Consider the following 71,430-nt stretch of genomic DNA (forward strand, 5'->3'; position numbering starts at 1 on the left):
GGAGGAGTGGACAAGGAACCTCTCTAAAAGTCCTATGAGGAAGAGTCATGGCAATATAGTACCCTCAGGCAAACCTAAGTTCTCCATAAATAGGAGAGAAAGAGAAAGAAGAAAACACACAGAGATGGAGAAATGACAGGAATATAAGCAGAAATAGAGAATGCCAAACACAGGGAGAAAAAGAAAGATAGAGAGACAGAGAAAAGCAGAAACATATAGGTAGAAATACAGAAAAAACAAAAGAAAGACAGGACAGGACCAGAGGTACAAAGAGAGACAAAAAGGAAGGGATACAGGCAGAGATACTGAGAGATGTAGACACAAGGAGGGATTACATATAGAGCCGGTCCCCCCTCCCCATACACACACACACACACACACACACACACACACACACACACACACATACAGTAGTGAGAGAGAAACAGAGACATGGAAAGACTCAAAGAAAGAATGCAGACTCATCAGGGATCTAGGAATTTGAAAATAGGTTTCACTCAAGGACAAAGATATTCAGAAGGAAGGCAGGCAGTGAAAAATGTTCCCAAAGCTGGACCAGGCTGGGTTTTGCCTCTCTTCTCCATAGCTGAGATCACCTCACTATAAACTGTCCATCTTAGTGTGTCATGGAATCCAAAGTAAGGAAGTTTCCTCAGTGCCCTCAAGGAGACATATTGGTCTGAGACCATGCCACTGTCCTGTGGAGTCAAGGAACAAAATCTTCTTGGCACTGTGGGAACCAAGAGGCTTTGTACATGGTGGCCGCTTTCCAAGAGTTCACTGGGTAACTGGGGAGAGGACACTACCACAGTGAAACAACAGGGAACTGTAGAGTCTAGAAACAGACCTAGAGGGGCACCTAGGTGGTGCAGTGGATAGAGCACCAGCCCTGGAGTCAGGAGAATCTGAGTTCAAATCTGGCCTCAGACCCTTAACAATTACTAGCTGTGTGACCCTGGGCAAGTCACTTAACCCCAATTGCCTCAAAAAGAAAGAAAGAAAGAAAGAAAGGAAGGAAGGAAGGAAGGAAGGAAGGAAGGAAGGAAGGAAGGAAGGAAGGAAGGAAGGAAGGGAGAGAGAGAGAGGGAGAGAGAGAGAGAAAGAAAGAAAGAAAGAAAGAAAGAAAGAAAGAAAGAAAGAAAGAAAGAAAGAAAGAAAGAAAGAAAGGAAGGAAGGAAGGAAGGAAGGAAGGAAGGAAGGAAGAAAGAAAGAAAAGAAACAGACCTGGGGGACTCAAAGGATTTAAGCAGTGAGCACAATGGCATTCAGAGGAGAGATGTCTGTGGGAGGAGGGAATCAGAGAAGGCATCAGAAAAAAGGTAGGACCTTGAGCCAGACCTGGAAGGATGGATGGCACTTGAAAGAATAGAGGGGAATTATTTCTAATTTGGGAAACTTTGTGGTCCTCATTCCAACTTGGTTATGATCAAATGAGGAGGCAAGGCCAAACCCTCAGTGGAGAGATGGGAAAGGCCTCAGGACCATGTGGCCTGTGAGCACATGACCTTTGTGTTGTTTCTGTCCTTCATGATTTTAGGTGATGGGAATTGGAGATGGCCGTGATCTTGTGTTTGAAAGGTCAGAAGAGCGAGCCACCATACATCAGGGAGCTAGAGTCTGTGCTACGTTTTTCTGGATGCCACATTTGGAAGTAAACTTGGTGGAACCAGTGCTATGTAGAACTCCTTTAAGTGCTTGGCCCATAGAAGATGCTTATTAAACATTTATTAACTGATTGAATCCACCCTCCCCAGAGGCCAAGGTAGTAGAGGGGAGAATGTACCCCCAAGCATGTGTGTGTATGGGATCTTTGTAGTTCTGTTTTGGCTAAATCTTTGCAGCAAATATTCCTTTGTAAAAGGAAAAGAAAGGAAGGAAGGAAAGAAAGAAAGAAAGAAAGAAAGGAAGGAAGGAAGGAAGGAAGGAAGGAAGGAAGGAAGGAAGGAAGGAAGGAAGGAAGGAAGGAAGGAAGGAGGGAAGAGAAGGAAGGAAGGAAGAGGGAGGGAGGGAGGAAGGAAGGAAGGAAGGAAGGAAGGAAGGAAGGAAGGAAGGAAGGAAGGAAGGAAGGAAGGAAGGAAGGAAGGAAGGAAGGAGGGAAGGAAGGAGGGAAGGAAGGAGGGAAGGAAGGAGGGAAGAGAAGGAAGGAAGGAAGGAAGAGGGAGGGAGGGAGGGAGGAAGGAAGGAAGGAAAAAAAGAAAAAGAAACTGGGTTCTGAATCTGATTTCCATATTTCATATTCCACATATTTCCAGGTAATTTCTATATTGCTGATTTCATCTGGTTAGCACCAGCTAAGTGGGTCTGGATTCAGAGCCTGGCTGGATCCCTGAATGGATCACTCATCTCCACTTGGTTTGTCCCAGTACCTTCTTCATCTTCCTTTCTTAGGGAATGGCCACATCGTTGGCCTCAGGAGTTTCTGTTATTCCTGAGCTCTGTCTCTTCTTGGTGCAACATGGTTCACAGATTGACATGACTGGCTATGGGAAGCTTTGTACATCTCAAGGGACCCACTAATTCAACTTAAAAAAAACCCTATTATTTATTTATTTTACAGATTTTTTTTTTTTAAATTTTGAGTTTCAAATTCCAGTTCCTTCCCCACCCTCAACCCCACTGAGAAGGGAAGCAATATGCTATCAATTTGACATGTGAAATCATGCAAAACAGATTTCCATATTAGTGATGTTGTCAAAAAAAGCAAGAAAAATAAATAAAGTGAAAAAATGATACTTCATTTTACACTCAGTTCATCAGTTTTCTCTCTGGAAGTGGATAGCATTTTTCACAAAAGGCCTTTGGAACTGTCTTCGATCATTGTATTAATCAGAGTAGCTGAGTCTTTCATGGTTGATCCTGACCTAATCATTTTAAAATAATGCAGCCAGAAAGCAGGAATCCTGCTGCTATTGGGGGTAGAGTTCTGTGCTGATGACTGGGGAATCAAGAGGAAGTAAGTGTGATGTATCCTTTATGACTCCCCTATCTAATAATAGCTAGCATTTACATAGCACTTTAAGATTTTGCAAAGTACTTTACAAAGATATCATTTTATCATCACAATGATTCTGGGAATTAGGTACTATTATTAGTCTCATTTTTGGTTGTTATTTAGTTGTTTTTCTGTTGTGTCTGACTCTTCATGACCCCTTTCTGGGGTTTTCTGTTGTTTTTTTTAATAGTATTTTATTTTTTCCAATTACATGTAAAGACAAATGTAAATGTTCATTTAAAAAAATTTATTTCCAAATTTTCTTCTTCCCTTCCTCCTCTCTCCTCTCCCTAAAATGGTAAGCAATTTGATATAGATTATTTATGTGCAATCATGTAAAACATGTTTCCATATTAGTCATGTTATAAAAGAAACAGACCAAAAGAAAAAAATGGGATTTTCTTTTTTTTTGTGGTTTAATTTAGAATTTTATTTTCCAAAATTACATGTAAAATACAAATTTTGACATTAATTTTTTAAAACTTTGTATTCCAAATTCTCTTCCTCCCTCACCCCCCCTCCCCAAGTACTCAAGCAATTCAACGTAAGCTGTACATGAGCAGTCATGAAAAACATTTCCACATTAGCCAGGTTGTAAAAGAAATCAGACAAAAACAAAACTTCAGATAAAGGAACTAACAAAAAAAATTATGCTTCAATCTCTATTCAGATACTACCAATTCTTTCTCTTTAGATGGACTGCATTTTTCACAAGACCTTCAGAGTTGTCTTGGATCATTGCATTGCTGAAAATAACCAAGTCATTCACAGATCATCTTACAATATTGCTTTTATTTTGTATACAGTACATTTCACTTTGCATCAGCTCATGTAGGTATTTCCAGGTTTTTTTGATAGCATCCTGCTCATCAAAAATGGGATTTTCTTGACAAAGATCATGGAGTGGTTTGCCATTTCCTTCTCCAGCTCATTTTACAGATGAGGCAAATGAGGCAGGCAAGGTTGAGTGACTTGTCCAGGGTGACACAGCTAGTAAGTGTCTGAGGCCAGATTTGAACTCAGGTCTTTCCATCCACTGTACCACCTAGCTGCCTTTGATCCCATTTTACAGATGAAGAAATTTCAGCTGAGAGAGGTTTAAGAGAGGGTCACATAGCCAGTATGTGTCAGAGGAAAACTCAAACTCAAGTTCGAGGCGACCTCTCTATTCACTACATCGTGCTATAATAATAATTATTGGGGCAGCTAGGTAGCACAGTGGATAGAGCATTGGCCCTGGAGTCAGGAGGACCTGAGTTCAAATTAGGTCTCAGACACTTGACACTTACTAGCTGTGTGACCCTGGGCAAGTCACTTAACCCCAATTGCCTTGCCAAAATAATAATAATAATTAATGATAAAAAACACACCATGAGGCCAAGGCTTCAGGTTCATTGCTCATATGAGCCAGCCAACTCCACAGACAAAAACATGAAAAATTCTTCTGCAGCAGCCATCCCCCTGCCAGCTTTTGAGGGAAATTGCCCTAGTGGATCAGACACAGAGACTAGATTGATAAGATTGCTGAGAACTGTCCAGCAAAAAACCTGAAGAAATACATCCAACAAATACTTCTGAGACAATATCCCTATTCTAGGCACTGGCCTGACACTGCAAGATGGAGGGGGCCGGCAGAGCGGATGCAGTACTTCATATCAGTATAGCATAACAAGAAGGCAGCAGTGCCTGCCAGTGACCACAGGTGTTCATTATTCCAGAATAGTCTTATGGTGGTTTTGTTTGTTTGTTTTGTTTTGTTTTGGTGAGGCAATTAGGGTTAAGTGACTTGCTCAGGGTCACACAACTAATAAGTGTCAAGTGTCTGAGGTCGGATTTGAACTCAGATCCTCCTGACTCCGGGGCCAGTGCTCTATCCACTGTGCCACCTAGCTGCCCCATCCAGAATAGTCTAAAAGAAAGTGTCTGGTGTTAAGAAGTTGAACATTTAAAGTGACTTGGGAACAGGGAAGAGGGAGATCTTCCTCTTGAGAGGAAAATGAGGACCTCATTTAGGGAGATGTTTGATGACATGCAGGTGGAGCTATCCAGTAGGCAATTGCATGTGGGTGCCTGAAGCTCTGTAGAGACATGAAAGCAAGAGATAGGGATTGGAGAGTCATCTGCAAAGAAGTGATAGCTAAAGCTGAGGGAGGTGATGAAATCAGGAAGGGACAGAGTGTAGAGACAGAAGAGAAGGTTGAGGGCAAAACTCTGGTAACTAAGAATAGTTAAGGGAGCCAGAACGGGAAGAGGGACCAGTAGAGAAGACAGAAACAACACCAGGATTATTACTGGTAGTGGGAAGGTCAAGAAAACCCTGGGAGTCAAGGGAGGAAAAAGTAGCAGGAAAGGAAGGGGTGGGGAGGGGCAGCTGACAGTAGTAGACAGTCCAGAGACATCAAGGAAAAGAAGGCCTGAGAAAAGGCCACTGGGTTTGACGTTTGCGATGTACAACACTACATTTCAACCAAACTGACTAACTTATTTCATCCCAAATTCCCCTTCCATCTCTCACCTCCACACCTTTGAACAGCCTGTGGTTGACGTATGAAATGCACTTCTTCCTCACTTCTGTTTCTTGGAATGCCTGGCTTTCTTCAAGGCTCCTATGAGAAATCTTTCCTGATCTTTCTGGTAATTAGTGCTATTGCTTCCTTCTGGGTGCTTAACACAGTGCCTGGCAAACAGTAGGTACTTGATAATTGTTTGTTGACTCCTCACATTATTGTGAGAAATCATATATATTATATCACATATTGTATATCATATCATACTATACCATACTATATTACATTACATTACCCTATACTATATTATATTATACTATATGATATTGTAAGGGCCAAATTTAATATCGGGGAGAGTTAATTGGGTGAAACCCCAAATCTCAACCAATTCCTTACAATATGATGATATGATATGGTATGATATGATATGATTTTAGCTGGGTCATTTTTTAGTCGTGTCCAACTCTTTGTGACCCCATTTGGGGTTTTTTGTTTGGTTGGGTTTTTTTGCAAAGATACTGAAGTGGTTTGCCATTTCCTTCTGTAGCTCATTTTACAGATGAAGAACTGAGGCAAACAAGGTTAAGTGACTTGCCCAGGGTCACACAGCTAGTAAGCTCCTGAGGCCAGATTTGAACTCAGGAAAAAGTCTTCCTGACTCCAGGCCCAGCACTCTATCCACTGCACTACCTAGCTGTCTATGTCATATTGTATTGTCTCCTATCATGTCATGTCATAGCTATAATGCCACATCACACATATCATATAGTGTATTGTATATCATATAATGTCATATCATATATTATACTATATTATATCTATTTCAGGAGAAAGAGACTTGGGGACAGCAGGGAAGCTCTAAGGAATAAGAAATTCTGGATAAAGAACCTCAACTTTCTACCTATTCATTCAACAATCCTGAGTAGTGTGAAGTAGTAGAGTCTAACCCTGACATCAGCGAGACTTGAGTGCAAATCCTACCTCTGATTATAATAACTAGGTGGCATGTTAATTCCAATCAACTCTCCAAGATATTACAGAGAGTTCCTGATTTCCATCAGCAGAGGGAGGAAGAAAATCCTTTTCTTTCTGGATAGGAACATGACAATCCATCTTCCAGAAAAAAAGTGATGAGAGCCAACTAACTGTCTTAGGTGAATATCTGTTTCTCTGTTTTATATGTCACTTAATGTCCTTATACAATGGAACAAAGGACAGTTATCTTAAAGTCATATAGTCAAGTAATTTGATGGGAAAATAGTATGATGGGGTGCAGTGGACAGAGGGCTAGACCTGGAGTCAGGAAGACTCATCTTCCTGAGTTCAAATCTGGCCTCAGATACTTACAGAGCTGTATGACCCTGGGCAAATCACTTCACCCTGTTTGCCTCAGTTTCCTCATCTGTAAAATGAGCTACAGAAGGAAATGGCAAACCACTCCAGTATCTTTGCCAAGAAAACCCCCAAAGTGGTCACGGAGAGTTGGACACGACTTGAAATGACTGGACAACAACAAATTGAGAGGCACACTGAATTTGAAGTCAAAAGACCTCCGTTCAAAATAAAAGCTCTGCTATTTATCGGCTGTATGATTTAGGGCAAATCACTTCATCTCTCTGGGCCTCAGTTTCCTCATCTGTGAAATGGAGAGGACTCCTAGAGCTAAATCCTATAATCTATTCATGGGATTTACCGTGTCGGAGAAGAACTTTCAAGACCATGTTTTGTTCTACTCGAATCAAATGTTTTCTTAGAATTTTAAAAGAAAAAAAAAAACGACAGCAAGATTTATCTTCTATAGGTCTCAGTCAGTTGTGTGCCTGGAAAAATGTCATCTGCTGTGGAAAACCATCCATGAAAGTTGCCTTTTCCTTCACCTTGCAGGTTCTCATTGGATACCCATAGTATGGACACGAACCATTCTCATAAAAGCTTCATAGAGACAAGAAAGTATTCATTTGGGTCTAGAATTGTTAATATCTCTTATTACCTTTTTTGGGGGGAGGGGGCAATGAGGGTTAAGTGACTTGCCCAGGGTTCACACAGCTAGTAAGTGTTAAGTGTCTGAGGTCCTATTTAAACTCAGGTACTCCTGACTCCAGGGCCGGTGCTCTATCCATTGCGCCACCTAGCTGCCCCTACTTTTACTTTTTAAAAAAGGTAATGGGGGCAGCTAGGTGGCGCAGTGAATAAAGCACCAGCCCCTTGATTCAGGAGGACCTGAGTTCAAATGTGGCCTCAGACACTTAACACTTACTAGCTTTGTGACCCTGGGCAAGTCACTTAACCCCAATTGCCTCACTAAAAAAAAAAAAAAAAGTAAAAGTAAAATGATCTTTCCCTTCCTTTTGGAATAGAGCTCCTTATATTGATGAATCCACAGGTCCCAATTATTTGTTTATGTTTTTTTTTCCTTCTCAGTAGAATGTAAGCTCCCTGAGGGTAGGGGTTGGTTTTTGTTTTGTCTTTATATTCCCAGTTCCTTGCACATAGTAGACATCATAAATGCTAATTGGAATAGATCCTGATTTGAGGTCTCTTGAGAATCAGATCCCAAGAGCCTTTCAAAATTATTTCATCTCCAGTACAGATCTCTTCTGTGTTAGGTTGGCTCCATTGACTTTCCCTAACTTCATCTTGTTAAGGGCTGTCTATATTCTCTTGTATGTTAGCTGTTTGACTCTCTGGATGGTGAGCTTCTTGGCTTTTGGGACCAAGTATGACCCTAGTTTATCTTTGCATGCCCTAGCACTACTAGAACTAGTGATACTTCCTAGTTCTAAGTAGAATGAAATGTTTAATTGAAGTGAATTTGATTTCTTCTAAAATTGTTACGTTTTAAATTTAATTGTATTTTATTTATTCTAATTACATGTAAATACAATTGTCAACATTGATTTTATGAAAGATTTTTAGTTCCAGAGTTTTCTTCCTCCCTTTCTCTCCTCTCCCCACCAAGATGATAAGCAATATGATATGGTTATATATGTGCGATCATGTAAAACATATTTCTACATTAGTCATGTTATGAAAGAACAAAAGAAAAAAACATGAAAAAAAACCCAAAGTGAAAATAGTATGTTTCAATCTTCATTCAGACTCCATCAGTTCTTTCTCATTCTCTGAATGTGGAGAGCATTTTCCATCATGAGTCTTTTGAAATCGTCTTGGACCACTGTATTGCTGAGAAAAGCAAAGTCGATCATAGTTGATCATCACACAATGTTACTGTTACTGTCTACAATGTTCTCCTGGTTCTGCTCTCTTCATCCAGCAACAGTTTGTGTAAGTCTTTCCAGGTTTTTCTGAAATCTGCCTGCTCATCATTTCTTTTAGCACAATAGTATTCCATTACAGCAAATTTAATTTCATTGAATTAAATGTTCAATAGAAGTGAATTGAACTAATGGCTCTAGTCCCCTGAGAGTTAAAATCTAGCTGGGCTCTTTCTTCTCTAATCTCTGACCCAGGCACTAGATAAATTGGCTTGGTTGGTAGAGGTGAAGACAACATACCCCCTCCAGTTGGAAACACTGGAAAAGTCCTCAGTCCTAAGGTAGATGGGCAGGAGAGCATAGGTTCAGGGCCCAGCCTGAGAGGACAACCCAATCCCTAGGTCTAAATAGGGCTAATCCCTCTCAGCTTCTCCTATCTGCTGCACCATATGTTAGGGGCCCCACAACTGGCTGTAGATGAGAGGAATTTGTCACTAAGCCAAGAAATGGTTCTGAGTGTGTGCATATGTTTGTGTGTGTAAACATGTGGATTATATGACCTGTGTGCCATGCATGTGGAAATATATTACAACGTGTAGGTCAGGGTTATGTATGTATGTGATTACATGTGACTGAACATAAGTATGTCCCACCTCCCTGGGCCAAGGATGGGCCTAAAGAATATAAATCCAAGGAATTCATCAAATCTGATGCCCCTTCCATACCCCAAGAGTGAGACAACATAGTAGACCTAAATTCTTGTCAGGTCCCTGCCATTGACTGTGTGATCTTGGGTTTCAGTCTTCTCATCTGTAAAATGGGACAGGGAGTAGGTTAGACTCAGCTTTTATGTCCTGTGGCTCCATGACCCAAAGGCCAGGAAAAGTAACAAGAAGCTTGAATGGGCTCATTGATCTTCCAGATATATCAGGAGAGCAGAAGAACTAAGAGATGGAACTCCTGAGTCTTCAGCTCTTTCTCCACCATCCCAGGCACAGAGCTGATAAGTAACTTGCCCAAGGTTCCATAGCTAGGGTTCTCATCAAGGAGAGTATATTTCAGGAGACAGAGTCTTGGGAATGGTGGGGCAAGGATGCTCCAAGGACTAGGAAATTCTGAGCAAAGAATTTCAAGTTTCTGCCTATTCATTCAATAAACTTTTAAAAAGTTTTGCATTTTTAAATAATATTTTTCCAATTACATGTAAAGACAATTTTTAAACATTCATTTAAAAAAATGTTGAGTTCAAATTTTCTCTCTCCCTCCCTCTCACCTCATCCCTCCCTGAGACAATAAGCAATTTGATATAGATTATAAATCTACAATCATACAAAACATTCAACAAACATTAAAAAGTGCTTACTAGGGGAAGCTAGGTGGTGCAGTGGATAGAGCACCAGCCCTGGATTCAGGAGGACCTGAGTTCAAAGCCAGCCTCAGACACTTGACACATACTAGCTGTGTGACCCTGGGCAAGTCACTTAACCCCAATTGCCTCACACACAAAAAAAAGTGCTTACTAGGTACCAGGCACTGTACTAGATATTGGGGAAGGGAAGAGAGGAAGGAAGGAAGGAAGGAAGGAAGGAAGGAAGGAAGGAAGACTTTAAGGAGCTTACATTCTATAGGAAGGAAACAACCAACAACATGTACATTTGTAAGGAAATGTGTGGGGGCAGCTAGGTGGTGCAGTGGATAAAGCACCGGCCTTGGATTCAGGAGGACCTGAGTTCGAATCCACCTCAGACACTTGACACTAGCTGTGTGACCCTAGGCAAGTCACTTAACCCTCATTGTTCCACAAAAAAACAAAAAACAAAAATCAATGTAAGGAAATGTGTGTATGGGGAGGTGGAGAATGCTGGCCCTTGGAGGGAATCTGGACAGGTCTCACATAAGAGTTGACATAAGAGCTGAGAGCCTTGAAGGAACGAGGAGTTAGTTCTACGAGATGGAGGTGAGGAGACAGTAAGAGAGGCATTTCAGGAATGGGAGACATGCTGTTCAAAGGCTCAGAAATGGGCAATGGAATGTTGTGTATAAGGAAGCAGGCGAGTTGAGCTGGAACTTGGAGGCGGTGAAGAAAAAGAATGTGACTGGAAAGGTAGGCTGGGGTCACATTATGAAGGACGTTACGAAGGACGTTAAATGACAAGCAGGGAGATTTACATTTTATACTTGAAACCACCGTGAGCTTCTTGAACAAAGAAGTCAGACCCATTCTTTAGGGAAATCACTTAGGCAACTGGGTGGAAAATGGATTGGAGAGGGGAGAGAGCTGAGACTGGGAGACCAAGTAGGGATTGATTGTAATAGGAACAGGAGAAGAGGGCCTGAACTAGGGCAGTAGCCCTCTGTGGGAGGTGGGGGGGGGTGCGGGGGTGGGGAGGAAGGTTATTGAAATATGTTGACGAGACTTAGCCGTTGATTCTATATTCTGAGTGAAGGAGAGTCAGGAGTAGAGAATGACACTGAGGTAGCAAACCAGGGTGACTGGTGGGAAATTGCTCAAACCCATTGCAGTCTCCACCTTTCTCCAATATTCCTACTCGCCTCACCCCACCCCACCCCCGCCCCACCTCACTTCTTTTTTTTAAAAGCAGAATTTGATTTGGCCAATCGGAATCTTCCATTTATTTCGCTCGTCAGTTTCTACTGGGATTCAACCAATGGAAGAGGCCCAGGGGGCGGAGCCGGAGATAAGGCAGAGGTAGCTATGGGCTCCCGGGTCCTATCTCTGGATTTCTCCCGGGCAGGTGGGGAGAGGATTAAAGAGTTAACTCCTAGTGTGTCATTGAAAAACTCGTGTATACCAAGCTCTAAGACCCTGGATGTGGAGATGGGAAAAAAGGCCAACCTCCCGTGATTCTGCGCTTTGGCAAATGGAAGAGAATAGCAAGCAGATGGGGAGACAGCAAGGGTTCCCAGCTCGGCCTCTTTCCCCCTTGGGAAGCGAGTGGAGGTCTGTTCCTCCATTACCTCTGTAACCTGTCTAGGTTAAAGGAGGGGGTTTAGAAGGCTCTGCCCGCCCCGAGCTACTGCTTGCCCTTCCCCTACCTCAGGCTGGGAGGAAAGGGGGTTAGACAGCAGCCTGGACTGCCGGTTTGGGGAGGGGAGATACATCAGGGAAGGCGGTCTCCTTTTAGAGGAGCAAGTTGATTTCAGGGTCTGTGCTGGGACAGAAGGGCTAGATTAAAAAAACTAATCATCTCAACGGTGAAATTCCTCTTTGAGGCTCAGTTTATTCATCTGTAAAATATGGGGATTGGACTAGTTGAATTTTAAGGTACCTCTACTCTAGCTCTGATATTCTGTGGTTCTGTGACTCTGGTTCCTCTGAAATGCAGGTGTCTGTCCTCCTCCTATCTTCCCCTTTGCCTTCTACAGAGATTGGTTCTATCAGTTCATTCCCAGTTCCGGGTTCCTTCTGTGGGCATGGCCCTTTGTTGGATACCTGGGTGATATCTGGACCAGGGCTTCTTAAACTTTTTCCACTCGAGACCCCTTTTCCCCCGAGAAATTTTTACGGACCCCGGGTTTATAGGTACATAAAATAAGTATACAAATCAAACATTTACTGCCAAATTTTTCGTGACCCCTACTTTCAAGTATGCGATCCCCATAGTTTAAGAAGCTTTGATCTAGAGAAGGAAGACTGTCTCTACCCTTGGGGAGCTCCAGAAGCAGGCAGCACACAGAGATAAAGGGAGGCTCTCCAATTGGACAGAACTTTGGACATCACGGGTATAGATGTGCATAGGCCAGTAAAACAGTAAGGGAGGAGGTGTGCAGATATCAGGGTAGGCTTCTTGGGGCATCGGGGACATGGAGGAGAGTTGATAAGGAAGGTGAAGGAAAGGATTGAGGGAAGAAAAAGCATATTAAGTATTGGCTGATGGGAAAACTAGAGGAATAAGCATATGAGGCTTATATGTGTGTGACACACACACAGGGATTCTGTGCTATAGAGGTTATGTAAATGAAGGGATGAAATTAGAAATTAAAATGGTTTTATGAAAGTAATGCTTAACGCCCCACCTAGGGTATACCCTAATAATTCCAAAGGATATCATTCAGAAATTACATGACAAAGGGAAGATGGTTTGGTGACATGGGAAAGAGAAAGGGATGACAAGTGGATGGCCAGTGGTACCCCAAGATGCCAGTAGAAAGCCAAGAAGGTCTCCAGTATGTTGGGCAGACCCCCTTTGTCAACCTTGTCAGAGGGCATGGATGAGAGTTACCCAAAATGGGCAGGAATAGATAGGTTACAATTTACAGCACTGAAGGGAATTCTTGAATTGATTAAATCCCAGAGCCGGTTGAGTAATTCAAAAGGTAAAGGAGTCCACAGGGTTGCCCTGCCTTTGGACTGAAGAAGCACTGGATACTCTGATGTTTTGTTTTCTTTTTAAAATTTTAAAATTTAATTTATTTTTATTCTGAATGTAAACAATAACAAAAACCCAGAGCATTTCCTCGTGGGGAGTGTGGTAGGAAAGGAACAAGCATTTTTAGTGCCCAATATGTAGCAGGCATTGTGCTATAAGCTTGTACAAATATTATCTCATTTGACCTCATACACAACAGAACTCAAAAAGAGGATTATATATGATACCATGAATGTCCATTTCCCACTGCTCACTTTATTAAAAGTATATGCGAGGGGCAGCTAGGTGGTACAGTGGATGGAGCACCGGCCCTGGAGTCAGGAGTACCTGAGTTCACATCTGGCCTCAGACACTTAACACTTACTAGCTGTGTGACCCTGGGCAAGTCACTTAACCCCAATTGCCTCACCAAAAAAAAAGAAAAGAAAAGTATATGCGGGGCAACTAGGTAGTGCAGTAGATAGAGCACTGGCCCTGGATTCAGGAGGATCTGAGTTCAAATCTGGCCTCAGACACTTGACACTTACTAGCTGTGTGACCCTGGGCAAGTCACTTAACCCTCATTGCCCTACCTCCCCCCCCCCAAAAGTATATGCTAAATTGCATAAGTTGCTTTTAAAAACTATTTGGATTGTGTTTCCTTCTAAATTTCCCTCTGTTCTCTTCTATGTATTTATGTATTTACTCATTTATTTATTTGTCTATCTATCTATCTATCTATTTTTTTGTGGGGTAATGAGGGTTAAGTGATTTGCCCAGAGTCACACAGCTAGTAAGTGTAAGGATTGGAATGATGCCACCTGCTGGAGACTTACTGTAGCAAAGCTCCGCTATGAGGAGAAGGCGTCTGAGGGCAAGACATCTGGCTCTTTGGCATCAGGAAGTGATGTTTGCTTGTGGGAGGAAGAGGGGGTGAGGCTGGAGCTCTTGCTCTCTTTATTCAGGACTCTGGTGGAGAAGGGAGCTAGAAATGTGCTCTCCCTTTAATAGATAGATGAATCTAGGCCTTTCTCTCTCTTTACCAAATTCTTATTCTCCTTAATAAATGCTTAAAAGTCTAACTCTTGCTAAAGCTTATAATTTATTGGCAACCATTCATTAGATATTTTAGACAGACTGGCTAGAATTTTAGCCCCTTACAGATTTCAATCGTTACATAAGTGTCAAGCGTCTGAGGCCAGATTTGAACTCAGGTTCTCCTGAATCCAGAGCCGGTGCTTTATCCACTGCACCACCTAGCTGTGTCCCCCCACCTATGTATTTAAAAAAATGTTTCAATGGTTTTTATTTTTGTAGCATTCATTCAACAAGTATTTATTCATAACTTCAATAAAATTACAGGATATAAAAGAAACCCACACAAGTCTTTAGCATTTCTGCATATTACTAACAAAACTCAACAAGAAGAGATAAAGGGAGAAATTCCATTTAAAATAACTATAGACAGCATGAATATTTGGGAGTCTACCTGCTAAGATATGCACAGAAACTATATGAACACAGTTACAAAACACTTCATACAAATAAAGATATCTAAATAATTGGAGAAATATTATTTGTTCATGGGTAGGACAAACCAATATAATAAAAATGACAGTACTACCTAATGAATTTATTTATTCAATGCCACACTAGTCAAATTACCAAAGAATTACTTTATAGAGATAGAAAAAAATCATAACAAAATTCATCTGGAAGAACAAAAGGTCAAGAATGTCAAGGGAATGAAAAAAAATTGGAAAGGAAAGTAGCTTAGCAGTACCAGATCTTAAATTGTATTACAAAACAGTAATCATTAAAATATGTGGACATCACTATTTGACAAAAATTGCTGGGAAAATAGTAAAGTTTGGTAGATATTAGGTTAAGACCAACATCTCACACTGTATGGAGAGATGAAGTCAAAATTGGTACATGATTTAAACATAAAGGGTGATATAATAAACAAATTAGGGGAGTATGGAATGTTTTACCTGTCAGATTTATGGATAATGGAATAATTTATGACCAAACAAGAGACAAAGAGCATTATGGGATATAAAATGGATAATTTTGATTACACCAAATTAAAAAGGGGTTGTGCAAACAAAACCAATGCAACCAAGATTAGAAGGAAAGTAGGAACCTGGGAAAATTTTTTTACAGCAAGTATTTGTGATAAAGGCCTAAGTTTTCAAATATATAGAGAACTGAGTCAAATTTATAAGAATATGAGTCATTCCCCAACTGATAAATGGCTAAGAGGTATGAACAGTCAGTTTTCAAAAGAAGAAATCAAAGCTATCTATTGTGATATAAAAAATGCTCTAAATCACTATTTTTAAAAAATTTTTTTAGTGAGGCAATTAGGGTTAAGTGACTTGCCCAGGGTCACACAGCTAGTAAGTGTTAAGTGTCTGAGGCTGGATTTGAACTCAGGTACTCCCGACTCCAAGGCCAGTGCTCTATCCACTGCGCCACCTAGCTGCCCTTAAATCACTATTGATTAGAGAAATGAAAATTAAAATAATTCTGAGGGGGCAGCTAGATGGTGCAGTGGTTAAAGCACTGGCCCCGGATTCAGGAGTACCTGGGTTCAGATCCAGCCTCAGACACTTAACACTTACTAGCTGTGTGACCCTGGGCAAGTCACTTAACCCCCATTGCCCCGCAAAAAATAATAATAATTCTGAGGTACCACCTTGCACCTATCAGATTGGCTAATATGACAAAAAAGGAAAATGACAAATGCTGGAAGGGATGTAGGAAAATTGGTACATTAATGCACTGATAATGAAGCTGTGAAGTAATCTGGTTATTCTGGAAAACAATTTGGAACTATGCCCAAAAGGCTTCTATACTGTGCATACCTTTGGGGGCTGGGCAATGAGGGCTAAGTGATTTGCCCAAGGTCACACAGCTAGTAAGTGTTAAGTGTCTGAGGCTGGATTTGAACTCAGGTCCTCCTGAATCCAGGGCTGGCACTTTATCCACTGCACCACCTAGCTGCCCTCTGTGCATATCTTTTGAACTAGTGTATGGGTTGTTCAGGAAGAACTAGCACCTCTGGAGTAAGGTCTTGCTAAGCCCTTTTCAAGACTGATCAATTGCCTTTGGTGGTCACATCCACCCACATCTCACCTGTGGCTCTAAGAAGCTGTAGCATGCACAGTGGCCGCACACTAGTAAAACCATCTCAGCAGATGGTCTAAACTAGGGTGAGGGATTCCGATAGGCTTCAAACGTTTTGGTGAGTTAGCGTTATATCTACCCCAAACATGTGAAGACTTCCTCTGGTGAAATGGGTGAATGAGAACAATTTGTTACAATGGCCAGGAAGATGGCTAGGCGCTATGGAGTGCTTAGAGTTTGGTTAGAAGATGCCAAAGTCATCTACTGCATCCTGGGCCATCTCCAGCCATCCTGACTTTTGTCTTGCCACTGGTACTTTGATGACTCTGGAAGAGAAAGTGAGGCTGATGACTGTGCAACTCTGCCTCATGTAAATCCAAATCACCCTCCAGCGAAAACATCACCCCATTACGTCATTGATCTTTTTCTAAACAAAGGACACACTACAACAATACTTTGAACTAGCAATATTGCTACAAGGTCTCTGCAAGGGAGATCAAAGAATGAGGATAAGGACTCATATGTACAAAAAGATTTGTAGTAGTTGGGTTTTGTGTGTGTGTGTGTGTGTGTGTGTGTGTGTGTGTGTGGTGGCAATGAATTAGAAACTGAGGAGATGCCCACAAACTGGAGAATGGTTGAAGAAATTATGGTACATAAATGTGGTGGGATATTATTACACTGTAAGGAAATTATGAAGATGATGAAGAGTGATGAAGATAAATCTAGAAAGACTTACATGAACTGATGCAAAGTGAAGTGAGGATTATAGTATTCACAGTAACAACAATATCGTAAAGATGATCAACTATGAAGGAGTTCGTAACTCTGAACAACACAATGACTGGTCACAATTCCAAAAAATTCATGATGAAATATGCTATTCACCTTTAGATAGAAAACTGATGGACTCAAAATGTAGATTGAAGCAAGTTTTTTCTTTTTTTTTTTTTTTTGAGGGGGGATGGAAATGTGGCTAATGCAGAAGTTTATTTTGCAGGACTACATATTTGTAATAGCTCTTACTTATCTTGCCTTCTCATTGTGTGGGGAAGGAGATAGGGAGAGGGAGAGGGAGAGAATATGAAATTGAAAAGAAGAATAAAAAAGTCTCTGTACTTAAAAATAAGCAAGTATTATAAACAAATATAAAATATAAAAATAAACAATAATAATAAACAAAAATAAACAAAGTATAAAAAATAAACAAGCAGGTATTGTTTATACAAGCAAGTATTTATTCAGCAAGTGCTTACTACGCCAAAATTCCTTCTCCCCACAAACCCCTCAATTAAAAAATAAAGAGGAAAAAAACCCTTGTAACAAATAAACATAGCCAGGAAAAAGGATCTAAAGATATATGGACCTTACAATCCATCCCCTCTCTCAGGAAGCAAGTAACATGCTTCATCATAGGTCCTCTGGAGACATAGGGTTGATAACTGTATTCATCAGAGTTGTTAAGTTTTTACAGTGTTATTGTCCTTGTCTAAATTGTTCTCTGAATTCTCCTCATTTCATTCTGTATCAGTTCATACCACCTAGTATTCTCTGAAGTTAACTCTGTCATTTCTTATAACACAATAATATTCCATTATATTCATATTTAGTTAAAATTCACCTCTCTAGGATTATATTCAGCTTTACAGTGTAAATTGTTCTTGATTATAGGTCTATATCATTTTCCCTTTGAAATATTGCATTCCAATATTTCCTTTGGTTTTTCTTTTTTCTTTCTTTCCTTCCTTGCTTCTTTTCTTTCTTCTTTTCTTTTCTTTTTTGGTGAGGCAATTGGGGTTAAGTGACTTGCCCAGAGTCACATAGCTAGTAAGTGTCAAGTGTCTGAGGTCGGATTTGAACTTAGGCCCTCCTGAATCCAGGGTGGGTGCTTTATCCACTGAGCCACCTAGCTACCCCCTCTTTCTTTTTTTATGCAGGGCAATGAGGGTTAAATGACTTGCCCAGGGTCACACAGCTAGTAAGTGTCAAGGTCTGAGGCCGGACTTGAACTCAGGTCCTCCTGACCCCAGGGCTGGTGCTTTATCCACTGCACCACCTAGCTGTCCTCCTCTCCTTTGATTTTTCATAGAAACTTCTCATTTACTGCTTGCAGCATTTTTCCTTTAAGAAAGAAGCTCTGAAGACATAGAGTGGAGAATCAATGGAATAGGCTAGGACAGAAGACACAGTAGTAAACGACATTAGTAATGTAGTGTTTGATAGACTCAAAGACTCCAACTTCTGGAATAGGAACTCAATATTTGACAAAAACTGCAGGGAAAACTGGAAGATAGTATGGCAGAAATTGGGCATAGACCAACATCTTACACCTTATACTAAAATAAGGTCAAAATGGGTACATGATTTAGACATAAGAGGTGATACCATAGGTAAATTAGGAGAGGAAGGAATAGTCTACCTTTCAGATCTTTGGAAAGGAGAACAGTTTATGACCAAACAAGAGATAGAGAATATTATGAAATGCAAAATGGATTATTTTGATTACATGAAATTAAAAAGTTTTTGTACAAACAGAAGCAATGCATCCAAAATTAGAAGGAATGCAGAAAGCTGGGAAACAATTTTTATGTCCAGTACTTCTGATAAAGGCCTCATCTCTAAAATATATAGGGGGGGCAGCTAGGTGGCGCAGTGGATAGAGCACTGGCCCTGGATTCAGGAGTACCTGAGTTCAAATCCGGCCTCAGACACTTAACACTTACTAGCTGTGTGACCCTGGGCAAGTCACTTAACCCCAATTGCCTCACTAAAAAGAAATAATAACATAAATAAATAAAAATTAAAAAATAAAATATATAGGGAACTAAATCAAATTTATAAGAATCCAAGTCATTCCCCAATTGAGAAATGGTCAAAGGATATGAACAGGCAGTTTTCTGATGAAGAAATCAAAGCTATCTATTCCCATATGAAAAAATGCTCCAAATCACTATTGATTAGAGAGATGCAAATTAAAACAACTCTCAGGTACTACCTGACACCTGTCAGATTGGCTAAAATTACAAAGAAGGAAAATAATAAATGTTGGAGAAGCTGTGGAAAAATTGTAACACTAATGCATTGTTGGTGGAGCTATGAACTGATCCAAGCATTCTGGAGAGCAATTTGAAATTATACCCAAAAGGCTATAAAGCTGTGCATACTCTTTGACCCAGTAATACCACTTTTGGGTCTTTTTCCCAAAGAGATCATGGAAAAGGGAAAAGGACCCACATGTACAAAAATATTTATAACTGCTCTTTATGTGGTGGCAAGGAATTGGAAGTTGAGGGGATGCCCATCAATTGGGGAATGGCTGGACAAGTTGTGGTATATGAATACAATGGAATACTATTGTGCTGTAAGAAATGATGAGCAGGAGGAGTTCAGAGAAACCTGGAGGGTCTTGCATGGGCTGATGATGAGTGAGATGAGCAGAACCAGAAGAACATTTTACACAGTATCATCAACATTGTGTGTTGATCTACTACGATGGACTATATTCTTCTCACCAATGCAATGGTACAGAAGAGTTCCAGGGGACTCATGATGAAAGAGGATCTCCAAATCCAGGAAAAAAAAGACCTGTGGAGCATAGATGCTGATTGAACCATACTATTTCTTTTGTTTTTCTATTTTGAGGTTTTTCCTCATTGCTCTGATTTTTCTCTTATAATATGACTAATGCAGAAATATGTTTAATATTACATATATATATGTATAACCTATATCAGATTACCTGCTGTCTAGGGGAGGGGGGAGGGAGGGGAGGGAGGGAGAAAAATCTGAAATTGGAAAGCTTGTATAAACAAAAGTTGAGAACTATCTTTACATGTAACTGGAAAAAATAAAATAATTTATTAAAAAATATTTATAGCTGCTTTTTTGTGGTGGCAAGGAATTGGAAATTGAGGGGTTGCCCATCAAGTGGGGAATGGCTGAACAAGTTGTGGTATATGAATGTAATGGAATTCTATTGTGCTATGAGAAACGATGAGCAGGAGAAGTTCAGAGAAACCTGGAAGGACTTGCATGAACTGATGATGAGTGAGATGAGCAGAAACAAAAGAACATTATACACAGTATCATCAACATTATGTGTTGATCAACTGTGATGAACTGGATTCTTCTCACCAATACAATGGTGCAAGAGAATTCCAGGGAACTCATGATGGAAAAGGCTCTCCAAATCCAGAAAAAAAAAGAACTATGGAATATAGATGCTGATTGGACCATACTATTTCTTTTGTTTTTGGTGCTGTTGTTTTTCTATTTTGAGGTTTTTCCTTATTTCTCTGATTCTTCTCTTATAGCATGACTGATGCAGAAATATGTTTAATGTTGTTATGTATGTGTATATGTGTAGATATATGTAGATATGTATGTGCATATATATGTGCATATATATGTATATATATATATATATATACACACACACACACACACACATAACCTATATCAGATTGCCTGCTGTCTGGGGGGGGGGGAGAGGGAGAAAAATTTGAAATTGGAAATCTTATGTAAACAAATGCTGAAAGCTATCTCTACATGTAACTGGAAAATAATAAAATACTTTTATTTAAAAAAAAGAAAAAAGCTCTGGAGTTTGGTTGTGACATTTCTGGGATTATTCCTTTTAGGATTTTGTTCTAGAGGTGATTAATATATCCTTTCTATCTTTACTTTTCCCATTGGTTCTACTATATCTGAAAAGTTTTCATTTACAATTTATTGAAATGTAGAGGACAGGCTTTTAAAAATCATAGTTTTTTTGGGGGAAGCTAGGTGGCATAGTAGATAAAGCAGCCCTTTGGACATAGTTCCAAACTGCTCTCCAGAATGGTTGGATCAGTTCACAGCTCCACTAACAATGCATTAGTGTTCCAATTTTTCCACAGAGTAAACATTATTTGCAATGGGGATAAGCTAGATGTCTTCCCAATAAGATCAGGAGTTAAACAAGGATGCCTGTTATTACCAATATTATTCAAAATTGTATTAGAAATGCTAGCAATATCAATAAAAGAAGAAAAAGAAATTGAAGGAATCAGAACGGGCAACGAGGTAATAAAAAATAGGTACTATTTTGTAGATCATATGATGATATACTAGGAAAATCCTGGCGATTCAACTAAAAGTCTGGTTGAAATAATTGATAATTTTAGTAAATAGCAAGATATAAAATAAATCCTAAGCATTTCTATATATCAACAACAAAACTCTGCAAGAAGAGATAATAAGGGATATCCCATTTAAAATAATGGTAGACAGCATGAAATACCTGGAAGTATCTGCCAAGATACACCCAGGGTCTACAGTATGAACATAATTATAAAATACTTTTTATAGAAATAATGTCTGATTTAAATAACTGGAGAAATATTAATAGTTCATGAATAGGCACAACCAATGATAAATATCATAAAAATGATAATTCTAACTAAACTAATCTACTTACTCAATGCTATCTCAATTAAATTACCAAAAATTACTTTATTAAGCTAGAAAAAATAATAACAAAGTTCATTTAGAAGAACAAAAGATAAAAAATAGCAAAGGAGGGGGCAGCTAGGTGGCACAGCAGACAAAGCACTGGCCCTGGATTCAGGAGGACCTGAGTTCAAATCTGGCCTCAGACACTTGACACTTAACTAGCTGGGGGACCCTGGGCAAGTCACTTAACCCTCATTGCCCTGCAAAACCAAAACCAAAACCAAAACACCAAAAATATCAAAGGAATTAATGAAAAATGTAAAGGAAGGACGTTTAGCAGTATCAGATCTTAAGCTATATTATGAGGCAGTAATTATCAAAACTATCTGGCACAGGGGCAGCTAGGTGGCACAGTGGATAAGGCACCAGCCTTGGAATCAGGAGGACCTGAGTTCAAATCTGTCCTCAGACACTTGATACACTTACTAGCTGTGTGACCCTGGGCAAGTCACTTAACCCTCATTGCCCTGCAACAAAAAAAACCCAACCAAACAAAAACTATCTGGCACAGAGGCAGCTAGGTGGTGTAGTGGATAAAGCACTGGCCCTGGATTAAGGAAGACCTGAGTTCAAATCTAACCTCAGAAGCTTGACACTTACAAGCTGTGTGACCCTGGGCAAGTCACTTAAGCCTCATTGCCCCACCCCCCAAAAAACCCACAAACAAACCACAAAACTATCAGGCACTGGCTAAAAAATAAAAAGATTGATCAGTGAAACAGAGTAGATATACAATAGTATAATAAACCAGGGCTTCTTAAACTTTGTCCAGTCACTACTCCTTTTTGCCTGAAAAATTTTTATGTGACCCCAGGTATATAGCTACATAAAATAGGTATACAAATCAAAAATTTACTGCCAAATTTTTGGGACCCCCTAGTTCAGTTATGTGACCCCATATGGGGTCATGACCCATAGTTTAAGAAGCTGTGTAATAGAAGACAATAGTATTAAGTGATTATAGTAACTTCGTGTTTGACAAATGTAAAGATTTAAGCTTTGGGGATAAGAATTCTCCATTTGGTAAAAATTATTGAGAAAATTGGAAAGTAGGGGCAGCTAGGTGGCGCAGTGAATAGAGTACCAGCCCTGGAGTCAGAAAGGCCTGAGTTCAGGTCAGGCATCAGACACGTGACACTAACTAGCTGTGTGATCCTGGGCAAGTCACTTAACCCTCATTGACCAGCAAAAAAAGAAAATAAAAAAAGAGAGAAAACTGGAAAGGACTGGCAGAAGTTGGGTATAGACCAATATATTATACCATTTACCAAGATAAGGTCAAAATGGATACCTGACTTAGATATAAAGCATAAGTAAATTAGAAGACCATGAAATATATTACCTATCAGACATATAGATAGGGGAATAGTTTATGAATAAACAAGAGATAGAGAGCATTGTGAGATATAAAATGGATAATTTTAATTGCATTAAATTTAAAAAGTTTCATACAAATAAAACCGATGTAGCCAAGATCAGAAGGAAAGCAGAAAATTGGAGGAAAAATTTATAGATAGTTCCTCAGATAAAGGTCTCATATCTCAAGTTATATAGAGAACTTTGTCAAATTTATAAGAAGATGAGTCATTCCCCGATTAATAAATAATCAAAAAGGATAGGAATAGGCAGTTCTTTGATGAAATCAAAGCTATATATAGGCATATAAAAAGGCTCTAAATCAGGGAGCAGCTAGGTGGCACAGTGGATAAAGATCCAGCCCTGGATTCAGGAGGAACTGAGTTCAAATCCAGCCTCAGACCCTTGACACTTACTAGCTGTGTAACCCTGGGCAAGTCACTTAACTCTCATTGCCCTGCAAAAAAAAAAAAAAAAAAAAAAAGTGAAGTAAGAGTTTTTGACCCTGGATTCAGGAGGACCTGAGTTCAAATGTGGCCTCAGACTATCTGTGTGACCCTGGGCAAGTCACTTAACCCCCATTGCCCCACCAAAAATATATACAAACAAAAATGCTCTAAATCACTATTGGTTAGAGAAATGCAAATTAAACAACTTTGGGATATCATCTCATACCTATCAGATTGGCTAAAATGATAGAAGGAGAAAATGACGAATGTTGGAGGGGATGTAGAAAAGTTGGGACATTAATACACTGTTGGTAGAACTATGAACTGATCCAAACATTTTGGAGAGCAATCTGGAATTTTGCCCAAAGAATTTTAAAATTATATACCCTTTGGGGCAGCTAGGTGGTGCAGAGGATAGAGCAAAGGCCCTGGATTCAGGAGGACCTGAGTTCAAATCCAACCTCAGACACTTAACACTTACTAGCTGTGTGACCCTGGGTAAGTCACTTAATCCTCCTTGCCCCGCAAAAAACAAACAAAAACTATATACCCTTTAACCCAGCAGTACCACTATTAGATCTGTTTCTCAAGATGATCAGAGAAAGAAGAAAAGAACCTATGTGTTCTAAAATATTTATAGCAGTTATCTTTGTGGTGGCAAAGAACTGGAAATTGAGGGGATGCCCATCAATTTGGGAATGGCTAAATAAATTATGGTATATGATTATGATGGAATATTACTGTGCTATAAGAAATGATGAGCTGGTTGATTTTAGAAAAAAAAGGTAGCCATGTGATCCTGTGCAAGTCACTTAACCCTCATTGCCCCACAAAAAGAAAGAAAGAAAGCAAAAACATGGAAAGACTTGCATGAAATAATGAAGATTGAAATGAGCAGAACCAAGAGAACTTTGTATACAGGTAACAGCAATATTGTTTGAAGGATAACTGTGAATGACTAAGTTATTCTGAGTATTATACTCAAATCAACTACAATGAACCTATGAAGGAAGATGAAATCTACCTTCAGAGAAAGAACTAATAAATAGAAGTATGCATAGTATGGTTTTACATACACACATATGCATGTACACATATGTATATGTATATATATCCATTATATATATATATATATATGTCAAATGGTGGTCTTCTCTATTGCAGGGTGGCGAGGGAGGGAGACAGTTCAGAACTCAAAATGTAACATATAAATTAAAAAAATTTTAAATTGGGGCAGCTAGATGGTGCAGTGGATAGAGCACCGGCCCTGGAGTCAGGAGATCCTGAGTTCAAATCCTGCCTCAGACACTTAACACTTACTAGCTGTGTGACCCTAGGTAAGTCACTTAACCCCAATTGCCTCATCCCTCTAAAAAATTTAAATTATCTTTCCTTGCTGTATTTTCTGTCAGTTATTTTTTAATAACATATCTATTTTTATCTTTTAAACTTTTCTAATATTTCTGCTTGTCTCATGGAATCATTGATTTCTGTTTGCTCTGTTTCTAGTTTTCAGGGAGTCTGTTACTTAGGTGAGGTATACTACTTTCCCTTCTAAGCTATTTATTCATTTTCCAATTCTTTCTGCCAGAATTTTTATTTAATTTTTTAATCTCTTGTTTAATTTTTTCTAGGTATTCATGGAAATACCTTGTGGAAAATCCCTTCCCGGCCCCTCCCCCCGCCCTTCTCATTTTCTGCTCGCAGTTATTATGGAGTTATTCTCTCCTAGACTGGATTTCATTATTGTAGAGGGCAATATCATCCCCGTGGTCCCTTCCGCTTTCAACTGATGAGTCTTCTTTGCTTGACTCCTCACTTGCTCTTGCCCTCATACCCAATCTCGCCTAGTTCTATTGATTTCACCTTGGCGACATCTCTCAAATATTCCCCCTTCTCTCCTCTGACACTGACACCACTGTGGTGTAGGCCCTCATCACCTCACTCCTGGACTATTACAATTGAGTCTGCCTACCTCAAGTCTCTCCCCACTCCAATCCAAGCTCCATTCAGCCACCAAAGTGATTTTCCTAAAGTGCACGTCAGACCAGGTCACTCCCCCTCCTCAGTCGCCTCCAATAGATCCCAGCCCCCTCAAATACAAATACAAGCTCAAGTATAAATTCTTCTGTGTGACATTCAAAGCCCTTTATGACCTGGCTTCCTCCTACCTTTCCAGTCTTCTTATACCTTCCTCCTTGCCACATTCTCTTTGATCCAGGGACATTGGCCTCCTGGCTGTTACATTAACAAGATACTCCCAACTACTCTAACAATGGCAGTTATCCTATCTTGGCCCATAGGGTAGCAGTTGACCTTGACTGAGAGGGTCAACAGGCAGAGATGCAGACCCCAGTGGTAATAGCAAGGGACATGGGGATGGGGGTAGGGATGTGGGCCTTAGTGGCAGGAGACTGAGGAAACAGCTTCCAGGGGCAGAAGAGTGAGCATTGGCACATGTGGTAACAAAATTGTAGCCCACTGCTTCCTGTAATATACAACTGATGGGCCCGTCCACAGGGATTCCAGTACAATCCCCCAGGAATCATTGTACAACTCCTCCCCAGGGAGGGCTGGGAGGACCAAAAGGTGGCATTGTGGGGAAGAGGCTTGCTTTCTGGCCGCGAGAGGTGATGAAAACACCTAACTGTTCCCTACAGATGAAGGGAGGGCACTCTCTCAGAAGCCTTTCATTGAACAAAGATTTTATATTCTCTTCCTCCCCCCATACTTTCCCCCTGCCTGATCCCATGGGGTTCCCAGGAAGGGGAAGGCCCTGGCCGGTGAGCCAGAAAAACTAAGAGGGTGACAGTACAGGGCAATTCTCCTGGCTCCTTGATAAGGATCAGTGACCAGCCAGGAAGTGTCATCATCTTCGATGTACTCTGATGTCCCTGGTGCTGCTCTTTCTGGTGATCACCTCTTTACACTGAGACCCATTGTAAATTGCAAAGGTTTGACATCACCTACCACATGGACCTGAGTATTTAGACTTCAGATTTGACCCTTTCTGAGACTTTCCCAGTTTTAGTCACTCCTTTAGGGGGCAGATAGATAGGTGGTGTAGTAGATAGAGCACCTGCCCTGGAGTCAGGAGGGCCTGAGTTCAAATCTGACCTCAGACACTTGACACTAGCTGTGTGACCCTGGGCAAGTCACTTAACTCTCATTGCCCTGCAAACCCCGCCCCCAAAACAAAAAACATAAAACATTACCATACAGTCAGTCACTCCTATAGATTTCTGTTTCATTGACTGATAGGGAGAGGTCAGATTGTTTTGGGTTTTGCCATATATGTGCCTTACTTTTTCTTTTCTTCTGTTTCATTCCCTGCTTGTATTTTAGACTTTTGAATATCAGGGGTTAGAGTTGATCAGTAACAGTACTACAGTCATCTGATTGGTGGAAATTCCACCAGAAGATGCTAAAGACTCTACTGTCAAGCCTAGTTTTTTCCTTAAGAAGTATTGAGGTGGGGCAGCTAGGTGGCTCAGTGGATAAAGCACTGGCCCTGGATTCAGGAGGACCTGAGTTCAAATCCAGACTCAGACACTTGACACTTACTAGCTGTGTGACTCTGGGCAAGTCACTTAGCCCTCATTGCCCTTCAAAAAAAAAAAAAAGAAGAAGTATTGAGGCCATCCTTGAGACCCGTGGTTGGTTTGGGGAGCTAAAAGCTCAGCCTGTTGATACCACAGCCTCCTTGCTTGGAGAAGCCCAGACATGGCACATAACTGCCAGAGAAAGCTCCCAGAATCCTCTTTAATGGTTGGCTGGTGGATCATGAAATGCAACTCAGGCAAGGGAACTTCCTTGCACTGAATAAACATGAGGTGGCCTCAGTACCTATCCTTATTGAATAGCCTTCTCCTGCTATGACTAAGCAAATCTTCTTTTGTTAATTTATTTAAAAAATAAGTATTTTAAATTAAAGTTTTAGTTCCAAAATTGTTCATTGTTGAATGAACTACATGTGCCTCATTTTATTTCAATACTAAATCTAACCTATCAGGGGATTGAGCCTTTTCTCTCAGAGCTTTTACGACCTGGGGTTCCAAGATTTTGGATATGTATAGGAAAGTGTGGAAGCAGGCTGAAAAAATACTCATTCTTTCTAGCTTCTCCTATTGCCAACGGGGATAAAGTGAGAGGAAATTGACTTACATTGCAGCAAGAAAGAATTAGGTCAGATACATCTGGTACTACTGGAACTAGAATGGGAGACCAGAAGAGATGGGTATATTTGCTCTTTAAGAATATGATGGGGGGGGGGGGCAGCTGGGTGGCGCAGTGGATAGATCGCTGGCCCTGGAGTCGGGAGTGCCTGAGTTCAGATCCGGCCTCAGACACTTGACACTTGCTAGCTGTGTGACCCTGGGCAAGTCACTTGGCCCCCATTGCCCCGCAAAAAAAAAAAAAAAAAATGATGGGGGCAGCTAGGTGGCGCAGTGGATAGAGCACCGGCCCTGGATTCAGGAGAACCTGAGTTCAAATCCGTCCTCAGACACTTAACACTTACTAGCTGTGTGACCCTAGGCAAGTCAATTAGCCCCAATTTCCTCAAAAAAGGAAAAAAAAATATAATGGCAGACCCCAGCTGTGAGTCTAAAAGCAGAGCTAGTCCCGAGGGTGAGTTAGAATTTAAGAAGGGTAAGAAAAAGTGAATGCAGGGGCAGCCAGGTGGCGCAGTGGATAAAGCACCGGCCTTCGATTCGGGAGGACCTGAGTTCAAATCCGACCTCAGACACTTAACACTTACTAGCTGTGTGACCCTAGGCAAGTCACTTAACCCCAATTGCCGAAGAAGAAGAGAATGCTACAGATTGGGAGGCCAGGCAGGGCCTGGACTTTGAAGCCTGGAGTTGGTAGAAAATAAAATCTTAGAACAAAAAATCTTTCTAGTCATATAATAGATTTAGAGCTAAAAGACACAGGGTTGGGGGCAATGCACGAATTGGAGTGGAACATTGAGGTGGAACAGAGAAACCCTTCTTTTCTTCCTCAGTCAATCTACGAAAAGCTTCTTGGAGGACAGAAATAGCAGGCAATCAGTGAGCTAGGGGAAAAAATGGAGGGGGTGGGGTGGGTGGGGAGGATGCAGTGTCTGGGCCTGCTGAGAAGGCAGAAAGGTAATAAGTAGATGAGCAAGGGTTGGGTGAAAGTAGTTTAGAGAGAAGGTTGTGGTGGCATGGAAGGAAGTCAGGTTTGTGCTTTAATTTCCTCACTTCACCAGGTGTGAGGGAGACTATGATCGGCTGGCTGGGGCCCATGTGACAGGAAGGGCCTGAGTGGCTCTGTGCCCAGTCAATGGCTTCATTCAGAGCTGGCAGATGGCACGGGGAGGCACACTCTGGAAGTGGAAGGGTTAATGCCAGTGCCCATCTGGACAGTTGGCCCTGCCCTCCACAGGGGATGGTGGGGGGGGGTGTCAGTTAGAGAAGCTGGTATCTAGGCTGGTACCCTCTGCAGCTGTCTCAACACATAAGTAGCTCAAAAATGACCATGACCTCCCCCACCCTCACATTTCTCTGGCTTCCTCCTGCAAACTGCAGGGACTTGGATCCAGTGCCATCCTTCACCCAGAGACGGACAGACAGATCCCGGTTCTGCGTTCCCTTGGGACACACAGGTAGGGAGAGGTCAGAGAGACAGATGGGATATATGAGAGGGTGTCAGGTCTCCTGGTCACGGTTCAGAGACTGAGAGTTGCCCAGGGCCAGCTGGTAGAGATTAGAGACGCTAGAGATAACAACTCAGAGACTGGAGATCAGAGACTGTCCCTGGGTTAGGGGTGGGCTGTGGCTATTAGGCTCCTCCCCTCTTCTGCCCACCCCACCCCCCTGCCCCCGCCCCGTGAATTGGCAACGTAGCTTTCCAATCTTTTCAAGGGCTCGCTCCAAACTCGGCCCTGGTCCTCCCCTCTTCTCTAACACCCAACCCCTGCACCCCTCCTCGGATTGGACCGTAGCCTGTCGGAGGGCGGGACCTGGGGGCCTTACGTCATCGACGGAGGAGGGAGGTGGAGCGGGGAGGGGGGAAGGGGAGGGTGGGGGTGGGGAGGGGGGAGAACAGGGCGCAGGCAGGCTCAGCACCTCGGAGAGCTCCCTCCTCGGCCCTTGTTTTGCTGCGGAGCTTCAGCCACTTGGGGAGGGAGAGGTTGGGGGACCCGGGGCTCTGAGCGTGGAATCAGGGGGATGGCCAGGGAAGGGAGGGGGGGTTGGGGCCGGCTGAAAGCCCAGCCCTGATTTTGTCGGGCTGCCGGGGAGCGGGGTAAGGGTAGGGGTGGAGGGCCCAGGGAGTAGAGGGGCGGCCGGCAGCAGAGGCAACACCACATCTGGATGGAATCCAGTTGCGTCCAGTCCACCATGGCTCTGGGACTGTCCTCTAAGAAAGCGTCTTCCCGCAACGTGGCCGTGGAGCGGAGAAATCTGATCACTGTCTGCAGGTGAGGAAAGGCAGAGGGTGGGTGGGTGGCTGGCTGGCTGCTAGGGCCTGTGGGGAGAAAATTAGACCACTTTGAAGGGACAAGACAAATGAAAAGGGCTGGGGTGGAGAGAAGTGGCAGGGAGGGGGAGCAGGGCTGTTCTATTCCGGGATTTATTCTGAATACAGGCTGGGCTTCCAGGACCAGGGCCATTGTGGGCATAAAGCATTCGATAGAAAGCAAAATACTTAAAATGAATACCAAGCTTGCTTAACTGGTCACCCAAAGTGAGGAAAGAATTCGAAGAGGCCTGTCCCCCACCCTTTTAGATCTTTCCAGGGCTGGTGACCAGCTTGGGGACAAAGGGAGATTCCTCATTTGGCATTGAAGCTTCCTGTAAAGACGAGAAAGTGCCATTATAGCTGGAGTGGGGAGAGAAGTGGAGGGGGAGGGATGGGAAGGGTTGGCACCCTGGGGAGGGTGGGTATAAGGAGCAGGTACATACTGAGAGTGTCAGTCTGATGGATGGTGCCTATTACACCCTCAGCACAGTCCTTCCCCTCCTACATGACTTCGTTTCACTTCAAGAACAGAGAAAAGAAGGAGACACTTCTCCCTGCTGGTCTAGACATCTCTAGCAGACTCATCTGTGGTGGGAGCATGAACTTGAAAACTCCCCTCAGGGAAAACACCCCAGAATATGGATAGTGCCCCCATCATCCCTGGGCACACATTCTGGGCCATCGACTTTGAATGATAAAGGAAACTGAGTACCCAAATCTTTCCAAGTCCTGAAGGATGCCAAAGGGTACGAGTAAGAGTTGCCCACCTGTGAGACCTGGGCCTAGGATGGGAGGAGAGTGTGACCACTCTCAGATCATGAGGGGTCCCTCTCAATCCATTTCATGGTGGAAGGAGGAACAAGTTGTCAATTTTGAAAAAAATTGTATCTTCCCGAGGTGCTGTGGTTCTAAATGTCAGAGGCCTAAGTGTGTGTGTGTGTGTGTGTGTGTGTGTGTGTGTGGTGGGAGGAGGGGGGGAGCATAAAGAGAGGAATGGGGCTGATTACATGGGAAGAGACCCAGAGACCTAAAGGTAATAGGGGAAGTGCAGCTAGGGGTCTAAAGGGATCTTCCTTCTTCCCAGAACTTCCTCTCTTGCCCTAGTGTCCAGTGAATGTCCCCTGCCCAGTCTTGGTATTTCAGTGATTCAATTACTTCTGACTCCGTGCCCAAAATAAACCCTGCCAACAGCACCAACTTCACACTTTGGGAGCCAGAAGTGACTTAGAGATGAGCCACTTTCCCCATCCTCACATCCTACCCCAGTTTCCCTCCTTAGATCTCTTGTTAGCTATTTACCCATGCCTCTTATGCCTGCAAGAAGCCTCAAGGTACCATCCTGGGGAAAGAAGCCTATCTGAGGAGAGATGTGGCTCCCTTCAGCCAAATCTACCTCCATGTCCAGGAGTCAAGCCTGTCCCCTGCCACACACACTATTGCCATCTTCTTTCTAAACACAGGTCTTGCTTCTGGCACCTCCCTGATTGGAACCCAGGCTGATCAGCTAAGTGGGCTCTAGTCTCTGATGACACTGTCCAGGGGCCTTGGCATTTATGCAAATTCACTCATGAGCCCCAAAGTGCACCCCCCTGTCCCCCAGCCCAAATACTTTCTGCCTCTCTCATCTGCTTGTCCCTATACCTCACGGTCTCCTCATTCACCTCCTATGTCCCCATCTCCTTCCCTTTCCTCTACCATATCTTGTGGCTATCTACCTTTAGCTTTAGCTTTTCCCCTCCTCTACATCTTAAAACCTGTCTTCATGATCCTCCATCCCCTCCTACTTTGCTTTAGTCTCTAACGAAGAGGTGAACTTTCTCCTTGCTGAGACCAAAACCTGTATTTCTGCTTTTCATCCCATTATCTCCCAGAGGATGTTTACCACCTCCCTCATCTCCTCTCCCTCATCTCCAATTTCTCCATCCACTAGCTGCATCTTTGCCACCCGCAGACATAGCCACATCTCCCCCTCTTTAAAAACCCTTTACTTGACCATGCCATTCCTTCAAATTACTGTCTTCTCTGTTTCAGAGCCAAACTCCTAGAAAGGTTTGTCTATATTTGTGCTTCCATATCCTCACCTCTTCCTTGCTCCCTTCCAGTTTGTCTTCTGATCCCACTACTCTTGCAAAGGTTGCCATGGATCTAACACTCCTGTGTGACTTTGGACAAGTTACTTAACTTCTCTGGGCCTCTGTAAAATGGGAGAGGGGTCACACTAGATGATCTCTAAGCTCCCTTTTGTCTCTACATCTATGGCCCTATAAACTCAGCTACTAAATCCCGTACTTGGCCTCTCTGGAGTTTTGGACAAGGTCCACCACCCCCTTCTCCTGGTTACTCTCTTCTCCCTGGGTTTCCATGATGTTGTTGTTGTTGTTATTATGATTATGATGATTATTATTATTGGCGGGGCAATGAGAGTTAAGTGACTTGCCCAGGGTCACACAGCTAGTAAGTGTCAAGTGTCTAATGCCAGATTTGAACTCAGGTCCTCCTGAATCCAGGGTTGGCGCTTCATCTACTTTGCCACCTAGTTGCCTCGCTATTCTCTCTTGGTTCTCTTCTTACCTGTCTGCTCAGTTTTTTCCCCTCAATTTCCTTTTATGGATCATCTTCCAGCTTCTAATCACTAAATGTGGGAATCCTCCAAAGCTATGTTTGGGCTCGCTTCTCTCCCTAAACCCTCTCTATGATCTCATTGGCTCCCATGGGTTCAATTACCATCTCTACTGATGACTCAGAAATCTGGGTATTCAGATCTAATCTCCCTCTTGAACACCAGTCCCTCATTGCCTCCTGGACTCCTTCACTTGGATGTCTCATAGGCATCTCAAACTCAACACATAGGAAACAACTCAATTTCTATTCCCCTTCCCCGAACCCATCCTTCCTTTAGACTTCCCTGTTTCTGTTGAGGGCACCACCAATCCTTTCCAGTCACCCATTTTTTGAGTCATCCTTTATTCTTCTCTTTCCCTTATGGCCCCCACCCACCTATATTCAATCAGTTGCCAAGGCTTCTCAGTTTTACTTCAACAACATTTTTCACACGAATCCCCTCCTTTCTCTGAACACAACCACACCCCCTGCCCAGCTCAAGCAGGCCTCCATAACCTCTCACTTGGACTATTACAATAGACTCTGAATTGGCCTGTCTTCTAAACCCATCCATTATCCATCTGCCAAACTGTTATACCTAAAACACCGATCTGACCACATCACTCCTCCACTCAAAAATCTTCACTGGCTCCTGGCTGCCTCTAAAATAAGATGCAAAATTCTCAGCTTAACATTTGAAAGCATCCACAATCTGGCTCCCACCTCTCTTTCCTGTCTTGTTTCATATTATACACTCTCTGTTCTAGTAAAACTAGCCTGCCAACTGTTCCCCTTACGTGAAATGCTATTTCTCACCTCCCTACCTTTGCATGGGCTGTCCTCTATTTCAGGAAGGCACCCCCTCCTCACTTTTTCTTCTTAGATTCCCTAATTTCCTTCAAATCACAATTCAGGTGCTACTTTCTGATCCATTTGATTGCTAGTATTACTCTTTGCCCAAACCCTCTTCCTCCAAAATTATTTCTTTTTTGTCTTTTTGTGTGTGTGTGTGTGTGTGGACAATGAGGGTTAAGTGACTTGCCCAGGGTCACACAGCTAGTGTCAAGTTCTGAGGCTGGATTTGAACTCAGGTCCTCCTGAATCCAGGGCCAGTGCTTTATCCACTGCACCACCTAGCTGCCCCCGCCAAAATGATTTCATCTGTATGTTGTTGTTCAGTTGTTTCAGTTGTATCCAACTCTTCATGACCCCATTTGGGGTTTTATTGGCAAAGATACTCAAGTAGTTTGCCATTTCCTTCTCCAGCTCATTTTACAGATGAGGAAATTGAGGCGAACAAGGTTAGGCGACTTGCCCAGGGTCACACAGCTAGGAAGTGTCTGAGGCTGGATTTGACTTCCTGACTCTAGGCCCAACACTCTACCCACTGCACCAATATGTCCCTGCCAACCTCTAGAAGATCATAATCTCATTGAGAGTAAGGGCTTTTCCATTTTTGTTTTTGTACTCCTAGCACCTAGCATAGTGCCTTGTACATTTCATAAAATTGTGAAATAACTATGAAATAAGAAATGACTTGAGTTGAATATGGATGAAAATTACAAGAAGTAGGGATTGGGTAGGGAATCCCTACCTCACTTGAAATCTCCCTACAGTCAGATAATAGAGATGAAGAGTTGGGGAAATGAGGTTGGAACACTAGTAGACATTGACTATATGGATTTGGAAACCAATATGGTTCTTGAAAGTCCATTATTATCATGGAGCTCATTTATAGGCTTAACAGCCTTTAGCAGGATTCCATTCTCCCTAAGGCCCCAGGTGCTCCACTGTCTCATAAGCTGCCATTTTATCTAAGCTTATTAAGGAGAATCTATTATAGTGTCTTTTGTGGATGGAAGCCATTCTGTTTGAACATTGGGTCTGGTGGTTCCCATGGGAATTTATGTGTTTGGGAGAAATTTCTCACCATGGTTGCCCCAATTGACCCTAATCCTAATTGTATACTCAATCCCATTTATTCAGCTTCAACTAAGACCCTTCCACCTCAACTAGAAATCTTTTCTTTTTCATTCAAGAAACCCAATTGCATAAAAAGCAAGAGAAAAGCCAGAAAGGAAGGGGGCATGAAAGCTCAGCTAAAGATCTAAACTTATAACCCTAGCCCCAAAGCCCCAAAGCCAACTTCAACCATGATTATTTCCTCAGTAGAATAAATTCCCAGGTGAGGGAACATCCTTCAACTAGACTTCTAAAAACAATCAACTCAGGGGTAGCTAAGTGGTGCAGTGGATAAAGCACCGGCCCTGGAGTCAGGAGTACCTGAGTTCAAATCTGGCCTCAGACACTTAACACTTACTAGTTGTGTGACCCTGGGCAAGTCACTTAACCCCAATTGCCTCACTAAAAAGAAAAAAAAAAGAAAAGAAAAAAAATAAATAAAAACAATCAACTCTACTCAATCATCAGAGAAGAAACGTGGCATAGTGGATAGAGAGTCAGGAAGACCTAGGTTCAGGTCCTGCCACTGACACATCCTGACTGTGTGACCCTGTGATTGTGTGATCCTCACCTGGAAGTTCTGATGAATCCACAACCCTAGTCCTTCTGTATCCCTAATAAAGCCTCAATAGATAGAAAATCCTAATCCTAACCTTGATTGTTTTTTCCCCAATAGGAAAGCAATTTGTCACAACTTGGAACACTGCAGTGTAGCAGAAAGCAAACTGTGTCTGCAGTCAGAGAAGCTGGGTTCAAATCCCACCTTTGACATTTATTACCTATGTGATCCTAAAAATGTTTCTAATCCATAAAATGAAAGGGTTGGACTAGCTGACCTCGGAGGTACCTTCTAGCTCTAAATCTAAGGCAGACCTGGCTTTGAATCCTAGCTCTGCCCTTAATAGCTGGGCAAACTGAGAGAAGTCATACAATTATTCAGGTCCTTGGTTTACTTATCCTAAAATCAGGATTTAGACTAGAGCATCTCTAAATTCTGACATTCTATGATTCTCTGAAAGTCCCAATCCAACCTCAATGGTAATGTTCATTCACCTCTGCTCTCAATCTAAATCTTGACCACAAAACAACCCAGACTCTAAGCCAGCCTCACCCTCAATGCCACCCTTACCTGCATTTGTACTAATCATCATTGCAACTTCAATCCTAAGCAATCACCTGAAATCCAACCTTTACCCAGTTTGATGTTTTATCTCAACTCCCATTTTTTTTTTTTGGTGGGGCACTGAGGGTTAAGTGACTTGCCCAGGGTCACACAGCTAGTGTCAAGTGTCTGAGGCCGGATTTGAACTCAGGTCCTCCTGAATCCAGGACCAGTACTTTATCCACTGTGCCACCTAGCTGCCCCTTCAACCCCAAATTTTAACCCAGACCTTGGGTACAATTTTCCTTCAACTAACCCAACTCTATCTAGATAATCAGTGATATTCTCATGAAACAATGTCAGCTATCATCAGTTAACCATGTGGACTCCATAGAGTCCAGCACAATATAATAATTATGATACCAGATCAGGCATTGGGGAACTACAGGTTCACTCAATTAAATTCATTACAATGCAATTCAATTCAACAAACAGATTAAGTCTCTACTAAATGGGAACCTAAGTTCTGTGGACACAAAATCTTATCACCCACATAAATTTACATGTTATCCACCATGTCTGGAGAGCATTTTCTTCTTATCTCTACCACTTAGAGGCCCCTATCGTCTTTCAAAGCACAACTCAGAAGTCACCTCTAACAGGCTTTTCATGACCCACCCAATTGCTAGTACTTTCTTTTCTGAAATTTATTTTTGTTATCAATCAACAAAGCAATTATTAAGTGCCTACTGTTTGTCAGATACTGTACTAGGCACTCATGATACAAAGAGAAAAATGAAAGTCCCTTGCCTTAAGGAACCGACATAGTATTAGGAGAGGCATGGGGGCAGCTAGGTGGCGCAGTGGATAGAGCACTGGCCCTGGAGTCAGGAGGACCTGAGTTCAAATCCAGCCTCAGACACTTGACACTAGCTGTGTGACCCTGGGCAAGTCACTTAACCCCAATTGCCTCAAAAAAAAAAAAAAGGAGAGGCATGTAAGGAGGTATGCCACAGAATAGAGAACTGGCCTCAAATCCAGGAAGACTCTGGTTCAAGACCCACCTCTGGGTGACTGCCAATGGAGTCAAGTCATTTAACCTCTCAGTGCTTTAGGCTGGTATCAAGGATCCTTGCAGGATGCATATTGACTTAGAAAACCACAAATTAGCATGATCTACGTTGCATTATATATTTATTTTGTTAAACAATTCCCATTTACACTTTAATCTGGTTCTAGCCTCACTCAAAACAGAGTTTTGCTGAAGCTACTCTCTATTACAATAAATTTCAGAAAAGGTACTCCTCTGCATAAGTAAAGGGTGTTTCCTCACCTGAGAGTTAACTCTAGCAAGGAAAGCATGGATCTAGTTCCTCTCCTTCTATACAAGTAAAAGCATATAGAAAATAAACAAAGGTAATGAATGGGAGGGGTGGGGTATAGGCACTAGGGGATAGCACTAGGGGGGAATAACATCTGGGGGAGGGGGTTTCAAAAAGAACTCATAGAGAGGGTAATGTTTGAGTTGGGCACTGAAGGAATCTAGGGGTTCTAAGGGGCAAAGGGTATCTGCTTTATATTTACTTTTCTGCCCCTATTATATATTACATATATTATATCCCAAATGTTGTCCATATACTGGATTGCCAATCTTGTTCATATATTGCATTGCCACAGGAGAATTAAGCTCCTTGAGAGCCCCTTGCTAGGCGGTGTGTAATGCCTACATACATTGTGTTGAACGGAAAGTCATTGCAATGAGAAATGGGGGGTGGGGGTGGGAGTGTCTAGGAATGAAGAAAGGCTTCTTGGAGGAGGGGGACCATGAGTTGGACCTTCAAGGATGGAATCTGCATAGGTAGAGATGAGGCATTCCAGGCATGGGATGGCCTAGGCAAGGCACTGAGACAGGAGAGGACTGACTAGAATTGATGGACATGTTCAGTAAGCTGGAAAGTGTCGAGTGTGTGAAGCAGAAGTCAGTAAGATAAAGAGCAGGGAGTCATTAAATTCAACCTTTACAATGAGGAAACTGAGGGACAGAGAGCTTAAGCTACTTGCCCAGGGTCCCAAAGCTAGCAAGTGTCCTAGGCAAGACTTGAACACAGGTCTCACTCCAAGTTCAGTGCTCATTCCATTAAACCACACTTCACCTAGAGGCAGGAAAGCTAGATTGGGGACAGCTTTAAATGCTAGGATGAGGAAACATGTTTGGTTCATTGGAAAAGCCACCTACTGCTCAAAGGCTCCCAACTGAATATCAGTGTGCCACCCTGACCCCAGTAGCTTCACACTCTTGATCCAGTCCACTTGGCTCATCCCTGAAAGTACTGGCCCCATTGTCCACTCCAGGATCTAGAGCTATACCCTCACTCACTTTTCTTTTTCTTTTTTTTTCTTTTTTTTTCTTTTTGCAGGGCAATGAGGGTTAAGTGACTTGCCCAGGGTCACACCCTCACTCACTTTTGACCCTTGGTGAGGTGGTTGGTCTGAAGACTTTGTTCTGTCTTCCTCCCTTACCAGAGGTCTCCCATCTCTCAGGTCTCACTCCAATAAGTCCTCGGCGCTGCTCCCCGCCCCCTTTCATGCCTGTGTCATACCCCACATCCCCCTCTCCCACTCAAATTGGCACCACTGGGGTGCAGGGCAGCTGGTGTGTGGGTGGCTGGAGCAGCGCCCAGAAAGAAAAGAGGAGAGGGGATGGGGGAGGGGAGGGGAAAGAGGAGCCTCTGAGAAAAGGGGGGGGCTGGGTAACTGAGCTCCCTGCCCTCTGCCCTTAGAATGAATAACAGGAAATATTAAGATGGAGAGAGTGAATGTGGGGAGTGGCTCTACCCATGCCTGGTATCAATGCCCCCTCCCACCTGCTATCCTATTCTTCTCCTCTTAGCTTGCCACCCCCTTGTCACTCCCCTCTCACCCGCTGCCCCTTCCTACCCACCCAGTTACTAGTCTCCATCTCATTAATTGTTTTGTTTTGTTTTATTTTTTTAGTGAGGCAATTGGGGTTAAGTGACTTGCCCAGGGTCACACAGCCAGTAAGTGTCAAGTGTCTGAGGCTGGATTTTAACTCAGGTCCTCCTGAATCCAGGGCCAGTGCTCTATCCACTGCGCCACCTAGCTGCGCCATCTCATTAATTGTTGCTCCAAGCTTGGGCTGGCACCCCATTCCCTCTGGTCACCATCTTGCCTCGCCACATGACCCACTGTCACCCTATGTGCCTAGGTTCTCCGTGAAAACTCTGCTGGAAAAATACACGGCTGAGCCCATCGACGATTCCTCGGAGGAGTTTGTTAACTTTGCAGCCATTTTAGAACAAATCCTCAGTCACCGTTTCAAAGGTGTGCACCTCTCCTACCCACCCCCCAAATTTCCCCTACTCCCCACCTCCAGGTTCCAGGCTATAACAACTTAATCCATGGGCACAACAGCCTGGGATGGGGGGAGTCCTGTTTTCTACCTCCCTACCATCCTGAGTCTGTACTCCCCCTCACCCCCACCCCCATTCCCATCAGATCCTGGGCAAGTGAAGGGGGATACTGGGGTACATGTTTGATGCTGGAGGCGGGGGCGATGGCTTTTACTCATACACTCCTTAGCTTTACCCATAGAAGACTCACTCCAAGTAGCACACAGTCTAGAACACAAAGTTGCATAGTAAAAATACCCATGTATGTATGAAAAATCACTCAATTCATGTATCTAAATACATGTATGCACAATTTATAGTGGTATATTTCATACATGCATGCATTACACGTGCAAACATATTTCTACACCTGTGTGTCTATACCTTTCATCCTCCTTGCTTTGGTGGGTCCTTCCCATGGTGTCCCTGGCCCAGCCGCATCTCCCCCCACCCCCAGGCCCTGTTAGCTGGTTCAGCTCCGATGGGCAGCGGGGCTTCTGGGACTACATCCGGCTGGCCTGCAGCAAGGTACCCAACAACTGTGTGAGCAGCATTGAGAACATGGAAAACATCAGCACAGCCCGTGCCAAGGTGAGGGAAACCTCTGTGTAGGGGAGGACCCAATGACTCAACTGGTTCAGGGAACCAGTGCAAACTTGGTGGAGAGAAGGGAGAGTGAAGGATGGAAGCCTGCAATGGAAGGGGGGATGTAGTTGCCTTGGTGCCCAGGTATGGAGAAAGGCTACAGCTGAGGGATTGTGTGCATGCCAGTTTAGGCTAGGGACTATGTGGTGGGAAGGGTCGGAAAACTGATCACGTTCTTGGCTCTCCTTCCATGGATCCAAGAGGCATCCAAGGTCCTGGGCTTTCCCTAGCCCTCCCACTTCCCTTCCATAGGCCTCAGACTCTCCAGCCCCTTAAGGAGAACAACCCATGGAATAGAGATGAGAGGAGGGGAGCAACATGCATGTTCCTTTGAGGGGAGGGGTGCTCCTCCATTGCTCCCTATATCCAAGGGCAGCATATGATGAGCTATGGGTTGTAGGGTCGAGCTTGGATCCGGGTGGCATTGATGGAGAAACGGATGTCGGAGTATATCTCCACAGCCCTTCGAGATACCCGGACCACCAGGTCAGAGCCCAGATGTACCCTCCTCCCTCTGGAGACTACAAGCCCCAGCATGCACAGCTTTGCCCCCTTAGCTCTTCCGCTTCTGGAGAAAGTGCACTGGCTCCCCAGCTACTTTGACACACCCTGGGAGTATAGGTCCTGGGTTGCATGGATTTCCTGAAGGCTTCTCTGTCTTGGGCTACAGGGGTGGCCCAGGGCACAAAGGGGGAGTGGCTGAAGATGTGGAGGAAGCCTGTATGTGTGCATGGAGAGCTGACCTGTGCACCCTTGCAGCACAAAATTGATGATCTCACCCAACCTGTTCTTTCACTCCCATTCATACATCCACACCCTGCCTCTGGAGCCTGTGAGCTAAGCTTTGGGCTGGCAGCTTAGGGCAGTGTAGAGGACACACAGTCCCGGCCTTCAGACTGATGGGGTAGGGGTGGGAAGGGGCGATGCATTCTTTATTGGCCAGCAGCGAGCCCAACATTTGTGTAGGGGCAGCCGGACAGAAAAAGCATCCTTCAACAGGGAAAGGGGTTCTGGGGTCAAGTTGGGGGGTGGGGGTGGGAAGGAGATCCCCAGGACCTCCGTTTCATCAGCTAGAAAATGGGAATAATATACCACCTACCTCAGAGTGGTGAAGAAAGCCCTTTGCAAACCTTAAAGCCCTAAGTGAAGAACTATATATCAGAAGGTGGAGGGGATGAATAGGGTGGGAAGAGCCCCTGGGGAGGAAGGGCTGGAGCCTGTGGGGCAGGAGTCGTCACTGTGCCTCCCCAACCCCAGAAGGTTCTATGATGCTGGGGCCATCATGCTTCGGGAGGAGTCTGCAGTACTCACAGGGATGCTGATTGGGCTTAGCGCCATCGATTTCAGGTGGGTCTGGATCCCTCACCCCAAAACTCCCCAGCTAACCTCCCTCTCCTCTTTCCTAGCAACTCCTCCCCACCTCCTTGCCCATCCCGCTCCTCCAGCCACTAGCCCCATCGTAGTCACACCCACCCCAGGGTTTTTTTGTCTTTAGCTTCTGTCTGAAGGGAGAGGTGATGGATGGGAAGACTCCAGTTGTGATTGATTACACTCCCTACTTGAAGTTCACCCAAAGGTGAGACTCCTCACCTGCCAGGGATCCTGCCCATTCAAGCCAGGGGTGAGGGTGGGGGACAAGAGAAAGAGGGTGAACCAAGACAATCAAGTTATCCCAACAGGATACAGCCTTGGGCTGGGTGCCCATCCCCTCATGCTGCCCAATCTCTCACCCAAAAGGAGAGGGGTCTCAGTATCCAGCTCTCCTTCTTCTGCCCAACCTGCAGGTGCCAGGGTGGGGGTGGGGGTGGGGAGAGGGAGTTCGATGAGGCCAAGGAAAACTCAAGCCCTGCCTCATAGCCCCAGTGCTTTGGCCTTAGCCCTGCCAGAGCCATTGAGGGGAGGGGGTTACATGCTTCTCAGTCCCTGTCCTTCCAGCTACGATTACTTGACTGATGAAGAGGAGAGACACAGCGTGGAGAGCAGCACCAGTGAGGATAACTCCCCCGAGCACCCCTATATGCCCCTGGTGACAGATGAGGACAGCTGGTACAGCAAGTGGCACAAAATGGAGCAGAAGTTCCGGATTGTTTATGCCCAAAAGGTGCCTGAGCATTGGGATGGGGATGGGCAAGCCTGCGGGGACACAAGACAGCCTCGACTTTTCCCCCCAAGGCTGGCCTGAAGCACACCAGGTAGCCGGCCAGTGTTGTCCTCAGGGCCCCAACTGAGCAGGTCCTTTTTCCCCCAGGGCTACCTGGAGGAGCTCGTACGACTTAGAGAATCGCAGCTGAAGGACCTGGAAGCAGAAAACAAGCGGCTGCAGCTGCAACTGGAGGAGGCAACAGTGCAGAATCAGCTGGAGAAGCGGGAGCTGGAAGGGGTCATCCTGGAGCTGCAAGAGCAACTGTGAGTGTTCTCTGGTCTCCATCGTTCCCGTAAAAGACTTCCAGAGGTTCCACTACCTCTGCCTCCAACCCCGCTACTGCCCATCATTCTGTACCCCAATGAATGACTTCTACCAATCAGCCCTCAGCATCCTTGACTCTCCTATCATCTCCAGGCCTTTCACTGACATATCACCTTATACTCATATGGGATAGGATCCTGAGAGCATCATCCCTTTTACCCCATGCCCTCCCAAATCCCTTTTCATGGATACACTAATTCCCAGGGCCCCCAAGTATCATACCTGGCCCTTAACTGAACTCACCCTTTCCCCTTATGCCTATTTCTTTCAAGCCTCAAGACCTTCCTGACCTACCTAGTAATCCTACACCCCACAATTTGGTTTTTTACTTTTATCTTTTTGTGTGTGTGTGAGACAATTGGGGTTAAGTGACTTGCCAAGGGTCACAGAGCTAGTAAGTGTCAAGTATCTGAGTCTGAATTTGAACTCAGGTCCTCCTGACTCCAGGGCCGGTGCTCTATTGAATTTTTACTTTGAACCTGATTGCCCTCCGAGTCTGACTCCCTTTCTCCCCCAGGACAGGCCTGATCCCTTGTGAAAACGCCCCACTAGCCCAGGTCTCCAAGGAGCTCACTTCATCACCACAGTGGCCATCACTGGGGACACTCAATGGGAATGAGGCAGGGAATGACCCCAAGATCTACCGGAGGTAACAGTTATCAGGGCCCGGCTTTCTCCCTAGCTCTGGGGTTCTGGGAAAGGGGCCCTTCTTAGAGCACAGGAACGAACATTTAGACAGCTGAGAAGGGGGGGGGTGACAGGATGCTGGCTGCTCCTGGGTTCCAGGTGACCCCTCCATAGGGCAGTGGTGGAGATTCCCGGGTGTGAATCCTATCCACCTATCTGCCCACCCGACAGACACAGCTTTATGAGCACTGAGCAGCTGTCTGCTGAGGCCAGCCTGAGCTCTGATTCCCAACGGCTAGGAGAGGGCAAACGGGACCGGGAACCCTGGGGTCCCATTGGTGAGTCCCCTCTAAATACCCCGCCCCCAATGAGTGCCGGCCCCTCCCTTTCTTCCTCAAAGGACACTGAGTGTGCCGCTTCTTCTGCCTCTCCCCCCAGGGAAGGACCCAACGCCCTCCATGCTGGGCCTCTGTGGCTCCCTGGCATCCATTCCCAGCTGCAAGTCCCTGGCAAGCTTCAAATCCAACGAGTGCCTCGTGAGTGATAGTCCGGAGGGCAGCCCTGCCCTGAGCCCAAGCTGAGCCAGGCACTGCCCCACCAGGCTGGACATGCGGCCCTCCCCTCGGTTCTTGTGGATAACTAGGCCACCTTTCCCAACCTCCACCCATCATTACTTCCCCCTTCCCACTGGAAGAGCCACAGCTGACTTGGCAGCTTGGGAGGAAGGGGAGACGTGGGATCAGATCAAAGAGCTACTTGGTCTGGGGAAGGCCCTGCAATACCACTGGGAATATGGGAAGGGAGGAGGGGAAAGGCCCTGCTTTGAGTTCACTCTTCTCCCCCATCCTTACATAGGCTCTTGGAAAGGGAGAGAAAGGCTTGGGCACAGTTCCCTGGCAGTCTTCTCCCCCCTCTAAAACCTGGGGAGTTGGATTAACGGCACCCCCTCTGTACCACTTGTCTCTTGTCTGTCTCTATGGAAACCCCTTGGGCCATCCACCCCCTTCCCCAGCACCCCTGGGTGGCTCAGTGGAGGGGAAGAGGTGAAAATAAAAATTGAAGAAATGATATGACTGGTGTGTGGGCCTGAGATGTGCACCCAGGGCTGTGTATGCAGGCCGAGTCTGTGTGTGTGGATCTGGCCATAGCCATCTCTCAACCCCCACCAAGGAGTGCCCTCCCCAACAGAGGCCTTAGGACCTCCTGGACCCCAGGAACCTCCTTGCTCACTTCCCTTCATGACCCCCAAGCACCAAGAATCAAAGCCAAGAATACAGCAAAGCATCATCTTTGGATCTAATGGATTCAACGAGAGGGAGATTAAGACAAAGCAGGACCAGGGATAGATGTACCGAGGAAAAAACAAAGGGACAAGAGCAAATTCTGTTTCTAAATAAGGAGAGGAGGTGAACCAAGAGCTGGGGGCATTTGGTCTGTAGGAGAGTGGGGAGAAAACAGAAGCATGGAGGAAGAGGGGAGTTTTGTTCCCTGCATGGTGCCCTAGTATTGTCAGGTAGGAAGGAGGGTGGAGTGGGCATCTCATCCCTCCTCTGCCCCCTAGCCCCCATGATAAAGAAAGTCTGTGTAGGTCCCCCCTTCCTGCTGAGGCCACAGCTGGTCTCCTAAGGAGACCTGCAGCTTGGTATCTTCCATCTCTCTCTCTTTCTCTCTCTCTCTCTCTCTTCCCTCAGGGTCCCCGAGGGCATTTTTCCAGGTTCAGTCTCTGGAAAAAGTTTTTGCTCAATTCGTAAGTGCTGATCATGATGGCACAGGAAGGGGCTGCTTTGATGATCCGTGGGAGGAAGCCTGGGGAAAAAGCAAAAGAGGAAGGCTAGGGTTAAGGCCTGACAGAGCGCTCCAAGAACCCTGCCCCTAGCTCAGGCTTGCATCCCCCTCCTCCCTGAGGACTCCCCCACCCCTGAGGCCCCTTGCCTTAGCCCTTGGTGCTCACCTGCAAAGAGTCCTCTGGCCCCAGACTCAGCTTGGATTTGTCGGAGCAGCAGCCAGGTGGATGGGGACCGTGGGGATGTTACTGCAAAGGAAACAGAGGGAAGGGCCCAGCAAGCTAAGCAGGAAACCCGAGGCATGGATGAGCCAACCAGCAAAGGGGCTCCAAGGGGCTGGTCAGCAGTACTGCCTGACCCCCCCTTCCTTACTGAAAATGGAGATAACAAGGGCCCCTGTGCCTGATGCCACCATCTGCTGCAGGGCCCCTTTCCCAGAACCCCAGAGCTAGGGAGAAAGCCAGGCCCTGATAACTGTTACCTCCGGTAGATCTTGGGGTCATTCCCTGCCTCATTCCCATTGAGTGTCCCCAGGCCCTTCCCAGCATTCCCAGGGTACCTAGCACATGAAAGGGGCTTCACAAATGTGTGCTGACTGACCTCTCAAGGCTCCCAGGCTTCCCAACTCCATCTGACGCTGAGTTTTGACCACATCAAAAGGCAGTGTGAGCACGGCAGCCACCTGGGAAGGGGAAGAGAAAGGCATGACCCCTGCCCCCAGCTCTAGCCCTCAGCTGTAGGCACAAGGCCAGGTCCCCAGGGCTCCTCTCTCTTCCCCCAGTATCGCCTCTGCTCCCACTCCCACCCCAAAGGCACTCAAGACTGCTCTGAGAACCAGGAGACGGGAACTTCTGGCTGCCCAAGTTCTGAGAGCCCGGGCAAGTCTCCCGATCTCTCTGGGACTAAGGTTTTCCACCATCTACGTGTGTAAGACCCCTATGACAGGTATTCTCAGATGTCCCTCCCCCCTGAAAGTCCACCCACCAGGCTCTAGAGCTTCCCTCCCCCGGCACTGCCCACTCACTGTTCCTGAGAAGGCTCCAGACACAAAGCTGATACTGACAGAGGTCCGGTCCTTGGCTGCCATCTGACAGAGCCACGACTTCACCAACTCATAGTTAAACCAGTACAGGGCTACGGGAGAGGGTGGAGACTGGACTCAGCAAGGGTTCAGGGGAGACAACCAAGCGGTATCTGGGGATGGGCAAGATGGGCTCATGGGCTTCATCAATCAGCGGAGTCCTGTCAACCCTCCTCTCCATTCCCAGGGCCATTTGACCCACAAAGGCCCTCATGCTCCAGCTCCCCAGTCCTACCAGAGTCTGTGCGCCTGACCCTTCTATCTTACCTCCCCACCCCACCGGCCCCCAAGCACCTGAAAAAGGCACGTCCCTCAACACGGTGGCACCCCAGCCAAGCCAGAGAGAGCGCCAGCCGCCCTGGGACACGGCTGCCCTGACACAGGCCCCAAGTTCACGGTAGGACAGATGCTGAGTCTGAAGCTTAGTTCTCACCAGCTCCAGGGGACTGATCACAGTCACGGTGCCCACTGCCAGAAAGATGGGAAAAGGGTGTCAGGGCACTCTCTGATGGCCAGAGGAAAAGCAGCAGGTAGCCCCAGGGACTGGACAGTGGGGAGGGAAGCTGAGTCTCTGAGGGACTAGGGGCCTTGAGAACCACTGGTTAGGGGCCTGGGAGGGGTGGGAAGAGTCACTATCACAGATGAGGAGAAATGGGGAGGTGGTGGGGCTGCTTAGCTGCCTCCTCCCTTCCCCTCGGGCTGGGGGCAGAGCACACTCACGTCGAGCCAGAGCTCCTGCCACCATGGGTGCATAGAGGTCAGAAGTCACAGCTCGGCTGCATAAGAAGGCCTTGAGCTGGTCATAGGTGGTAAAGTAAATGGCGGTGGCAGGCACTGTCATCACTCTGTTGGAAGGTTACAGGAGAGCTGCTGTGGCAAGAGGGCAGTCTAACATGGCCCCCTCTAGTCCAGTGCTTCCCCTCTGCTCCCACTGTGGAAGCCAGAGGGTGCAAGGCTACAAGCATCCTCCATGCTGTGCCATACCCAGTCCACCCCTGCCTCCCCCCAGTCAGGAAAATCCTCACAGAGTTGCAGGGAGGCCACTCCACAGGGTCCTGGCACCCTCGTGCCGAGTAATCTTCACAAAGGCGTCCTGGCAGGTGGGAGGCAGAGGGAGAAGATGAGGTTATCCCAGGGTGGGAGGAAGGTGGGAGCTCTGGCCCCCTCAAACAGATACCCCAAAGGAGAGCCAAGAGGCCCTCTGTGGGTCCAAGCAGAGGCACCCCTCTGGGATTAGTCCTGGGCACCCGAACTCTAACCATCCTTAGCCAGCCATCCTGGAGCTAGCCCTCTGTGGCCCAAGAGACTGCCCCAAAGATGTGCTGTGTGCAGAGGCTCACCAGGGTGCCTGTGAAGTAGGTGGGATGCTGGTACCAGACGGAACAGCGAGAACCATTCTGACACAGATAGAGGGGCTCGAGAATGCCGTTGCAGTATAGCATACACTTCCCTGGAGGCAGAAGAGAGAAGAGCTGCAGGGATGGGGGATCGGTCGCAAGTAGGACATAGGGGTAGGGAGGTAATATCAGATGGCTGAATGAGGGGGGCTGAGGTTGGGGGTGGCAACAGGAGACAGTTTTCTTTTCATCTGGAACTATGATTTCATTGGGGGGGGGGGACTCCTGGCATGGAAACTCCTTCCACCAATGCAGACTGGCAACCATCTATCACCTGCAATCCCAAGAGAGGTTCCAGGGGACCAAAATCACAAAAACAGCATTTGTCTGAGGCAGGACTAGAACCCAAGGCCCACTGATGACCACTCTCCATTCACTATGCTCCAGTGCCCCTCAAGCCCTCCTCCCAGTGACTGAACCGCCTCCAACATCCACTAGCCCCAACCCTAGACCTAGTTTGCTGGTTGAACGACCAAGATGGACTTACATTTAGTATAGGGGATGCTCCAGGATCTCTTGGACTTTGCCAACCCTGGAATAGAAAACCCACCACCACTGGGCAACTTCTTCCAAAGCTCCCCAGTCCCTAGGACTCTGATTGTCCCCCTCCAGATCCAGAGCTGGGAGAAGGGTACAGATTCTCATGGGCCCTGGTCCCCCCACCCTCCCCGACCCCAGTCCAGGGAGACACTCACCACTGGTGGGAAAAGGGCGCTGGGACTGTAGTCGGACCTTTACCACATCCAGCGGGGTCACTGAGGGAAAAGGGACAACTCTGAAGACACTCAGCTCAACCCCAATCCCATCACCCCAATTTCAGGCCTTCCCCAACCTTCCTTACTGAAAATGGAGGTAACAAGGGCCCCTGTGCCTGATGCCACCATCTGCTGCAGGGGGCTAATGCCCCCAGGTGCCTTCTCTGCCATTACACTACCTCTTGCCTGTAAAACATCAGAGAGAACATTAGGACATCACCAGGAGTGCACAGGCTTGGCGGTGACTTGCACCCCAGTTAGCACCCGCTGCTTCTTCCTGCCAGGCCTGACAAGTCTTACCTATAACCTTCCTGGATCTGTCAGACATTCCCCCTTCCCCCCACACACATACATATAGGGCAGCCAGGGGATGAGAAGTACAAATGAGATACAGGGTTAGAGAACAAAAGAGTGAAAAAATGCCAAGTATTTCCATTTTGACAGGATTGGCAGTAATCTCTGCCCTGGACCCATTTAATCCTGGGGTTGGGATAAAGAGTGGGGAGATGTCCAGAAAAAGGAAAGATCATAGATTGAGAACTGGGACTTCAGAGATCATGTAGTCCAACACCTTCATTCTACAGAATGAGGAAATTGAGGCCCAGAGACATTAAATAACTCGCCCAAAGCCATACAGGTGACTGGAAGAAAGGGAATATTAAGCACCTACTATGTAGCTGACACAGTGCTAAGCACTTTACAAATATTGTCTCATGTCATCCTCACAAAAATCCTATGTATGAGGTGGGTGCTATAATCATCCCCATTTCACACTTCATGAAACTGAGGCAGACAGGTTAAATGACTTGCCCAGGATCACACCCATATGAAGTGTCTGAGGCCCAACTACGCCACCTAGCTGCCTTGGGTAGTAAATGCAAAGGAGAGCTGGGAAGTAAACATCCCTTCTTCTCAAGACAGCTAAGTCAACAGACATCTAAGCCCTCGGTGTTGACTATGGTCTTTTGGGGTAGTAGCTCCCTGGTGATTCCCATAGCTGAATCCTGCCGCGTTACCCCCATGCCCTGCCCGGGAGAGATCCTGCACCCTTAAGAGAGGTCCTGGCAGGACAGATTCCTCTGGCTTAAGGACAGTAGAAATGGGGGTGTGGATGGGGGGGGTGTCACCCTGATCTGTGCCTTCAAAGGGGAAGGAGGTGGTCCATACATCCCCAGAAATGGGGCAACCCTTACTACACTTTCTAACCCCCAGTATGGTAAAGAGCTGATATGGCGGTGGGGTTAAGGGGAAGAAAGAAGCTGTCCCCTTTTCCCTCCTCAAATTCAGCAGGTCCGGGTACAGAGAGCGCCCCCCCTTCCTGGAATTCTCCCTCCCCCACTGACAACTACTCACCACTTACATAGTGATCTATAGTTTACAACGGTTAACCCCGCAGTATAGAGGAGGAAACTGAGGCGCCCCAGGGAGGGGCAGGGGGGAGGGGATTCGTCCGGGGTCCCTCGGCCAGCCAGGCGAGGACAAAGATAATGAAGCCTCTACCCCCTCCCCTACCCCCACCCCCACGGGTCTGGGCTCTCCAGCACCTGCCCCGACCGGTCCTGGCCTACCCTCGTGGCTCCCACGCCCGGCCCCCTCTTCGGCCCCGTTCCCAGCTCCCTCCCCTCTCCCGGCTCTCTCTGCTCTTCCTCCGGCCCCCCTCCCGTACCTCTCCGCCCTGCTTTCCACCACCCCTCCCCCGGCTCTCTCCCCACCTCCGCCCCCACCTGCCCCAGGCCCCGCCGGGGCTCCGCGTCCTCGCGCCTCCGCGGCCGCCGGGCGAGCCCATAGCCGCTCTGGGAGGGGGGCCCGCGGCTAGGCGTCCCCCATCTACACGCTCTCGCTCCCGGCTCCCGGCTCCCGGAACCCGTCAGCCGCGCCCCCGCCCCCTCCTCGGCCCCGCCCCTCGCCCTTCCCTTCCCCCCCCCCCCCCCCCGCGTGGCGCCGGCCGAACGGCCGCAAACCCGGAGTGACTGCGGCCCCGTCCCCAGCCCACGAGCGGCCTTCGGGGTGCGCGCGCTCCTCACTTCACACGTGAGTGGACGGTAGGGAAGCGCCGGGTCCCGGGGGCGGCGAGGGTCCTCCAGAGACCATCCTGGCCCTTCCCCGGCCTCGGGCCCATCGCCCGCCGCCCGCCGCTTTCCAAAGAGGAGCCTGGGTCCTGGCTCCTCCCAGCTTCTGGCATGGGCGGAGCCGCAACGCTGGCCTCTAGAACTCCCCCTTCCTCAAGGTCACAGGAAGTCCTGGCCAGGGGAGGGGAGAGGGGAGGGTCCTCCTCCTCCCCCCTTCCTCCTCCTCCCCCTTCCCCTCCCCCCTTCCTCTTCCTTCCTCTCCTTTCTCCCTCTTCTCCTTGCCCATTCTCCTGCCTCCTTTTCTTCCTCCTACACCTCCTTTACTCCCTCTATTCCCCTCTCCCCTTTTCTTTCTCTCCTGTCCTCTCCCCCTCCTCCCCTCCATTTCTTTCCTCCTTTCCCCTCTTCCTTTCCTCGTCCTTTTCCTCTCCCTCCCCTCCTTCCTCTTCCTTCCCGCCTCTGCCCTCCATTTCTTTCCTCCTCTCCCCCTCCTCCTCTCCCCTCTTCCTTTTCCTCTCCTCCTCTTCTCCTTTTCCTCTCCCTTCTTCCCCTCTACTCCATCCTTCTCTTCCTCCCCTCTTCCTTTTCCTCTCTCCCTCTCCCCCTCCTCCCCTCTATTTCTTTCCTCCTCTCTCCTCTTCCTTTTCCTCTCTCCCTCTGCCTCTTTCCTTTCCCCCTTCCTTTTTTGCCCCTCCCCCACATGTAGATTCTGTGCCTAAGCCTGCCCGAGGTCTCCATCCCTCCCCTTGACCTCCTGGAGGTGGAGATCTTCGCCCCAGGGAGGGTTTTTGATCCTCAGAATTGGGAGGCAATTTAGTGAACGAACTTTTTTGAATCCTTTTTTGAGGTCAGGAAGACCGGGGTTCAAGTTCTGTTTCTGACTGAGACTCAGACATTATAGTTTTGTTCCTTAGGCTACTCTCTAAGACTGAATTGCCCAGTAGATAGCAAATCTCTATCAGTGGAGACAGTGCCCTCCCTGGGAGTCCTAGTTCCCTATTCCAATGAAATCACAAATCTGGTCTAAAAACAAAAATTCCTATTAGGCGGGGAAAGGGCAGTTAGATGGTGCAATGGCTAGAACTCTGGGCTTGGAATCTGAGTTCAAATCTCACCTCAGACACTTGCTAGCTGTGTGACATTAGGAAAGTTACTTAACCTTGTTTCCCTGAATTCCTCATCTGTAAAATGGGATGGAGAAGGAAATGGCAAACCACTCCAGGGTCTGGACCCAACAACAGGATGGGGAAACTGATGTCCAAAGAAGAGATGCAGTTTGCCCAAAGTTCACACAGCTGATAAGGGAACCTCGTATATGTTTTGTATTTCCTTATAATAAAACCTTTAAGATTTGCAAAACACTTTACATATCTCTCTTGCTCCCCACAACAATCATATATGATCTAGGTGCTATTATTGTCATCTTCCAGAGGAGGAAACTGAGGCACACAGTTTAAATTCTTTTCTCAGGTTCCCAATGCTGAGGTAGGATTCGAACTAAGGTGTTTCTGAGGCCAAGTTCTGAGTTGTCCATTACACCTGACTTGCAAAGAGGCTAGAAATATAATAGACAGAAAATAATTCTCAGGGAAAATCAAACCCTGCACATACCAAGTCAGGTTATGCACTTGTTTAATAACTTTTTGCTGACTAATAATAGCTAACATTTATAGCACTGTGTATACATTAGCTTATTTGATCCTTACAACTATCCTTGGATGTAGGGGATATTTTACCTCCATTTAACAGATGAAGAAACTTAAGCTTTGTTAGGATCAGGTTAAGTGTTTTGGAGTACACTGGAGCTGAGTGAACTGGGGTCCTCCTCCCTTTTAAGCTTTCCCCTACCCAATCGATCAATTCCTCTGCCTCCAGATTCCTGAGCTTTTTTTTCTCATACATAGCCCATTACTAGAAAAAGCCCTGCACTGCAAGCCTAGACATTTGGTTCAAATCCCTTGTCTTACTACTTCCCTGCCCTATTATGCTCCAGAGCCAAGACCCATTTCTCTTTCAGAGAGAAACAAATCAGGCTGGCTTCTGTTACTTTAAGAGAGGAAGGCTGATGGTTTGGCATTGTGTTGTCACATTTCTGATATACAGGGATTGCCCTTTGAGCCTGCTTGAAAGCTGGACCCTGCCTCCTATGGGCACTTGGGACTAGGGAATCGGTGTGGACTTGGAGGGGCCAACAGGCAGCTTACCAAGGGATGGTGTGGGGGTGGGAATGAACTTTTAATGAAATAGAAGAGTAGATATTTTGAAATGGAAATGTAGGAGCCAAAATAAATATAAAATCTTCCTTAATCTTAGTGCCTTTCCTTGGTGATGACTACCCCCAATTTATTCTCTATATATCTTGTTTGTTCCTAGTTGTTTGTATATTGTCTCCCCCATTAGATCGGGAATTCTTTTAAGAGCAGGAATTACTTTTTTGGGCTTTCCTTGTACCCCAGTGATTAGCACAGTGCCAATAAATGCTAACTAGGTGCTTAATAAATGTTACCTAGGTACTACCTAGGTGCTTAATAAGTGTTATTTCACTTATTGACTGACTGGAATAGCAGAGTCATAGCAATCAACATTCTTGCTATAAGTAAAACCAGAAGAAAGAAGTTATAAAGAAAGGAGTTTGTTGGGGTGGCTAGGTGGCCCAGTGGATAAAGCACCGGTCCTGGATTCAGGAGTACCTGAGTTCAAATCCAGCCTCAGACATTTGACACTTACTAGCTGTGTGACCCTGGGCAAGTCACTTAACTCCCGTTGCTCCACAAAGAAAAAAAAAAGGAGTTTGCTAGAATAGGTTTTCTCCTACTCCCAGAGGCAACAAGGAACTTTATTTCAAGGGCTATTTAGTTATCACATATTATAGTACTAGTGATAAGTATTTTCAAAAAGACCATCATGGGGGCGGCTAGATGGCGCAGTGGTAAAGCACTGGCCCTGGATTCAGGAGGACCTGAGTTCAAATCCGGCCTCAGACACTTAACACTTACTAGCTGTGTGACCCTGGGCAAGTCACTTAACCCCCATTGCCATTCAAAAAAAAAAAAAAAAAGACCATCATGAAAATAATTATAGTTTTTGTTGAAGAGGAAGTTGTAGAGAAATTTTAATTAAAACTTGACAAGACCTTCAAAATCAGGGTTTCTTAACCTTTTATGGTGTCATAGAACCTTCTGGCAGTCTGATGAGTCCTATGGACCCCTCCTTAGAATAATGTTTTTAAATGTATAAAATAAAATACATAGGACTACAAAGGAAATTATTGAAATAGAGTTATGAAAACTGAAAAACAAATGCAAAGACCCCAGGTTAGCAGCCTCTACTCTAAATTAAATCTGATATATATATTTTGATACCTGGTGACCTCAATGCAAATGTGGGAAAAGGTGAGAATGGGGAGAATACATGGAGATTTCCAGTTAAGAATAGAAATATGAGAAGTGATAGAGAGGCACAACTTTTCCACACAATCCTCAGCAAATATTGAAAAAACACCAATGACAAAGACTAATTTAAAGCTGAAATGAAACAGAAAATAAGTCCAAGATGACACAAAATTGCCTACAATGACTGGTTAGGGGACAGGGAGATTGTGAGTAACATTGGGGAAACTATTGGGAACTCCGGCAGAAAGAAGTCAATGGAATGAGGGACCTTAGTTGTATGGGGAAAACCAGTATGACCTCCTGCAAAGGGCCTGAAGCTAGCAGGCTCTCTGAATAAGGGCAAGACTACAAGCTGGCAAAAAGTTAAATAAGAAGGACATTGAGGATATGAATAGATTTTGAGGAAAGTTAGATGTGATAATTAGTGAATGGGAATAGAATGGAATATACATGTTTCTCAGCTGTGCTTGGCAATTTTGTAAAAACTGACTTGTACTAGTATAAAAAAACCTTATTAAAAAAGGAGAAATTAAACATAGCCTTTGCAGACCACAGAAAGCAAAAATTATAGATAACATAGGGCCTTTGAAGAAGGAATTCAAACTTAATAGGAGAATAAATAATTTAATTCTAAATAATTTATGTGTCAAAGAACAAACCATAGAAACAAAAATTGGGTAGGAAAATAGTGGCACACTAGGACCTAGAGGAGCCCAAGTCTTCCACAAAACGCCTTGGTAAAACTTTAAAAATGCACCAGTTAAAAAATAAATAAGGAAAATCAATTTTACCCAGCTTAGGAATGCATAGCAAGACTAATGGAATTCTGCAGAAATGTAGACAAGCTTGGTTATCTGGAAAGCATGGCACAAAGAAATTTCAGGGCAATTTGAAAGGAGCTCTTCATGAAGTCAAGCATGGCCAGGAGCCCAGTGGTATCCAGAATTAGGGGGGTGGTGCATCATGTAGACCCAAACTCAATAGCAGAAGGGCAAAGACCAGTCCTGGGCTAGTTGCCCTGTGACAGGTGCCCAGCATGGGTGAGGTGGGAAGATCAAAGGTATTGGGGAGAGCCTAATGAAGGAGGTCCTTACACCCTATGGCAAGACGGAGACTGTAGGCAGAACCCTGCGTGGGATTAATCCTTGAATTCTTTGAAGAAGGGGTTTAGCCTTGGCTACTACACTCAGAATCAGGAAGGCCTGTCCCAACTATTCAGGAATACAGGAGTGGAACTTTATCCAAACACAGGACCCCCATTGGGGTTGTTGAAATGAGCAAAGCAAAGAAGTCTAAGAGGTGTGTATGTGGTAAACTCTGAAGATGAAAACCCTACCAAAAGTGCAAATAAAGCTACAGACCAAAAAAAAAAAAAGTTCCAGCCATAAGGATTACAAGAGTACCTGGAAGAAAGGAAGAGTCAGGCAAGAAATAATGGCAGGAACTGATATTTTAGAACTGAAACTTTAACCAAGAACTGAATACCAGCCTTGAAAATTATAATTGACCAAACATAAAATAAAAAACTTAGGGGCAGCTAGGTGGCGCAGTGGATATAGCACCAGCCCTGGAGTCAGGAGGACCTGATTACAAATCTGGCCTCAGACACTTGACACTTACTAGCTGTGTGACCCTGGGCAAGTCACTTAACCCCAATTGCCTCACCCAAAAATAAAAATAAAAAATAAAATAATCATAATAATAAGGATCATAGTGAGTCATTTTTCCAGCCCATGTGGGCATAGGGAAACAGAGGTCTGAGGGCCCTGGAGGGAATGAAGTCTTGCAAGTAATAGACAAACAGATCATTCCAATGCAAGGAGAGGCTGTGCACCAGGGCAAAAAAAAACCCACTTCTAAATCTGACACCATGGAGTCTAAACTTGTATAGGGTGCAAGAACAGGTGCCAACTAGCAGCTCAACTAGCACTACCCAGGTCCAGGTCACAGATCTAGGACTGATTGAAAAGGAGACTTGTGCTCATGAGAGGCATTCCAGGATGAGAAGTCACAGGACTGAGGCTGTTTACTGAACAAGGAGCAAGTTCAGAGTCCAGGAGTACAGCAAGGTCCCAGCTCCAGCTGTCAGCCCAATCTGAAACCTTCAGTGGAATAATCAGGACAGGAATCCCAAACCAAAGGGGAACCTGCGGTTCTGTCACTCTGGACCAACAGAACTATCCGGCCAGGTGAAAGTGGCTGATGGAACCTCAACCATGGGCAAGCCCACAGGTGTGTTGCTCAGACCCAAACCCAGTTCAGGAAGTTTCAGGGTTCAGACCAGAAGCACAGTAATCAAATTTTGTCCTGGATTGATCCACTTTAGAAGCACTGAAAGCTTTCAGATTCCCGGTTTAAATTTCCTTGGAAGGCCTAGAATAACATAATATACATTACCTTAAGAAAGCAGCAACAGGAACTTAATAACACAAGCTTAGCCCAGACATTCCCTCCAGAAGCGTATAGAGTCTGCCCCTAATTTAAAGTCCAAAGTCAGTAAGCAGGCTAGAAAGATGAGCAAAAATTTTTAAATCCCACTATAAAAGCTATTATGGTGATGAGAATACTCAAGGCACAAACCAAGCAGGAAGGAATGACTCTGAAACATTTACAAGTAAAACCCTAAAGAAAAACATAGTTCAGGCACAAATTCGACTAAAATTCCTGGTTGAGATGAAGCAAAATTTGTTTTTTTAAAATAAATTTAAAAAGAGACACTGGAAAGGAAATTAGAGTTATAGAAGAAAAAACTAGAACAGGAATTAACAGTTTGGCACAAGTGGCATAAAACTTACCCAAACAACAAACTCCCTGAAAATTAGAATGGATCAAACAGAAGGTAGTGACTACATAAGACAACAACAATAAAAAATAAATAAAATAAAGTCAAAGGACTAAAAAAATAAAAAAAATACAAAGACTCTCATAACAAAAACAACTGACCTAGAAAACAGAGGAGAATTTAAGAATCATAGGATTGGGGCAGCTAGGTGGCACAGTGGATAAAGCACCGGCCCTGGATTTAGGAAGACCTGAGTTCAAATCTGGCCTCAGACACTTGACACTTACTAGCTGTGTGACCTTGGGCAAGTCACTTAACCCTCATTGCCCTGGGGAAAAAAAAAAAGAATCATAGGATTACCTCAAAAGCATGACACACACCCCCAAAGCCTAGAGATCCTGTTTCAAGAAATCATAAAAGAAAACTGCCCAGACTTCTTTACTAGAGGTCAAAGTAGAAAGAGAAAGACCACCTTCTGAAAGAAACCCCAAAATGAAAACTCCCAGGAGCATTATAGCCAAAATCTAGAGTTTCCAGGTCAAAGAAAAAATACTGCAAGTAATCAGAAAGAAAGAATTGAAGTACTTAAGAGCCACTGTCATGATCACATATACTCTTTAGCAGCCACCACTAAAAAGGATCAGGGAGCTTGGGATATGATATTCCAGAAGGCAAAGGTTATAGGCCTACAACCAAGAATGACTTACCCAGCAGTGTAAACCTATGGGAGAAAATGTACTTTTAGTGAAATAGAGGAAATCTAAGCATTCTAGATGAAACAGAAACTTTAAAAAACAGACACAAGAGTCAAGAGAAACATAAAAAGCTAAACATAAGCAATTATTAATTGCTCAGTCACTTCAGTTGTGCTCTACTTTTCATGACTCTATTTAGTGTTTTCTTGGCCTTAAAGATACTGGAGTGGTTTGCTATTTCCTTCTCTAGTTCATTTTGTCCATGAGGTACTGAGGCAAAAAGGGTTAAGTGACTTGCTCAGGGTCACACAGGTAGTAAGTGTCAAAGGCCAGATTGGAAACAAAAGCAATAATAAGAAACCAAACAAGGATAAACTACTTCCATTCTAATAGGGGAAATGCTACATTTGTCCTCCGGAATTCTATTATCATCAGGGATCATAGTGGGAATCTAATTGGGCAGAGGGCCTTGGAGTAGTTCTGTAATGTTCTGATGATTTTAAAAGAAGAGTAGAAAGGGATATGAAGAGGAATACAGTGGGGAAGGGGGTCAGAAAAGGAGAGCAAGAATGGGGAAATTGTCTCATAAAAGAGAATGTATGTGTGCAAGTAGAAGTGTATACAAACAGGGAGAAAAGGGAAGAGGGAACAGCTGGCACTTGAACCTCACTCTCAAAATCAAAGGTAGAAAGAACACACACATACAGTTGAATACAGAAATATATTTTACTCAACAGGGAAACAAGGGAAAGGGGAGAATAAAGTGGGGAGGAGGGGATAGATTAAGTCCTAAGCAAAACAAACTCTAGCATGTACAAAAATATTTATAGCAGCTCTTTTTGTGGTGGCACAGAATTGGAAACTGGAGAGGCACTTATAAATTGGGAAATGGTGAAACAAGTTATGGTACATAAGTGTGATGGAATACTACTGTATTATAAGTAACAATGAAGGGGATGGTTTCAGAGAAACCTAATAAGACTTGTTTGAATTGCTGTAGAATGAACAGAAAACATTATACAAGAACAACAATATTGTAAAGACAACCAATTTTGAAAGACTTAGAAAATATGATCAATTCAAGGATCAACCATGATCCTGGAGGACTCATGTTGAAATATGATGCTCACCTCCTGAAGGAAAGGTGATGGATTCAAAAGTGCAGATTGAGATGAATTTGCTTGGATGTAGCCATTGTGAGAATTTGTTTTGCTTACCTATATGTGTTTGTGATAGAAGTTTTGTTTTTCTTTTTTTCTCAATTGGGGGAAAGGAGGTTAGAGGGAAAGAAGATGGTTTTTTGTTGACTAAAATTTTTAATTATAAAAATTATATTGGGGCAGCTAGGTGGCGAAGTGGATAAAGCACCGGCCCTGGAGTCAGGAGTACCTGAGTTCAAATCCGCCCTCAGACACTTAACACTTACTAGCTGTGTGACCCTGGGCAAGTCACTTAAGCCCAATTGCCTTACTAAAAAAAAAAAATTATATTATTTTTAAAGGTACCATAAATAATAAATCAATCTCAATACTTAGTATATATGTACCAGATAGCATAGCTATCTCAGTATTTAGAGGAAAAGTTAATCAAATTGGAGAAATAGAAAGTGAAGCTATAATAGTGGGGAATTGCAATGTACTCCTTTCAGTCCTAGATAAATCTAATTAAAAACAAAAAAAACAAGAAAAAAGCTAAGTACCTGAACAGAACTTTAAATTAGGGACAATAAATAGCTGGTGATTATTGAATGGAAACAGAAAAGACCTTACATATCTATAAGTTTTACATATCACCTTTACAATAATTTTATATATTCAGGCATAAAGTTCTCACCAAAAATGTTGAAAATGAGAAATACTAAATATAATATTTACGGATTATGATGCAACAAAAATTGTATTCAATAAAGTTCTTGAAGAAAGAATTAAAACACAATTGCAAAGTAAATAGCATAATTCTAAAGAACTCGTCGGTCAAAGAATACATTATAGACATAATAGAAAATTTTATTAAAGAAAATGAGAATAATGAGTCAACATACCTAATGTAGCTATATCACTTCAAAGAGTAAAATGCTTATCTCTGAATACTTTCATCAGTGTGTGTGTGTGTGTGTGTGTGAGAGAGAGAGAGAGAGAGAGAGAGAGAGAGAGAGAGAGAGAGAGAGGACAAATTAGTAAATTGGCACACAATCAAAAAATTTAAATGAAAACAAATCAAAATCCTCAACTAAGTAACAAAATTAAAATTCTGAAAATTAAAGAAGAACCTAACAGAATCAAAATTTAAAAATTAATTGATAAATAAAACTAGGAGCTCTTAAAAAAACTAATAAAATAAATAGTTAGCTAATCTAATTAAAAAGATAGAGGAAAACCAAAATGTTCATATAAAAAATGTTAAAGAATTCACAACAATCAAAAAGGAATGAAAAGAAATCACAAATTATTTTGCACAATTATGTGCTAATAAAACTGATAACAGAGGAAGTGGATGATACTTTAAAAACATGAAATAGATTAACAAAAGAAGAAATAGATGATTTAAATAACATAATATCAGATAAAGACATTGAACAAGCTATAAAATAACTCTCAAAGCAAAAAGCCTCTGGGAACAGATGGATTTACAAGTGAATTTTATTAAACATTCAAAGAATAATAAATTCTAACATTACATAAATTGATTACAATTATAGAAAAAGGCGTCACCCTTCTAATCTCTTTTTATGACACAAAAATTCCATATGATCTATATGAAAGTCTCTGGGATTGTTTTTGGATAATTCTGGGAGAAAGATGCTAGAAGATAAGGAGGAATGAGGAGGCAGATTTGGGGGATGTGGGGTACATCTTCTATCTTGAAACTATGTGCTTAAATGGCTGAACCCAGGCTTGCCCTTCCCCCAGCTCTTTCTTTCAGAGAGAATAGGATGAGCTGCTAGATTGCAGCTGCAGTAGGTGTTGTTATGTAGACACCGAGTCAAGAGAAAAACTGAGACCTTTGGCCATTGGCCAAGGACCATGAGGTGCTACTGTGCTGAACAGATTGGGTCTGGCGAGAATGCCCCTCAGAGACATCAATCCTCCTTTTTCAGGGCTGTGTTAATTGGCCCCTCTCTCCATTAAAGCAGGAATCCCCTTGTAGTCAGAGAGACTGGCTGTTATTAGACACATATATTGGTTTCCTTCCCCTTTATTTCCTTTCCTTTTTGCTACTATTTACTGTAATCACCATATGAGAAAACTATATCAGTAGCCACTAACCCTTGTTCTATGGTTTAATGTTCCTAGCAGCGTTAGAGGTGAGAGAAAGTGTTGGTCTGGAAAAAGTTCTGGGTGCCTGCCATTACTCCCGTATTGGAAGAGTGAAGAGAGGCCAAGGAATAGGCTCCCCACCCCTCATCGCTCTGGATGGTGCTTCCTGCCATAGTTTTCCTTAGCAAGCCTGAAGGGATAAGCATGAGAAATAAAAAGCGGGGAAAGAATAAGAATTCTTTGAAAATTTAAAAAAAACCCACCTTTCTCCCCATCTCACCAATAGATGAGATATTTTGACAGAGAGATGAGTGCCCTTTAGGGAACCCCCAGTAATGCACTGCTGTGTTCCTTCTCTCAGTATTTCCCCCTATTTCTTATTATATAAGGTACCATGTCTATATCTATATACATCCCCAAACACATATACACATATGTACACATACACAATATATTATATATACGTACATGTATGTGTGTGTATAAAACACCAATACGAACAGAATAAATACTAGGTGGTTAAATTCAGAATGGTATAGAAGGGAGGGCTCTAGCAGTTGGGTGAATCAGAATGTTCGTCATAAAGAAGGTGGTATTTGAGCTGAGTATAGAAGAAAAAAGGGTGATTCCTTAAGGTGGAGGTGAACAGGAATATAATCCAGAAGCAGGGCAATGCAAAGGCAGGAAGAAATGAGAAACAGAGTGTCATATGTGAGGAACAGAGAGAAGGCCAGTCTGGCTAGACAACAGAATTTGGAAAGGGGAGTAATGAGGCTGAAAGGTAAGTTGGGGCCTGGGTTTGAAAGGTTTTTAAAGCCAGAGGAGTCCATATTTTATTTTTCAAGGCAATAATTGGGAGCCACTGGAATTTCTTGAGTAGGGGAGGCACAAATCAGATCTGTGATTAAGAAAAAAATCATTTTGGCCGCTGTGTAGAAAATGGACTAGAATGGGGAGACACTTGAAGCCAGGAGACCAAATTAGGAAAACTATTGCAATAATCTATGTGAGTGGTGATGAGGGCCTGAATCACTGAAAGCAGTGATTTTGTGAACAGAGAAGGGGAATGAATTAAAGACAAGTCATGGAGGTAGAAACAGCAAGATTTGGTAATTGAGTATGTGTGGTTAGGGAGAGTGAGGAATCAAGGATGATGCTAATGTATTCTACCCCTATACCTTTTTTTTTTTGGCGAGGCAATGAGGGTTAAGTGACTTGCCCAGGGTCACACAGCTAGTAAGTGTCAAGGGTCTGAGGTCAGATTTGAACTCAGGTCCTCCCAAATCCAGGGCCAGTGCTTTATCCACTGTGCTACCTAGCTGTCCCCGCTAATGTATTCTAAAGCCCTTAAAAAAATTAAATTAAATTAAAAATTAAAACCCCAAAAAAACAAAAAAAACAAACCGAAGCTCTTGGTATGGGACTATTTCCTTACGGGTGGAGATGAAGGCCCAGCCCTGTGTGAGGGGCAGAGTCTATAAGAGTCAAGAGCTTTAGTTCTTAGCTCAGTACACCTTTGGGGGCTTCCCCAATCAAGAGTCTTCTTTGAGAATCCATCTGGTTTCCAGTTTCAAGAGAGAAGATGGAAGAGGCCAATCCCACTTCAGGGTGCTAAAGAAAAAGACTCTGAGTTGGCATGTCTCCATCATGCCTATCTCCAGTGTGCTACTCTAGAGACTTTGATGAGTTTCCCTTGGGTGAGATTCAGGACCCCCTCTTTTGGTTGAGTTGAGTTGCCTCGTACCCAATGAGAGTGCTCCTTCATCTGTGTCGCCTGCTGTGTGTTTGACCATTTATACCTTCTCTGATTTCTGGTTTGCTATGTTTTGGCTCAGTGGGTTTCATTGCTGCTTTCTGTGTATATTTATTGTGGAACCAGTGTTAAGTGGGAAAGGTGTTAAGCCTTTGTTATAGAGCTTGGGGCCTCCCTATCTCCCCTCAAATGACAACACATTGCAAAGTTAGCTCAAACCTGATCATATCCTAGACAAGCAATATTTGAGGGAACAGACAGATAGACTTCTAGCCTGGTACCCCTTCTTTCTGAGGAGAGCAAAGTAGTGGCCTCCAGCCCCTCTTGCTTCCCCTCTTGGCAGGAATAAAAATCTCCCTTGGAGAAAGGCAGGGGTAAAAGAACTAGGGATGTCTATTTTGCCCTCCTTTGAGCCACACAAAGACATTGTCCTTGACAAAGGTGGGCCTCCCTACACATGTGGGGCCCACTGCCCTCTTTCCTTACAGTTATAAACCTTGGAAGGATGTCTTTGACAAAAATATAGAAGTCTGGAATAGGTGTGAGTTTGATGGGAAAGATGAATTGTTTGGGTTGTGTTAAGTTTGAGATGTTTGAGAGAGACCTGGTTGGAAACATCAAATAGACAGTGGGTGATGTGGTACTAGAGCTCAAGGGAGAGATGGGGGCTGAATGTGTAGAGTGTGGAATTTAAGATTCTAAATGTGGATTCTAATCTGTTCCCCCAGTTTTGGGGGAAACTGACTAAAATCACTGATAAAACGAGTTTAGGTTTTTAAGGGTTTATTGGAAAATAGAAAGAAAAAGATTGAGAACAGAATTCCAACAGCCTGGCATTCCTATCTTTCCTCAAATTTCCTGTGAAGTCCTCTGCTGCCACCACCACCAAGTCAGGAACCCAAAAGCCCAAGAGCTCTCCGCCCAGGCTCCCTTTCCTCCTTCCTGTCTCCTCCCAGAAAATAGGAGGCTCCTCAAGTTGATTGGCTGGTAGCCTTGATAGACAGCACCCATGAGCAAACGTCATTTCCTGACGCCAAGGAAAAGCCACAATGTCTCTGAAGCATTTTCCTCAGGGTGGAGCTTTCCCACAGCAAGTCTCCAGTAGGTGGCATCATTCCAATCATTACAAGAGCCGTGAGACATCTACACAGAAATGATATTTAAACTGTGGGAGCTAATGAGGTAAGAGGTGAGAGAGTATAGAAAGAGAAGAGAAAGTTGAGGGCAGAGCCATGGGGTAACATCCATGGTTATGGGGCAGGATGTGGATGATGCTACAGCAAACAAGACTGAGAAGGGACAGTCCAGAAGGTAGGAGGAGAATCAGAAGAGAGAAAGTGTCACAAGAGGAGAGAGGCGATAATACGTAGGAGGAGAGAGGGCTGTCTCCTGGATTCTTATCTCAGCTCAGCTAACTCAGTGTATGGCTTTGGGCAAGTCACTTCCCCTCTAGAGCCTTCAGTTTCTGCTTCTATAAAATGAGCATTTGGAAGATATCAGGTTAGGAGCAGCTAACCCAGCTCAGAAATCTCAACATTCCCCTCCAAAGGGCTTTGAAGTGACACCTCAGGTTGAGTCTTGGAGAGGCAGAGCCAGCAAAGGGTTGGGGTGGGACATTTTTCCAGCCTAAGAAAATCTCAGAGGTTGGCAGGAGAGGTCCATGGCATCAGGGTGGAAGCCTATCCAGACCCTTCACATGTGGCTGTGGCACATGGCAGTGGTGCCACCGGCAGCTTCCAGAGCTCATGGCTCGGAGATAGGTAGGGGGTAGAGGCGGGGTGTTGAGGAGGACTTGGACAGCTGGTCAGGGAGAGATTACAGGGAACCTTTGCTGATGCTGGGTACAGCTGGGTAGAGCACAGTGTAACGATTGGAATGACGCCACCTGCTGGAGATTTACTGTAGAAAAGTTCCACCATGAGGTGAAGGCCTCTGAGGCAAGCCATGTGGTTAAGGTCCTTAGCATCAGGAAGTAACATTTGCTCGTATGTACTGTCTATCAAGGCTACCAGTCAATCAACTTGAGGAGCCTCCCGTTTCTGGGAGGGGGACATGAAGGAGGAAGCAGATGCTGGCAGAGGGGTTCGGTGGGTCGGATGATAGGGTCTCTTAGAAATAGTTAGATTTTTACCTTTCTCTCTGATCCTAATGCTCTGTAATAAATACTTAAACACTTAAATACTCTTGCTAAGGCTTATAATTTATTGGCGACCACTCATTAGATTTTAGATAGTTTAGCTAGAATTTCAGCCCCTTACAACCGATTAGCAATTTAATGTAGTTCTGGGTTGTGGTTCCAGGGTAGAGGGGAGTGCTAGTGGTCAGTCACAAGGAAGAGGGGCCCTGGTTCTCAGTTCCAAGGCAAAGAGGAGCACTAGCACATGCAGCTACAGGGAACCAGGGGTCCTTCCTGGATAAAGACAAGGGCACAGACTAGGAGAGCAGTGACCACACCTCTCCTAGAAATGGAAAGATTCTACCAATCACCTCCTGAAAGAGATCCCAAAAGGAAAACTCCCAGGAATATTAGAACCAAATTCTAGAACTCCCAGATCAAAAGGGAAATATGTCAAGCAGCCAGAAAGACACAATTCAAATATCATGGAGCCAGAGTCAGGATCACGCAAGATTTAGCAGCTTCCATATTAAAGGGGTGGAGGGCTTGCAATATGATACTTCAGAAGGCAAAGAAGCTAGGATTATAACCAAGAATAATGTACCCAGCTGTGAGAATTGGAATTGCATCCCCTACTGGAGAGATACTGTAGGGAAACTCCGCTATGAGTAGAAAGCATGTGATTTAGAGACCATGTGACTTTAGCATCCAGAAGTTACATCTATAGATTTCCCCTTTCTCTCTTTCCTATATTGTTGTTGACATATTGTTTGTTAGCATGGGGTATTATATTCTGTTATTTTTTACTTGGCCCCTACACAGTAAAAGTGAATGTAATCCTTCAGAGGGAAAATGGATATTTGATGAAATAGAGGACTTCCAAGCATTCTGGATAAAAAGACCAGAGCTCAATAGAAAATTTGGCATTCAAACAGAAAACTCAAGAGAAGCATGGTAACCAGGAAAGCATAATCATAAGGGACTCAATGGAATTAAAATATTTACATTCCTATATGGAAAGATGATACATGTAACTCCTAAGAACTTTATCATTATTTGGGGCAGGATGAGAACAGAACAGAATTCCAACATTGGAATTCACGAAGGATGTGTATAAGGAAGAGGGATGTCCTATAGATGTGGAGATGGTTGGAATTGGTTCAAAGAGGGAAATACATACACACACAATTGTGCATGGAAATTTAATTTACCCAATAGGAAAATAGGAGGGGAAGGGGATAAGAGACTTGATGGGGGAAGGGGCGGAATGATAAGAGGGAGAGCAGGGTAAGGGAGGTAGTGATCAGAAACAAAACAGACTTTTGAGAAGGGACATGATAAAAAGAGAGAAAGAAAAGGATAAACAGAAGAATATGAGGGAAATGCAGTTAGTAATTATAACTGTGAATATGAAGGGGATGAACTGACCCATAAAAATGGAAGCAGATAGCAAAATGGATTAGAAACCAGAATCCAACAGTATGTTGTATACAAAGGACACACCGGAAACAGAAAGATATGTGTAGAGTTAAGATAAAGGGCAGGAGCAGAATTTATTATGCATCAGCTGAAGTAAAAAAGACAGGGATAACAATCATGATCTCAGACAAAGCAAAAGCAAAAACAGACCTAATTGAAAGAGATAGTCAGGGAAACTCCATTTTGCTAAAAGGTATCATAGACAATGAATATAAAAAAAATTTATGGCAAATTTCTCTGATAAAGATCTCATTTCTCAAATATATACTGAGTATAGAACTGAAGTCAATTTATAAAAACAAGAGCCACAAGGAGGGATTCACAGACACACACACACACACACACACACACACATCCAACTGGGTGGAGTAATCTATTTAATCTGGGCAGCAAATGAACCTAACACTCATCAGAATTGGCTCAAAGACCTTAATTTCATCAGAATTGGCTCAAGGAGGGAATAACAAACATACTCAAGGAAAATAGGAGGGGAGGGCAGATTGGGGGAGGGGCCAGACAGAAGCAAATCCATTTTGAAGAGGCATAGGGTGAAAGAAGGTAGATAATAGAGTAAATATTATGGGGAAGAGAATAGGATGGAGGGAAACAGTTAACAATAGTAATCGTGAAAAAGAGAAAAGGAGGGAAAATTGAACAAAAAATATTTATAGCAACTCTTTGTGGTGGCTAAGAATTGGGAATCAAGGGAATGTACATCAATTGAGGAATGACTGAAGTAACTGTGGAATGATATTGTGCTATAAGAAGTGACAAACAGGATGATCCCAGAATAACCTGGAAAGACTCATATGAACTGATGTATAGTGAAATGGGCAGAACCGGGAGGACATTATGCATAGTGATAGCAGTATTGTTTGATGAGCAATTGTGAATGACTTAACTACTCTCAGCAATACAATGATCTAAGACAATCCCAAGGGACTAATGATGAAGCATACTATCCACTCCCAGAGAAAGAACTGATAAGAGCACTTGTGGATTGAACATATATAACCTATACCAGATTGGTTGCTGTCTTGTGGAGGGGGGAGGAAAGGGAGGGAGGGAGAAAAATTTGGAACTCTTATGAAAATGAATGTTGAAAACTACCCTTACATGTAACTTGAAAAAATAGAAAAAAAAGAATAAAATAGAAAAAAATAATAACAGGAGCCAATCAAAGGCAGTTTTCAGAAGAAGAAATCAAAGCTATCTATAGTCATATGAAAAAATGTTCTAAATATCTATTAATTAGAGAAATGCAAATTAAAACAATTCTATGGTACCACCTTACACTTATCAGAAATTACAAATACTAGAGGGCATAAGGGGAAAATAGGTAGACTAATGAACTGCCGATGGAGTAGTGAACTGGTCTAACCATTCTGGAAAATAGTTTGGAACTATGCCCAAAGGGCTATCAAACTGCGCATATCCTTTGACCCAACAATATGACTAGGTCTGTATCCCAAAGAGATCAAAGGGAAAGGAAAAGGACCTATATATACAAAAATATTTATAGTAGCTCTTTTTGTGGTGGCAAATAATTGGACATTGAGGGGCTATTCATCAACTGGAAAATGACTGAACTAGTTGTGGCATATGATTGGGATGGAATAGTATTGTGCTATAAGAAATGACAAGGGGGTGGTTTCCAAAAAAAACATGGCAAGAACTGTATGAACTGATGCAAAGTAAAGTGAGAAGAACCAGATCATTGTGTACAGCAACAGCAATGTGGTAATGATGATCAATTGTGTAAGACTTAACTACTCTGATCAATACAATTATCCAAGACAAATCCAAAGCATTCAAGATAAAAAAAAAATGCTATCTGCTTCCATAGAAGGAACTGATGAGCTCTGAGTGCAAATTGAATTATACTTTTCTCTATTTTTCTTACTTTTAAAAAAACTAGGCAAATATAGAAGTATGTTTTATATGATTTCACATGTATAATTGATATATTGCCTGTCATCTCAGTAGGTATGGGAAGAGGTGGGAGGGAGGAATTTGAAACTCAAAATTTAAAAAGAAAAGAACATTAACATCAATAATAATTTTTTGAAAAAATAAAATAAAATGAAGAGTTGGATCAGATTAGTGTCTGCCAACCATTTTGAAATTTTATCCTAAGTCAAGATATCAGTGGAACATTTCTACCCTAAGGACTAAAAGGAAATGACAATGGATAAATTGATGCTCTTACTGATGTGGGTACTCACTCCATCACTGTCTACAACTTTCCTTCCTGTGTGATTCCTGTCCATGTCCATTGGTCAGGGAGGTATACCTTCAGGGCTAGGCTCTTTCCTCAAGACCTTTTGACATCATGTACAGACCAGCAGAGCACTCCAGTCATTCAGAAATTTTCAATCACATGGCCAGTCTACTTTTATCCCCAGTCATGAATCAATCTGATGACATACTTTAGCTTCTATGACACAATTTTAATTATAATATATTGTATCCTTCTCACACCCACTACCTATTCAGGCAGTTAATGAATACATTATCCATTGGGTGACCTTCAGTTTAATTATTCAGAGACCGTAATCTATGACTGGAAACTATACACCATTGTCAGAATCATATTATTAAAATAATGAGCCTCTAGTTTGTTATTAGCATTGCACAATTTCTCAAAGGTAATGCAGCTGATCTCCCCCTACTGCTTAAATCTATTTTTGAAAGACATAACAAATATTGTTCAACAATCCTCTGATTATCAATATCAATTGTGGTGCAAAGCAGGAAGATGTAGGCCCACCAAATGTGTTGACTCTCTTCACGAAGGATGTGTATAAGGAAGAGGGATGTCCTATAGATGTGGAGGTTCTCCAGATGGTCCTATCTGTAAATGGCATCATGCTGGTTGTATCAAGCCCTAGACTACTGCAGAGTCTTCTGAATTCGATTGATGATTATACTAAAGAATCCTAAATAGCTTTCCACATATAGAAAACTAAGTGGCCAATGACTATGGTAATCTGGTATATGATAAATCCGAAGATCCAAGGTTTTGGAACAAAAACTCATTATTTGACAAAAAATGCTGGGAAAACTGGAAAACAGTATGGCAGAAACTAGGTATAGACCAACATCTCACACCACATGCCAAAATAAGGTCAAAATGGGTATATGATTTACACATAAAGGGTGATACCATAAGCAAATTAAGAGAGCATGGAATAGTTATCTGTCAGATTTATGGAGAAAGGAATAATTTAGGACCAAAAAAGATATAGAGAAAAAAAAAGATATAGAGAGCATTAGAAAATATAAAATAGATAATTTTGATTATATAAAATTAAAAAGCTTTTGCACAAACGAAACCAATGTAACCAAAATTATAAGGAAAGCAGAAAACTGGGAAATAATTTTTATAACAAATATCACTGAGAGAGGCCTCATTTCTCAATTATATAGAGAACTGAGTCAAATTTATAAAAATACAAGTCATTCCTCAGTTGATAAATGGTCAAAGGATATGAACAGGCAGTTTTCAGACAAAGAAATTAAAACTATCTATAGTTATATGAAAAAAATGCTCTAACTCACTCTTATTTTATTTATATTTTTTATTTTGGTGAGGCAATTGGGGTTAAGTGACTTGCCCAGGGTCACACAGCTAGTAAGTGTCTGAGGCCAGATTTGAACTCGGGTACTCCTGAATCCAGGGCTGGTGCTTATCCACTGCACCATCTAGCTGCCCCTCTAACTCACTCTTGATCAGAGGAATGCAAATGAAAACAACTCTGAGGTATCACTTCACACCTATCAGAGTGGAAAATATAACAAAAAAGGAAAATATTGGATGTTGGAGGGGATGTGGGAAAACTAGCACACTAATCTACTATTGGTGAAGTTGTAAACTGATCCAACCATTCTGGAGAGCAATTTGGAACTATGCCCAAAGGACTATCAAAATGTGCCTACCCAGGGGAAGCTGGGTGGCACAGTGGATGGAGCACTGGCCCTGGAGTCAGGAGGACCTGAGTTCAGGTCTGGCCTCAGACACTTGACAACTTACTAGCTGTGTGACCCTGGGCAGGTCACTTAGCCCCAACTGCCTCACCAAAAAAAAAAATGTGCCTACCCTTTGATCCAGCAACACCACTGCTAGGTTTATATCCCAAAGATATCCCCAAAAAGAGAAAAAGACCTATTTATACACAAATATTTATAGCAGCTCTTTTTGTGATGACTAAGAATTGGAAATCAAAGGAATGCCCATCAATTGGGAAATGGCTAAACAAATTGTGGTATATGATTGTGATGGAATATTATTGTGCTATAAGAAATGACAGGGGCAGCTAGGTGGTGCAGTGGATAAAGCACCGGCCCTGGATTCAGGAGTACCTGAGTTCAAATCCAGCCTCGGACACTTGACTCTTACTAGCTGTGTGACCCTGGGCAAGTCACTTGACCCCCATTGCCCCGCCAAAAAAAAAAAAAAAATGACAAGCAGCATGATTTCAGAAAGGCCTGGAAAGACTTGAACTTATGTAGAGTGAAGTGAGCAGAACCATGAGAACATTGTGTACAGTGACAGCAATATTGTTTGATGAAGAACTGTGAATGACAACTATTCTCAGCAATACAATGATTCAAGACAATTCCAAAGGACATAATGATGAAGCATATTATACACCTCCAAAGAAAGAACTGATATTGATTGAACACAGAATGAAGGAAGCGTGCTATTGGGGGGGGGGGCCCAATGAAGGTTAAGTTACTGTCCCAGAGTCACACAGCTAGTAAGTGTCAAGTGTCTAAGGCCAGATTTGAACTCAGGTCCTTCTGAATCTAGGGCTTTATCTACTATGCCACCTAGCTGCCCCCAAAGCATGTTCTTTTTTACTTTATTTCTTTCATTTTTTTCTTTTATTCAAGTTTTCTTATGCAAAATGGCTAATATGGTTGTGTTTTACACAAATGCACATGTATAACCTATATCTGATTGCTTATTGCTTCAGGGAATGGGGAGGGGAGGAAGGGAAGGAGGCACAGAATTTGGAATTCAAAACTTTAAATAGAAATGTTTATTATATAAAAAACCCCAACCATGCGGCCAAAAACCACCTCTCAGATTATGCCAATGGATGGACAACCCACAGACTTGGTCCATTAATGCATATCTTGCACAGACATTGAAGATGGATAATAAACTGGGTTGTTCAGTCATGTCCACCTCTTTGTGATGCCATTTGGGGTTTTCTTGGTAGATACTGGAGTGTTTTGCCATTTCCTTCTGCAGCTCATTTTACAGATGAGGAAACTGAAGCAAACAGGGTCAAATGATTTGCCCAGGGTCACATAGCTAGTAAGTGTTTGAGACTGGATTTGAACTCATGAAGATGAGTCTTCCTGACTCCAGGCCCATCACTCTAGGCACTGCAACACCTAGCTGCCCCAATAATCTGGGAGCAGAATTTAAAATAGTATTTTTTAAAAAAATAGAAAAAATTCAAGTGGAAGGATAAGAATCACAGAAACTCTGGGATGTTAAAAATAATTCTAGGGGGCAGCTAGGTGGTGCAGTGGATAAAGCATCAACCCTGGGGTCAGGAGGACCTGAGTTCAAATCTGGCCTCAGACACTTGACACTTACTAGCTATGGCTGGGCAAGTCACTTAACCCTCATTGCCCTGCAAAAAAAATTTTTTTAAAAATCTGAATAACGGAAGAGAAGCCATCCTAGACCATTTAGTTCCCCTCTTAGAACTCAGGCAAGTGGGAGTGTTCAAAAGGTTGACTCATATTCAAGGTGTCTTTGCTAGGTAGTGTTTCATCAAGGAAACACCCCGTGTTCTCCCAAGAAACAAAGGGGGGAATGTGGTAAGATTATTGGAATTTGGCTGACTCATTGGGAGGGGCCACACCTGGCCTGCCCTGAAGTGACGTATGCTACTGATGTCAGAAGGAGAAAACTACTCTCCACAGGCAGTTTTGAAGGAGTTTTGCGGGAAAAAGATTAAACGCTCGCTGAAGGGAGTCTCAGTCTCTTCCGGAGTCTCTCTTTTTCCGGTGGTGTGAGCAGCAGGAGCAGATGC

At 43.9% G+C, this 71,430-nt stretch overlaps 2 protein-coding genes across 8 annotated transcripts; one reads left to right on the top strand and one right to left on the bottom strand.

The window, feature by feature from the left end:
- The first annotated feature begins 29,563 nt into the window (after nt 1-29,563).
- On the top strand, nt 29,564-43,884 carry RUNDC3A (RUN domain containing 3A). Of its 5 annotated transcripts, none has more exons than XM_043963335.1 (11): nt 29,564-29,959; nt 38,892-39,007; nt 39,533-39,666; nt 40,121-40,206; nt 40,978-41,067; nt 41,216-41,296; nt 41,641-41,821; nt 41,969-42,126; nt 42,705-42,836; nt 43,046-43,152; nt 43,253-43,884. In XM_043963335.1, exons 1-11 carry the CDS (start codon nt 29,853-29,855, stop codon nt 43,393-43,395), a joined length of 1,335 nt encoding a protein of 444 aa, XP_043819270.1. In that variant the 5' UTR covers nt 29,564-29,852; the 3' UTR covers nt 43,396-43,884. The 5 variants fall into 5 exon arrangements, with proteins under 5 accessions (XP_043819270.1, XP_043819273.1, XP_043819272.1 ...); XM_043963336.1 differs by having other exon boundaries at nt 29,565-29,959; nt 41,656-41,821; XM_043963338.1 differs by lacking the exon at nt 43,046-43,152.
- A 202-nt stretch (nt 43,885-44,086) lies between these two features.
- SLC25A39 (solute carrier family 25 member 39) lies at nt 44,087-50,013 on the bottom strand. Of its 3 annotated transcripts, none has more exons than XM_043963343.1 (12): nt 49,856-50,013; nt 47,918-48,017; nt 47,772-47,831; nt 47,564-47,608; nt 47,020-47,129; nt 46,705-46,772; nt 46,400-46,524; nt 45,974-46,147; nt 45,623-45,732; nt 45,199-45,280; nt 44,766-44,846; nt 44,087-44,620 (listed from the first exon to the last, which is right to left on the bottom strand). In XM_043963343.1, exons 2-12 carry the CDS (start codon nt 48,000-48,002, stop codon nt 44,502-44,504), a joined length of 1,059 nt encoding a protein of 352 aa, XP_043819278.1. In that variant the 5' UTR covers nt 48,003-48,017; nt 49,856-50,013; the 3' UTR covers nt 44,087-44,501. The 3 variants fall into 3 exon arrangements, with proteins under 3 accessions (XP_043819278.1, XP_043819279.1, XP_043819276.1); XM_043963344.1 differs by lacking the exon at nt 49,856-50,013 and adding an exon at nt 49,544-49,693; XM_043963341.1 differs by lacking the exon at nt 49,856-50,013 and adding an exon at nt 49,556-49,687.
- Between the last annotated feature and the right edge of the window lie 21,417 nt (nt 50,014-71,430).

Source organism: Dromiciops gliroides, chromosome 4 (genome assembly GCF_019393635.1).
Source record: "Dromiciops gliroides isolate mDroGli1 chromosome 4, mDroGli1.pri, whole genome shotgun sequence".
In the NCBI taxonomy this organism is placed as follows: Eukaryota; Metazoa; Chordata; class Mammalia; order Microbiotheria; family Microbiotheriidae; genus Dromiciops; species Dromiciops gliroides.

Coding starts and splice junctions, on each gene's coding strand:
- RUNDC3A (XM_043963335.1), top strand. CDS start 29,853: ATGGAATCCAGTTGCGTCCAGTCCACCATGGCTCTGGGACTGTCCTCT. Junction 42,127..42,704: donor CTGGAGCTGCAAGAGCAACT/GTGAGTGTTCTC, acceptor TTTCTCCCCCAG/GACAGGCCTGATCCCTTGTG. Junction 43,153..43,252: donor GGAACCCTGGGGTCCCATTG/GTGAGTCCCCTC, acceptor CTCTCCCCCCAG/GGAAGGACCCAACGCCCTCC.
- SLC25A39 (XM_043963343.1), bottom strand. CDS start 48,002: ATGGCAGAGAAGGCACCTGGGGGCATTAGCCCCCTGCAGCAGATGGTG. Junction 45,733..45,973: donor GAGGGACGTGCCTTTTTCAG/GTGCTTGGGGGC, acceptor CCTCTCCCGTAG/CCCTGTACTGGTTTAACTAT. Junction 44,847..45,198: donor AAGCCTGGGAGCCTTGAGAG/GTCAGTCAGCAC, acceptor TTTCCTTTGCAG/TAACATCCCCACGGTCCCCA.